Source organism: Lampetra planeri, chromosome 24, assembly GCF_965212315.1.
Source record: "Lampetra planeri chromosome 24, kcLamPlan1.2.h2, whole genome shotgun sequence".
NCBI lineage: Eukaryota > Metazoa > Chordata > Hyperoartia > Petromyzontiformes > Petromyzontidae > Lampetra > Lampetra planeri.
In genome coordinates this window covers 3767744-3839475 of record NC_136130.1, presented here as the reverse complement: position 1 = coordinate 3839475, position 71732 = coordinate 3767744, and the positions used below count along the sequence as shown (strand labels likewise).

General features: G+C 47.9%; 3 protein-coding genes across 4 annotated transcripts in view; 1 reads left to right on the top strand and 2 right to left on the bottom strand.

The window, feature by feature from the left end:
• The first annotated feature begins 11376 nt into the window (after nucleotides 1-11376).
• Nucleotides 11377-20529, top strand: MRPL55 (mitochondrial ribosomal protein L55). The gene is made up of 3 exons (XM_078605416.1): nucleotides 11377-11519; nucleotides 14320-14497; nucleotides 19066-20529. The coding sequence occupies exons 1-3, from the start codon at nucleotides 11449-11451 to the stop codon at nucleotides 19219-19221; spliced, it is 405 nt and encodes a 134-aa protein (XP_078461542.1). The 5' UTR covers nucleotides 11377-11448; the 3' UTR covers nucleotides 19222-20529.
• Nucleotides 20481-42263, bottom strand: SPATA6 (spermatogenesis associated 6). Of its 2 annotated transcripts, none has more exons than XM_078605414.1 (13): nucleotides 42022-42263; nucleotides 39668-39805; nucleotides 38338-38386; nucleotides 36680-36721; nucleotides 35237-35334; nucleotides 33839-33928; nucleotides 31245-31577; nucleotides 30221-30314; nucleotides 28408-28454; nucleotides 27427-27599; nucleotides 24062-24164; nucleotides 22457-22557; nucleotides 20481-22097 (listed from the first exon to the last, which is right to left on the bottom strand). In XM_078605414.1, exons 1-13 carry the CDS (start codon nucleotides 42070-42072, stop codon nucleotides 21887-21889), a joined length of 1530 nt encoding a protein of 509 aa, XP_078461540.1. In that variant the 5' UTR covers nucleotides 42073-42263; the 3' UTR covers nucleotides 20481-21886. The 2 variants fall into 2 exon arrangements, with proteins under 2 accessions (XP_078461540.1, XP_078461541.1); XM_078605415.1 differs by having other exon boundaries at nucleotides 42000-42083.
• A 20148-nt stretch (nucleotides 42264-62411) lies between these two features.
• The window catches only part of AGBL4 (AGBL carboxypeptidase 4), a 430370-nt gene continuing 421049 nt past the window's right edge, over nucleotides 62412-71732 (bottom strand). The window contains exons 14-16 of the mRNA XM_078605791.1: nucleotides 70057-70222; nucleotides 63535-63625; nucleotides 62412-62603 (exon numbers count right to left, since the gene is read on the bottom strand). Of these exons, the coding sequence (XP_078461917.1) occupies nucleotides 62498-62603; nucleotides 63535-63625; nucleotides 70057-70222 (363 nt within the window). The 3' untranslated portion in view covers nucleotides 62412-62497. The remainder of the gene's footprint in view (nucleotides 62604-63534; nucleotides 63626-70056; nucleotides 70223-71732) is intronic.

The window sequence follows — 71732 nt, the reverse complement described above, 5'->3', positions numbered from 1 at the left end:
GCTCCTAATATCAGCTTATTACCTGTATAAAAGACACCTGGGAGCCAGAAGCAATCAATCAATCAGATTCCAAACTCTCCACCATGGCCAAGACCAAAGAGCTCTCCAAGGATGTCAGGGACAAGATTGGGCTACAAGACCATCGCCAAAGAGCTTGGTTAGAAGGTGACATCAATTGGTGCGATTATTCGCAAATGGAAGAAACACAAAAGAACCGGTTATGGGTTGACGCAGCCTGTCATTGTGTTTCCCAGGGGTTGTGACATGACCCAGTGTGGTCGCGCATTCGGAAGCGCATCCGCCGCTTGTTGCACAGAGGCTCACGGTTCGAATCTGGCAGGCTGCCCCGGTTAATACTCCCCAAGTATTAGGCGTAAAATACTAACAGTACGTGCTGTCTGCTGAACGACAGTGAACGTCAATCGAACGAGAGTAGGAAATCACGCGCTTGCATCATGCTCCGAATTCGAAAAAAAATACTCGAAAATTATTTAATTGGGAAACGCGTGGCAATTGGTGCCCTCTACCGCAATTCTTTTTTAACAAGATCACTCCTGAAAAAACCCGCGAGATTTCCCCAGGTAAACAAGTGTAATAATAACAATGATGGTAACATTAATAACATTTGTGTGAAGGTAACAGTGGTGATTTTTTAAGATACCATAGGAATGTGGAATTTCCACCTCCTGCTTTGAGGGCTGCCAGTGGAGATGAGTACTGTGCCCAGTGCTCATTGAGAATGGAGACCCAGAGTGTTTGAAGTGATGGTTGTTCACGTTAGCTCTTGAATACGACGTCACGGGCAAACAAGTGCGTGACTTTCTGATGACCACTGTGGAGATGAAACTACAGTGTACTGCGTTGCACAATTGCCGATGGAATGCATTGAACCGGATTTCGCTGTTCGGTGGAAGTTTGATTATTCGGTCTTCAATGACTGGGCTTCCAATCATGAGCTAGCATCTTAGCCGAGGTTGTCACCGCCCCATAATTAATAATCATCATCAGCAGCATCATGCAATCATCATTACAGTCAGTGGTGTTGCTATCGAGTTTGCAGGTGGTACCCATGAGCCATGCACCATAGCCCATGGGCCGGAGGGGCCGGCAGGGCCGGGATACAAAGGAGGGGGGATTGGATAGAGGGAGGCCGCATTTAATTCCTTGCACCAGGACCCAAGCCAACCAGGCTACACCACTGGTCATAACCATCGCATGCATTCGTTAATATCAATGATTCAGTTATCATCACAAAAATCATCCTTCACAGATTGGTGAAATGAGCATCGCCGAGTGAAGATGGTAGTGGTTGTATGTAATGTATGTTGAACGTTTTTCGAACTTTACATCGCCAACCGTGTTAATCGGAGGCGCAGGGGAAGGACAACAAACGAAACACAAAAAGCAGTTCTAAGGAAATGAGTTTTCAATCTGGATTTGAAAGTGCATAGCTCCAGTGGCTTCCCAATATCGGAAGGAAGGGCGTTCTAGATGGCCGCAGAAGTGCATTTCAAAGCGTGCAATGCAGTGACCGTCTATGTTTGATGTGTAGTGTATTTAACGGAGACACACACCTGAACTTGGAGGCAACATGTTTATTCGACAACCCCAACAGGGTAACTACATAACGCACAACGATAGTTAACTCGACCCCAACAGGGTAACTACATCACCGGGCCAGGCCAGTAACATCCTGCCTGAACCACGATGCCGACCGTGACGACCGAAGACCGAAGATCGAGGAGACGCGGCATGGCAGGTTGATTCCAGAAGACAGCCGCGATCGCTCTCGGGAATTCCTTTTTATGCTCCGGAGCGTGGCCTCGCTCCGCCTTCGGCCACGCCCTCTTCTGGCTCTTACCAGAAGGTTCTCGACCGAGCATCACGTGTCCCTCGAGCCCCTTTTGGGCCCCCTCGCTACCCTGTCCTGGTCACGTGCCCTCTCGGGTTCACCCAGACTGTCACGTCCTTACTTGCCCTCTCTCTGACCGTCACCAGAACCATGCCCCCTAGGGCCCGCTTCCATGCCCTACCCACTCTGGTGCCAGAGAGGGGCTCAAGACGCGCAGTTCCACTCTTGTGACAGCAGCTGGCGCTAAACGCCATCGTGACTCCAGTTATGTCACTACAGGTGGTAAGCCAAAATCGGCTGCTGCGAGGATGACCGGAGTTTGCATGATGGTTCATGCTCCTTGACGATATCAGCAAGGGATTGTGGTTCATTTGTGGCAAGCACTTTGTTGTATTTATCAATCACTGTTTCTTATAATGTTATGTTATGTAACCACTGGTTCCTGCCACAAAAAGGTGTAATTTTCACCTCTAGCTCAGCACCCCAACATACATTAGAGATGTCCAAACAGTTATTTAAATTAATAAGCATTTCAGGGTGTTTGTTCTTGTCGCATTGTTGGCTATGGTTTCCAAGATACACCAGAGCATGTGAAATGTAAGCCTGTGCTGATTTAATAAAGGTGTTACAAAGGCTGCCACCAACGAAAATAAATTAAGCCTTACTGCAGCGAGTGCATTTAATCCTGAAGTAATTACAGAACTGTACATATAATCTTGAACATTTATAACGTTTTAATCCCGGCGTGCTCATAACACCCAGGATTGTACCGAGTTCCCGTTTTCAACGTCAGGAGAATCCAGAAGCTCCAAAATACACAAAAGACTCAAAAGTAAAGAACCGGTTCAGAGTTTATCTGTTACTTAAACAAATTTTGTTGGGAAAAAAAAAGACTTGGTCCAAAAGGCCAAGAGGCTGGTCGAATTAAAAGTTATTTTATTTGCAAATGGTGCAGAAATAAAGGGCACCACTGTGGCGAGATGTTAACTACCTCGCCTGCTAGACAAGAGGTCGTGGGTTCGATCCCAGCCCTAACCCCTGTATATTTGGAGTTTGTATGTCTCTGTCCCCGTGATCGGGTGGATTTTCCTCTGGGTCCTTCGGTTTTCGCCTCAACATGCGTTTAGAGTATTTGGCTGCTTTAAATGTGCACGTGATAAGGTATTTCGTTGAGCCATCGTTTCTGGCCAGGTCGGTTTTGAAAATTAGCTATATAGCTCAGTGGGCCTTACCTGGTAAAATAAAATACTGTATAGTTTAAATAATTATCTAAATTAGGGTATAGGGGCCGTCCATAAATGACGTCACGTGATTTTTGACGATGTTTGACCCCCCCCCCCCCTCGTCACACGGCGTCACAAAAAGTCAGACCCCCCCTCAAATATGACGTCACAAAGCTGTGCCCCCCCCCCCCCCCAAAAAAAACACATGCTTCAAATCGCTTTAAACTATTGTCATTGTAGTGCAAGTCTATTTAATTATGTAGAACGTGTTGTCTATATTTATTTTAAGTTGCGCATTTTTACGTGACCTCACATTTATCAACCCCCCACCCCCCTCGTGACACATCGTCACAAATGTCTGACCCCCCCCCCCCAGGTGCGTGACGTCATTTATGGACGGCCCCATATTACCTGCCACGCTGAGCCACAGGAGTGGCACAGTGCTGGATTACAGGCAACCATGTGCAGAGCCACTGCCACCTCGAGCACGGACGTGGACATTGAGCAAAGGGAACACACATTTAAAAGGTTTTCTTTGGAATACCCTCACAGACAGAACGAGGGTGACTTGGTTCAGATAGCATACGTGAAGAAACTGCTGAGGCAAGTACGTTCGCTTGGTGGAAGACGCACCCCTGGAACAGAGACGATGGCCAGCGATCAGGCGACACGGTAGAAACCACGCCCGAGATGGTTTCCCCCACCGCAGAAACGGAGCGATGAAAGCAGCCCCCCACGTGCCGGTCGGATATACGAATACGCGATTCTCAGCCGGAGTGAAATCGCCCAAAAAGAGGCGGTACTCCACAGAACGTGACATGACGCTGATTGGACTATATCCAGAGGCACAGTGACGGCTAGCGTGACTCTGTGGTTGAATGACATTGGTGGTGCGTCGCCCAATCGCCTTAATGAAGAAACCGCCCCTGTATACGAATACGCTCTTTTATCTCCGCAATCTTTGAGCCTGTGCTGGGAATTCTGTGTCGGGGGGTGGGGGCAAGCTCTACACGGAACAACCTGCTGTTGACTTCTTGGTTCTTTCGGTAAAGTCACGTAGAAGGGAGATAATAAAATAATAAAAATAAAACATAATCAAATACAATTCTCATGACGTTTCGGCCACAACTCAAGCAGCCGTCCTCAGGTGAAGAACAGGTTTGTCGGAAGACAGCGTCTGTATGAACACCACCAAGCTTGGCAGTGTATGTTTAAGCTGGGTTAGGGGAGGAAGAGCGCCTTGACAAAGGAATTTGCATATCAACAGAGGAATTTACCATATTTATGGAAAATGCAGATATGGGATTAGTCACTACTTGTGAAATGCGTAGGAGGGGGGGGGGGTCTCAAAGTCATATTATGCCCGTGCATTATTTAGGATTAGCAGCAACAAAGGGAGGAGGTAGGGTTAGCAGTAATAAAGGGAAGGAATTTTAATAGTAAGGAGCTGTAGCATCCTGTGGCCCACATTTTAATGGACGTAAGTTAATCATCGCCCTACGGGACTATGACAGCCCTTTAATTGGTGGAAACCCACCACTAGCGCCATCGTTGACCATCGCTTACATTAACATGAGCTGCCCCGCCCATGCTGCTGACACTTGGGCTACGCCCATTTTAAACCTTTATAAAAAGTTTGCCTTTAGACGCTAACCCCCTTTTCCTGATGACGACCGCTTGTGTTGTGATCGAAAAGTCGTGATTTTTATTTTTATTATTAAATTGTTTCTATCTACGTGACTTTACCGAAAGAACCAAGGAGATACGTAGGTAACTGCAAACAGGCGGGCGGTGCAGGCAGGCTGGCAAGTGAGTTGTTTGGCAGATCAGGGTCTACCCTTCCCACATAAAAGTACAAATACCCCGCTCGCAGGCCCCACTCGGTGGGGCAGCAGCAGGGAGCCCAATCTCCTCCTTAATCTAGATATAGGCGCACGGCGTTCGTTCGGGACTTGCGTCCACGGAGTTTCTGTATACGCCCCCGCCCACGTCGCGGTTTGTGCTCTTACTGGTAAAACATGAAAAAAAACAAGTGGCCCAGATTTTACTGACGCTAAAAGGACGATGAGACAGGTTGACCCCTGACTCGGAATGGGAGCCTGTAACCTTTAGATCATGAGTCAAAGCATTCTAGCAGCAGTCACCTGCTCATGGCTTGTTCAAAGTAGGCCTTTGGAAGTGGCAGGCAGCAGAGTTAACCGTAAATCTAACTGAGTAACATAGGTTACCTATTTCCAAAGAACAAAACGTAGGATAGGATAAATTGTGTTCGTTTTATATATTAATATAACTAATATGTATATGTGTTTATATATATACAGATTTTTATATATACCACTGTTTTGTTTTTTCCTGTTTTCAAATGTTTCTGTACAGCATCTTGCGATCACGTGATATTTAGACACTATCAATATTTATTTTTACGATAGCAGTTTATATCCATTACGAGCTCTGAAGCGGAGGTGGAAATTCCACATTCCTGTCACGGTGACCAAGCTCCACAAAGGGCAGTCACTGTTGACCTCCCACAATGCAGTACCTATTTTATCAACACTGGAGGGATGATGGGCCGAGTGGACCCTTTTACATAAACATTCTATTTTTATTTTGAAAGCTTCTGTGAAATTCAAGTTTCAAGTTTATTTTCTTTAACTGGAGACCACGAAAGTCTCATTTGCAAGTGACCTGGGGCATTAGTCTGCCAGTAGGTGGCGATGATTGCTATGTATGTAATCTAAAATGCGTCATTTACGAATAATTTTCCAATTTGGCAAATCTCGACCTCCTCTTCCCGACGTCGGCACACGATGACATACTTTCATGCATGACGTTGCGCGGGATCTTTAACGTCCGCTGTGAAGCAGGTGGCGCCGTGGGACGTGGCATCGTTACGGTTATCACGCGCCCCCGGTAACAAACAGGGCGGCCGCTACGTTCGAACCGTGAACCCTTTGCAACAACGAAAACAAACGGGCTACTTTTCGATTTAAAGCTTTCGTGACTGCAGGGATTCATCTTCTTGGTTCTTTCGGTAAAGTCACGTAGAATGGAAATAATAAAATAATAAAAATAAAACATAATAAAATAATTGTCACGACGTTTCGGCCACAACGCAAGTAGCCGTCCCCAGGTCATGAGAATTATTTTATTATGTTTTATTTTTATTATTTTATTATTTCCATTCTACGTGACTTTACCGAAAGAACCAAGAAGATGAAACGGGCTACTACTAGGCCATGTCACCGCCGCCGCCGTGAATGTGATGGCTGTGTAGCAATAAGCGCATTCTTGCTCGTGTTCATTCATTTGAAACACTGCAGCATTGCCTTTGTAACATTTAGACATCGATGTGCAAAAACGTCCTGAACTCATCTCATATCTACGGTACAAATATTGTGAGCACTGCTGTACTCAGTAGTACATGCCTAATTACAAGTGGAAATAAATGTTCGGAATTAACACATTCCTGGCATAGTTTACATGTGTATCAGCCTTCAATGAAAGCTGTTTGGGTTATTTATTTATTTTAAAACGAAAGAAATGTTGATCCTTACAGATTAGGGTTAGGAAACAGGATTATAACGTAGGCTGTGGATTTGTCAAAAGTTTCATGATTTAAATTATACATATTTTTGTTCTCGGTCAATCCACTACTGAATGAAGGCCCTCCGTATAACGTTATGGTTTGATCATACTTCACCTTCCTAGCCAGTTCTAATTGGTGAAGGGGTGCCCAAGGCCAGTTCACATATCAGTCGTTACTGATGTGAGCCGTAGTCGTGTCAAACTCAGAGTGCACCATCGGCCCTTCAGCGCGGTGGTTCTTCATTGCAAGGCCCCACAGGCCCACTGGCGGCCCTGGTGACCTTTAGCGCGGCCCCTGGTGACCTTTAGCACGGCCCCTGACGTGCGGCCCCCGATAACACACAACGAGTGACAACACCGCCCCACCAGCATCATCGTCGTGCTGCTGTCAACCCCCCAGTGGTTTCAAACGTGTGGCGGTCCTCACACACCGATCATGTCTTATCGGCGACAGTGGGCCCCCCTTTGAAAATGAGTGAAGGGCACTGCTTTCGTAAATTTGAACCCTTTGATTAACACCCATACGATACGCTACGAAAAGGAGTTCGCAGAAAATATGCCTCCTTCCCAAATCTCCAAATTTACATGTGGGTGTTTACATACATGTAAATTGAGATTTACATATAGCATCTCAGAAGTCACACAGCCTTCAGAGAGTGCATGCTTTCGGCAGCGTTGGATTAATTGCAAGTACAGTCCGGGCCCGGTTTCAACATTCCTTGTCTCACCAGCAGCCAGGCTTGCTTAACCACCAGATATGTTCTAGATTTGAAGCTGCATAGGCAAGGACACATATCTTTAGTTGCCTATAACGTCTGGCGGTTCAGCAGCATTGCTTCATGCAAGCCCGACCTTGTTGATGAGACAATGTATGTTGAAACCAGTCGAGAATTGGCTTGTATGAACCAATGCACACTCCCAAAAGGCGCAATGGTTGACGGGAAGTGTAAGAAAATACTTTTTATTTTTTACATGGAGGGACAAATATATATACGGAGACATATAGTCCAATTATTCATGTTGTAATAGTATCCACAATGACATTGAAGATAACTTTGCACTATATGCTGGGACACTGATCCCTGATTAGTACACTATTGGCTTTAGTGAGGGATCGACTCTTAAGTAACGTTACTAATTACACGTGGAAATGAAACATTTATAGATACCACATTTAGTTTGTGTGCCTGTGTTTATCTATTGGGTTGAGAAATTATATACATGCCCTTCTGACCCAATTCAAGCCCACAGTTTTTCGGTGACAGGTAGCTATTGAATATTTAAATGACCTCTTTGGTTCTTTCGGTAAAGTCACGACGTTTCGTTTGCAACACAAGCAACCGTCATTAAGTAGAACTAAAGCTTCAAATAATATTTAAATGCGCGTTTGGCATTTTACAGCCTTCCTGCTGAGAAGAAATATGTGAGGTTCAAGACGGGAGGCTCACACAGCGGCGAGGTCTGAACCGGGGGCAGCATGAAACTCTGGCTGACGGACAAGGTTGTGTTCCAACCGGCTGAGAGAAAGAGGTGGGACCATTTTCATAGTCCACTACGATATCTCACACCCGAGAATGAGGAGGCTTATTGCAATCTTCACTTGGAGGTTTGGAGAGCTGTTCTTTCGACAATTTTTTTTAAAGCAGGTAAGGTCCACAGAGCTATAGAGCTATTTTATCAGAAGCGACCTGGCTATCACAAATGATAGCTCAATGAAGTGGCTTATCGCGTGGATATATATAACAGCCAAATATTCTGAATGCATGTTGATTCACAAATGTGGAGAGAAACACATTTATTTAAAAGTCTATTTAATTAAGTAGAACGTGTTGTCTATATTTATTTAAAGTTGCGCATTTTTACGTGAAAGTCACATTACTCACACCCCCCCCTCGTCACACATCGTTACAAATGTCTGACCCCCCCCCCCCTCCTAGGTGCGTGACGTCATTTATGGACGGCCCAATAGGTGTTTGTGACATGGAGGATGTCATAGGTGGCTCCGTTGCTCGAGCAGCAGAGAGCCACGAGGGTAAGTAGCTGTTATTTGTTCAAAAGTTAAATTCTCTACGCTCAACATGCATTCGTAAACGTTTTTTTTGGTTACTTTAACATTTTCTCTGACACTTGCATTGTCGATTTAAAGCTTTCGTGACTGCAGGGATTCATCTTATTGGTTCTTTCGGTAAAGTCACGTAGAAGGGAAATAATAAAATAAAAAAAATTAAACATAATAAAAGACAATTCTCATGAATTCTCATGAATGAATTCAGACGCTGTCTTTCACCTGAGGACGGCTGCTTGCGTTGTGGCCGAAACATCGTGAGAATTGTATTTTATTAAATCCTTTATATTACGTTCGCATGCTTGCTTGCTTGCGTGCTTGCTTGCTTGCGTGCTTGCTTGCGACCGTGTAAATCTTTCGGTCGTTTTTTAACCCACTTTCCGTGATCCAATCGAGTTGACATTTTCCACACAGACTCGTTGTGCCAGACAATTAATGTTCGTGAAAAAAAATTCCCAAAATTTTACACTTTTTAGGCAAAAATGTTTTATTTTACATATATTCAAATAGAACTCATTCATCGCTTTGGCTGAACGTCACAGTATAAGAGCCCAGAGCGTAACCTCTCCACAGGCCGTGGCGGAGTAGCGCAGTTAGTAGTGCCCTCGCTTCCCATGCCATAGGTCGCGGGATCGATCCCCGCGTCCTCCACAGGCGAATATATTTTAAATCCTTTATATTAAGTTCGCTTGCTTGCTTAGGACCGTGCAAATATTTCGCTCGTTTTTTAACCCACTTCCCGTGATCCAATCGAGCTGACATTTTCCACACTGACTCGTTGTGTGTGACAGTTAATTTTCGTGAAATTTTTTTACACTGTTTAGGGAAAACAAATTAAATATTTAATTACCAATTGCTTAATACTGGCAGACAATCATCTGACCCATAGATTGCAGCCATCTCAAGCCAGGGGACGAGAGGACTCTAGCTGCCACGCATATAAAGGATTTAGAGTGAAAAACTTTGTTTTTACGGGTTTACTTGTTACGTTTTATTTTCATTATTTTATTATTTCCCTTCTACGTGACTTTACCGAAAGAACAAAGAAGACTTGCATTGTCTTTGCACCGTTCGCCTTTTGGCGTCCTCTGGTCTAACACTGGTGGCGAGACGAGGCCATAATGACGTTTCTGCTGTAGGCCAATCCGTTTCAAAGGCAGTGTGTCTATAATTATTATCAGAGCACGTTTGTTTGCATGTTTTGCATAAGTAGTGTGTGGTTAATGCAAAACGTGCAGACTTAATACCTTGCCACGGTGGCGAGATGTTAACTACCTCACCCGGTGTGCAGGAGGTCGTGGGGTTCGATCGTGACCCTGACACCTGGATTGCTGTACAGGCTGCTTTAAAAAAAATGTTAACACTTCTGAGAATTTGCAACAACACCACAATAAATGTGTGTCCGGGCTCTGGAGACCACCTGGATAAGACTCCAGGCACGCGTTGACAACGCTGGCGAACAAGGGGATGACTTTTGACTTTTTGAAGTTAATAACATACATTTGTTATCACGTTACAGTGCATTATCCGTTATTTTTCCATAAAAAAACGATAGTCCCATGTAAGTGTTGCTATTTTTTTGAAGCACCCTGCGCTGTATATTTAGAGTTTGCGGTGTCTCTCCCCGTGGTCGCGTGGATTTTTCTCCGGGTCCTCCGGTTTTTTTCCCCTCTCAACATTTAGAATGAAGAAGACGATCACGCGGTTAGAGTGCTTGGCTGCTGTGAATGTCCACTGGTTGATAAAGCCACTTTGCCGAAGCTGGCATTCGTGGCCAGCTCGCTTCTGAATAAGTATAACCCGTAAAAACAAAGTTTTTCAATATAAATCCTTTATATGCGTGGCGGCTAGAGTCCTATCGTCCTCTGGCTTGAGATGGCTGTCACCTATGGGTCAGATGATTGCATTGCACCATTAAGCAATTGGTAATTAAATATAATATTTTGTCCTAAAAAGTGTAAAATTTTGGAAAACAAATTTCACGAACATTAATTGTCACGCACAACGAGTCTGTGTGCAAAATGTCAGCTCGATTGGATCACGGGAAGTGGGTTAAAAAACGACCGAAAGATTTGCACGGTCCTAAGCAAGCAAGCGAACTTAATATAAAGGATTTAAAAATGAGCTCAGTGGGGCCTTAGCGGCCGTCCATAAATGACGTCACGCACCTAGGGAGGAGGGGGTTAGACATTTGTGACGATGTGTGACGAAGGGGGGGGGGTGAGAAATGTGACGTCACATAAAAATTCGCAACTTTAAATAAATATAGACAACACCTTCTGCTTAATTATATAGACTTTTTAATAAATGTTTTTTCCACATTAAATACCCACTACAATGACAATAGTTTAAAATACATTTTTTTTGGGGGGGGGGGGGCAGAGCTTTGTGACGTCATATTTGAGGGGGGGTCTGACTTTTTGTGATGCCATGTGACGAGGGGGGGGGGTCAAAAATCGTCCAAAATCGCGTGACGTCATTTTTGGATGGCCCCTTACCTGGTCAAATAAAAAATATCTATTGGTTTGCGAACAAGGGTAAAACGAATTCTTACTGTTTCATCATTTTGATACTGCCAAAAAACAAAAAAGGTTTTAATATTTTAATCGCAAAACTTTGGTGGCGGACGTGACGTGCGGATTTAGCGCTTGGGTGACATGACGTCACCCTGACCTCTACACACCGAACTCTGCCTCGCGGGCAGAGTAGAACGCAAACCAGCGATGTTTGTCCCTCTGTTAGGATTGTTAAAGCCTCTCGCCCCTCTCGCCAGAGTCGCCTCCTCGTCCGCGAGGTGAGGCGAGCTGCAATCGCGGTTACGTTTATTTTTTCCCTTCGTTTCGCTCAACGAACATTTGCCGCCGGTCAACCGAGCTTAGGCCTCTGGGAGTCACCGGCTCTCGGATAGATTCTTAACCGGGTCAGGGCGTGCCCTATCACGGCCGAGCCGGGCACGTCGAGCCGGTGGGAATCGCGAAATTTTAGCAAATTAAAAGAGAACGAAACTGTAGACAAGTTTGCAGTTAAGCCAAATAGGCGATATCTAAAAATCGGATTTCACACAAATGACGCGATGCTTTGTAGTATGTTTATACTGACGTGAATGTCATGTGCAGTCGTGCGGTACAGTATATATTCAATGCTACACAAATCAGCTGCCGGATGAAGGCTTCCCCACGCCGTGTCGGTCGTAGGGGTTGTGAAAGGGGGTGGCCAGATGTGTTTTTCGTATCACTCGCCACTGATGTTTACCGGGAATTGAACTCCTCGTGTAGCCGGGTTGGTGAGCGCCGCGCGCTAAGCCCTGCCCCACCATCCACCCCATTGCACGTTCACGTTTAAAGCCGCACGATAATTCATTGGGACGCAATCTTTTTCCGGAGAGACTTCATGCGATGTAGGACGCTTCAGGTTTGGCGAACGCCAAAGCGTGATACTTGCACTGGTAAGGGATGTGTGCATGCAAGTTCCATGGTAAATCCACTGCTGGATGAGAGCCTCTCCCCATGCCACGCGGGTCAATGTCATTGCCCTCAACCGTGCCACGTGTCACTGTTAGGGGGACGGCGACTGAGTAAATACATCACCTTGTACAAAGGCAATTCACCGGCGTTGATTGGTTCAAACAAGCACTGACTCTACATTCAAATTGAAGCAACGTAGGCTTTCGCGACCAATATTTCTTAATTGACGTCTGTTTCACGACATAGGGTCTACGACACACATTTCATTCATGCGATCTGATCCCGAGATCAATTATGAGCCGAGCCTGACTGCTAACGAGACACCCGATGCAGAAAGCGGTCCAGCGTTTGCTTGTTGAACACACATTGGCTGAAATGCGCGCTCAGAAAGAAGGTTGTGTGTGTGGTTGATTTTGATGTGGAAAGGATACGTTTAGCGGCCATCCATTTAGTACGTACGCATGGCGGGGTGAGGGGGGTTAACTCACATGCGTACGCTTGCGTATGGGAGTCTACTGACTATGAAACGCGGGGGCGGGGGGGGTGAAGCCTCGATAATAATTTGTCTACATTGGCATTCAAATGAGCCACAGTTCAGTTTCTTCAGCTGTTAGACAACAAGCACTACCGGGAGAAGTGGGACTGTGGGAGAGGTGTCACTTGTGTGCCCCTGACTGCAGATATCACGCTGCTGTGCTTCAGACTGACACTGCGCCTGTTGACGACATGCCGATAATGCGTCACCTGTTCGACTGGGTTCAGTCGGCGTTTGAACCTAGCCGACACCAGACAAACGTTTTAAAGGAATGCAACTTAATTCTTCATGCAGCCGGCGGTAGACTGTTTGCTTAAACACGTTAATATTATTAATTCTTGATCGTTTCTGCGTGGATTCAATATTGACCATTCTATAGGATTCGGGGGGGTGCGTCAATCGTACGTACGCAGGTGGGGGGGGGGGGTAAAAACTTCGCGTCCGTACAGGGAGGGGGGGAGGGGTCACGTTTTGACAGGTTTTTGCGTACCTACTCAATGGATGGCCCCTTACGAAGTGGAGGGGTAGATATTGGGGAAGGTGGCGTGTTCTTCCGGAGCTCCACATGAAACGGTCTTTGTCTCATAACTTGACACCAATAGCACAATTCAAAGATGTTAATTAAAAAAACTAAATTCTGTGTTGAAATGTTATTTAATGTTGGTGTGCGCAGGCCCCGGGAGTAGAAAACAATAATTTCTTAGCGTATGCGATCCATACAGCGTTTACCGCCTCCTTGGATTAGTTGGAAAAAAAACTTAGCATTCAACTAAAATAAATTTCAAAACTCGGATTTTCCATCCTGCTTGCACGAAAGAAAAAGACTGTGGTGTTGGTGAAGCAGTGATCGCGCACTGCTCTGCGATCTCAGAAACCTTGGCTCGATTCTTGACCAGGGAAGTCAGTGGCCAGTGATATCTGGACCTCTCTTAGGTTGTCTTAAATGCTTACCAGGAGTCAGTGCTGGGATCAGTTGTAATTGTGTCATTCACAGCGAATTGTAATGGCGATGTCATTTTAATTGCATCCAACAATGCTGGTGTAATAACACATTCCTGCGGAGGGAGCTGGTAGGAACGTTGGGTTGCTCGGTCAATGGCCAGGGTCAACGGCGGCGTGGTGTATTCCGCAAATATGCCTGACTGTGAGGGCGGGCACAAGCCGGCGTGAGTAGGTTAAACGTTGAGTTTTATAAGGGCACCACGGGGTGACCAGCCCCTCCCCACCCAGCCCCACCCTTCCCACCCCCCACCAGGCCCACCCAGCCCCTAGCCACCCAGACCTTCCCCACCCAGCCCCTCCCCACCCAGCCCCTCACCTCCCCACCCAGCCCCTCCCTGCACGACGGATTCAATAATCCCCTATGGACTGGTGTAACCAGGAGGTTCCTACCAGTATAACTGTTCCCATGTCTGCCTGGGATGGTCTGTAAAACAACATTACCACTGGGGAGAGACAAAGGTAGCTTGTCCTGGAGTGCCGTACCGACCTTAAAATGTGCTCACTAACAACACCTGCACCTTCACAGCTAGACGAGAAATCTCGCCTCTCACGTATGGCCGTGTGCGTGGGCTTTGTTCTTCCCAATCCCTCAGGTGTTGTCTACTGCCGAGGCCGTTGTTGCCGTCGTCGCCGCGGCGTTTCAACTCGAACCGAGCGTCCGTAGTGCGAACGGCGAGGAACGTGTATCCGCGGCCGTACACGCTGCTGCTGGCTCGACCGGACGGCTCCACTGTGCGGATCCGCTACACAGAGCCCAAGAAAATCATTATGGTACGGAGACGTGATCGTGAGAACGAAAAAGTCTAAATTGTCTTGCCGTTCAAATATACAGTCCGTTCTCCTATAATGCTGCGTGTTTTCAGAACGCGAATTGGATATAACGCGATGAATGTATGAGGGAACACATTTTTTGTAACACGGATACTAATTCTTTACAAACTGATCGAGTAAACGGAACTACGTCAGGCAAGTAGGAATAAGCGGTAGAACGGCTGCCTCTGCGTAGCATCACACAAGGCGGGATGCTGTTCGATGATTCTGGATGCTACCCACGTGCCTCAATCTTTGTTCAGCTTGCGTTACGCAGCACACGTGTTATCGCGAACTGCGCTTTACCTGATATTATAACGCGATTTTCCAAAACGCGATGTTCTTCAGGAACGCAACTACCGCGTTATAGGAGAACAGACTGTACAATGCAATGGTGGCCTCAAGCCAGTGACCAAAATTCCAGAATTTTCCCCGAGCGGTGGCCGGTTTCTTTTAAGCCATGACCACAGTGGTATGACATTTCTTTTTTATCAACCCTGGGGGCATGATGGACCAAGCCAACAGCTAACAAGGATTTGACCTCACATTTCAATTGAGTTGAGTGCGTTTTTTTTACCAAGGAGCACTTCACTTCACCGCATGTCGCGGTAGTAGTCTCGGGTTCACGCGTTCAGTCAACATGAGCGGTAGCCCTCCGTTGCCATGCGTGCCGTGACCCAGCTGGCCATCAAAGAGGTGTGCCTTGGCGTGCAGTCAAGGAACATTCTTTACAGAACGTTGCGAAACCATTCGGAGTGTTCGAGAGATTCAAATGAAACAACAACAACACGGCAGCGCTGTCGCTTAAAAAATGTGTGCCTCTGGACCGCTGGGTCACATGTTAAGATCTTATGCCCAAGTTCAGGGGATAATGGGACTTTACTGTCGTTTGATTGTTTAATGGCACAACGGTCTTTGTGCAGGTGATGTTGCCCTTTGAATAAAATGTCAATGCACATTGTCAAAGTGTCCTGGTTTAATATAATATTCTAGACAGGTGTGAACTTTGATTAACTTCACTGGAATTCTGGTAATTGATTTACAGACCATTTGGGTGACCACATTGCTATGGAGAGAAAATAATAAAGTCGTCGAGAAATGCACTGACATGGAGGTTAGACTTTGGGTTAAAGTCTGCTGGTAAAATAGTTAAGATTTTCATAGCTGTGAAATACTGCTTGGAGTAGTAAAAATTACCACACAGTTGCTGTGACCCTGTCAAGACAGACTCTTCACCCTTTTGGGTTGTCTAGCTACGTCTCAGTGTTTTTTAAGTCCTAACCCTAAAATGAAAAAAATTAACCCGTAAAAACAAAGTTTTTCACTATAAATCCTTTATATGCGTGGCATCGGGGCGGCTAGAGTCCTCTCGTCCTCTGGCTTGAGATGGCTGCCACCTATGGGTCAGATGATTGTCTGGCAGCGAACTTAATATAAAGGATTTTAAAAATAACTGTTAATGATCCAAGTGTGGGATGGAACCGAATGTCTTTGTGGGAAATTCCAGCAATCTTGCTTGCCTCTAAGAGCGCTGGATTACAGACATGCACCTCCAATCCCTTTTTCACCACAAAGACACCACGGTGGCAAGATGCTCACAACCTCGCCTGGTACACAGGAAGTCGTGGGTTCTATCCCGACCCTGACGCCTGCTGCTGTATATTTGGAGTTTGTGTGTCTCTCTCTCTCATCATCATCACGGTGGCTAGGAGATGTTAACTACCTCGCCTGGTCTACAGGAGGTCGTGGGTTCAATCCCGACCCTGACGCCTGCTGCTGCTGTATATTTGGAGTTTGCGTGTCTCTCTCTCTCATCATCATCACGGTGGCTAGGGGATGTTAACTACCTCGCCTGGTATACAGGAGGTCGTGGGTTCAATCCCGACCCTGACGCCTGCTGCTGCTGTATATTTGGAGTTTGCGTGTCTCTCTCTCTCATCATCATCACGGTGGCTAGGAGATGTTAACTACCTCGCCTGGTCTACAGGAGGACGTGGGTTCTATCCCAACCCTGACGCCTGCTGCTGTATATTTGGAGTTTGCGTGTCTCTCTCTCTCATCATCATCACGGTGGCTAGGGGATGTTAACTACCTCGCCTGGTATACAGGAGGTCGTGGGTTCAATCCCGACCCTGACGCCTGCTGCTGTATATTTGGAGTTTGCGTGTCTCTCTCTCTCATCATCATCACGGTGGCTAGGGGATGTTAACTACCTCGCCTGGTATACAGGAGGTCGTGGGTTCAATCCCGACCCTGACGCCTGCTGTATATTTGGAGTTTGCGTGTCTCTCTCTCTCATCATCATCACGGTGGCTAGGGGATGTTAACTACCTCGCCTGGGATACAGGAGGTCGTGGGTTCAATCCCGACCCTGACGCCTGCTGTATATTTGGAGTTTGCGTGTCTCTCTCATCATCATCACGGTGGCTAGGGGATGTTAACTACCTCGCCTGGTATACAGGAGGTCGTGGGTTCTATCCCGACCCTGACGCCTGCTGTATATTTGGAGTTTGCGTGTCTCTCTCTCTCATCATCATCACGGTGGCTAGGGGATGTTAACTACCTCGCCTGGTATACAGGAGGTCGTGGGTTCAATCCCGACCCTGACGCCTGCTGTATATTTGGAGTTTGCGTGTCTCTCTCTCTCATCATCATCACGGTGGCTAGGGGATGTTAACTACCTCGCCTGGTATACAGGAGGTCGTGGGTTCTATCCCGACCCTGACGCCTGCTGTATATTTGGAGTTTGCGTGTCTCTCTCTCTCATCATCATCACGGTGGCTAGGGGATGTTAACTACCTCGCCTGGTATACAGGAGGTCGTGGGTTCTATCCCGACCCTGACGCCTGCTGTATATTTGGAGTTTGCGTGTCTCTCTCTCTCATCATCATCACGGTGGCTAGGGGATGTTAACTACCTCGCCTGGTATACAGGAGGTCGTGGGTTCTATCCCGACCCTGACGCCTGCTGTATATTTGGAGTTTGCGTGTCTCTCTCTCTCATCATCATCACGGTGGCTAGGGGATGTTAACTACCTCGCCTGGTATACAGGAGGTCGTGGGTTCTATCCCGACCCTGACGCCTGCTGTATATTTGGAGTTTGCGTGTCTCTCTCTCTCATCATCATCACGGTGGCTAGGGGATGTTAACTACCTCGCCTGGTATACAGGAGGTCGTGGGTTCTATCCCGACCCTGACGCCTGCTGTATATTTGGAGTTTGCGTGTCTCTCTCTCTCATCATCATCACGGTGGCTAGGGGATGTTAACTACCTCGCCTGGTATACAGGAGGTCGTGGGTTCTATCCCAACCCTGACGCCTGCTGTATATTTGGAGTTTGCAATGTTCTCCCCGTGGTCGTGTGGATATTTCTCTGCATCCTCCGGTTTTTTCCCTCCATATTTAGAAACGTGTGTTTCGAGTATTTGGCTGCTAAAAATGTCGACGTAAGGAATGCGAAAGAAGTTCAACATATGTACACTTCGTTGCGCTATCATTTGTGGCCAGACCACTTCTGAAAAATAGCTATATAGCTCAGTCTGCCTTACCTGGTAAAATAAAAAGTTTAGTTTATAGTAGAGTTTATCAAGGTTTTTATTTGGTGGGGCAGGTAACCGAGCTCTTTCCTAGCTTTTATTTGCAAAAAATTGGCACGTTTGTTCACGTGACAACTTTATGAATTGATCCCACCCAAAATTAATGTATGAATCACTGTCCTGTTTCTCTGTGATGTCTCTCTTCTGAATAGATCTCTATCTTAGCTCCGTCTTGTGCTTTTCTGAATACATGTACTCATCTATATCTCAAATCTTTCATGGCTCTAATTAGCATGGTTCGCTGCGTAAATATGTCCATTGTAATATCAGTGGCGAGTGATCTCAAACTGGTCTTTGGTCCGCCACCTTCACCAGCCTGTGCTGACGAGGAGGTACGCTCAAATAACCCCTGCTGCCATCACAAGGTAGTGGGGGAAGTGCTCATCCAGCAGTTAATTTCCAAGGTGCTGTACATTATTATTACTACCACTACATATTACAAGTTAAATATTTAAATATTCAGTATATTCTTTAGCACAATAATACATCTGCCGTAAATAAAAAAAACTTCGTGGTACCCGACATTATCCAAAAGACAGCATATGCATACAATTTGTATGAATATTAAATAAGCTATTTTAGACAAAGAGTTGCGGTCGCATCGCATTTGCATGTTTTATAAACGCAACTTGTTTTGTATTGTCATCAACCACCATCCAAGCACTGCAACCATCGTGCACAATCTTAATTCTTGCATCACATCCTTGCATTATGGCCACTGCCGCTCCGGGGGAGCTCAGTGAAACGGCCACCCAAACCCCCCCCCCTCTCCACGCCCCCCTTTGTCAGATTGCATCCGTTGACTGGAGTTGCAAGCGTGCGTCCATTCACGAGCACGGTTCCTCTTCCTAAAGCTCGAGACCGCAGCCTCTTCCACCGTCACTGATGCGAGCACCGTGCCCTGCCTTGCCCCTCCGTGCCGTGCCCTGCACAGCTTCCCGTGGACCTGGACGCGCTGAGCGAGGAGGAGAAGCTGGCGCGACTGCGGGCACGCGGAGGCCGTAAGGAACGGCCAAAGTCGAGCGCAGAGGACGACCTGGGCGACGAGCTCCACACGGACACCTACAGCAAGTTCTGGAGGAACAAGTGACGCTGCCGGCCCCGGGCAATCGCCCCCCCTCCCCCGGAGTCTGCGGAGGCTGCTGCTGTATTCGATCAACCAAGTTCAGCTCTCCGATGCGTGTCCGGGTTGTGCCGCGTGTTGTACGGCGCGACGTCTCGACGTTTCGCTCCACGGGCTGAACGTCGGACGTCAAGTCGAACTCGTGGTAACAAACCCGAACTGCACATCGGATGGGGCCTGTACAGCGCAACTGCGATCTCCCACGGCAGTGCCACCTCACGTTGTCGATCACCTCTAACCGCTATTGACAGGAGCTTCAGTCGACCGCGCACCTCCTGTCCGTCGCCCGTACATATGTACGTATATTGAACTTCTTTCGAAACCGTAAAGTAGCCAACCGTGCTAATCGGAGGTGTGGGGGAAGGACAACAAACACAAGAGGTTTTGTTTGGGTGAGATTGCGTAAATATAAATGTGTCGTTAATCCCGCCACCATCTGACACAGCCAATTAGTAAAGTTTGTCACGTAAATAAAACATTCCAATTAGTTAGTGCTTCAGCAGACCGGAGTGTTCACATTTGCTCAATATTAGCCAAAAAACCTCTTATGGATAATGTGTCGTGAAAGCCTTGTTAAAACTAGACATCTCCTCACCGCAAGATGTTAACGTAACCCTGTCTTGATCAGCATTGAAATAACAAAACTCAAAGCAATTAGGGAAAATGGGAAAGGCAATTGCCAATTTGGTTTGTCTCTTGCATCGTTCGCCAAGTGTTTGTTTCCACACAATCTTTGTAGATAATTGTGTCATGAAAGTGAAATGTACATTTTCCTGCCCTCTCAGCTTTTCTCCAACTACACGTGCTCACGAGCCTCTTAAAACACAAGTGAGTGTCAAAGTCATCTACGCAGTAAACGAGATAAGCCCCCCACTCTGCTTTAATAAACCAAGCCGTTAATGTTTTAGAGACCGATTAAAGGAAACCTGGAGACAAGAGGCGACGGCTAATAATGCGCGGTTGTGCTCGGCTGTTGTGTTGTTAACGTGCGGCAGTAAAGTATCGTCGCTCCGTGTGCCGCGCTTGCATAAGCCTGAGCAGCGCGCGTGGCAACAAAACTGCTTTTCTGTTGCGATCGGGTTTTTTCTCATCATTCGCAGATTTCCATCAAACATCTTGTGTGTGTGTGTAGCATCCGTCGGCTTGCCCGCCCCCCCATCCTGCCTCGTGTGCCGTGACGACGGCCGTCGACAACGTAGCCGTCAGTCTCAACGAGGATTACAAGGGGAAGGGAAACATATTTTTAATAAACGCCCCGTTGAAATAACATAAAAAGGCTTACAAGTGCTCGTTCATTTACGGCAATTTACTTGCACACAACGTTAACACCTTTCTGACGACACGTAACACTTTGGTCGGAATGCATTTATATCTGTGCGCTACAAATATTCTCTCTTTTGGTTCTTTAAAAGCCTCTTGCATTGTTGGAAATAGCCCACAAGCCGACCGTGTGCTTGGTCCTGGTACTGTGTGTTTGGTGCATGGTGTCAATGTGTGCGAGCAGGGCTGTTGATGGGTAGCGTTGTTGGGCGAGTGGCGGAGAGCTGTTCGGAGATGGGTAAGAGGCTTTGAATGCTGGAGAGTGCATGAGAGGGGAAAAGTTTGTGAATGGTTTGGATAAAACACCTTAACGGTTTACCTTCGTTTACACTTTGCAAACAACCGAACGAGGCCACTCGGCTTTTTTTGTGCAACAAACCAGTGGCAATCAGGGGAGTTGCGAACAGAGCCGTGGGGTGGAACGGGGAGAGCGAAAGAGATGCCCAGCTTTGAGACCGGGTCATTGGAGGCGTTCTGTGCGTGTGGTTGTTGGGACCGCGTAAATTGAGGACGGACGTGCAGGTAAACATCGAGGCCAGGCGAGTACCGAACACAGGGACACGGAGGCGGTCGGCACCGAGTCGTGCGAAAGAAACGGGTTGGCAAAGGTACCGTGAAACTGTGAGTAAATTATAAAACACGTGGTGGCACAGTGGCATTGAGATCAGGTGATCTTGAATACTTAATTGTGAAAATTTGTATCCGAGAGAGCCTCACCGAGTTGAGACTTTTTCAGGATGGTCCTACATTGGAATGTTTAGCCGATTAATTTTAAATACTGTGGCACGTTGTGGGAAGAAATAGTTGTTGAAAAAAGCACTCACATAATGGAGCCAGGGGAGGAATGGGTTAATACTCAAAGGTATGCACGCAGGTCTTCACAAACCCCACTTGCTGTCCTGCTATCAGACCACCTTACAGCCTCACCGGGTTTGGTTAGTTTCACAGATCTTTACGAGATCCACCTACCCTTCCCTCCCAGTGTGCTGGATTGGAGGCATACCACCACCGCCGCCACCACCACCACTCCCAGACAAAAGTGCCACGGTCATCGACACGGTGAAGATTAAAATAAAAAAAATATATACAAATTTATTTTTTTTCCGAGTATTTGTAGGCGACTAAAAGCAGCAGCCCATACAGAGAGGTATTCTGAATGTGGTGTGCCATGTGCGGAAATATTTTACTGGGTCACGAACCCAGCTGCTACGAAGTCCCGGTGGTGGCACCACGATACGGCTACAGGATCCGTCTTGTTGCCGGTTCGGTTGGATAGGTCCCCCCCGTGTCTTCGTCCTCGCCGCTCGCTCCATCACATCGAAGCGGCCGCCGCCGTCACAGCCCCGGCCTTCGCGTCGCGGTAAAGATCGCGGTAAACGCGCCCCATCTCCTGGTGGAGCGAGGCGCGGTGAGGCTCCGCAGCTCGCAGCGAATTGGCACGCGACCGCCACAGCTCGAGCCACTCGGCGCCATCGCAGCCGGTGGCGGACGCAGCCTTCGCCTCCGACGAGTCGGCACCACCGCTGAAGATGACGACGATGGGAAAAGGGCGGTAAGGAGAGAGGAGTGAGCACCGGGAGAGAAGGGAATGAGTGAGGCAGGGAGAGGAGTGAGTGAAGCAGGGAAAGAGTGAGGCAGGGAGAGAGAAGTGAGGCTGGGAATGAAAGAGGAGTGAGGCAGGGAGAGAGAGTCGTGAGAGAGAGAGAGGAGTGAGGATATGAGATCGGGCGTATTCCGGGTGATTTTGTCAATAAACCTCCCATACAAAATAGATGTAATGTTAACACGGGCACTGAGCCACACAGCAGTGCCGTTGCTAAATGTCCGAATTCGGGCCCCAGTCGTGGGTGACAACACAACAAGAGGAAACGTAAAACGTCACCTGCTGCTTCTTGCAAGCGAGAGTCTGTGGAGTGCCCGCTCAGCTGCTCCCACGGAATGGCTCTTCTCCTCCCCCACCTCATCATCCTCTCCACCCGAGCCCTTTCAATAGGAAACATACGAAACACTATTAGCACCCTTGCAAAAGTCAAAGTCACAGAGTGTCTCCAATAAAACAAAAAGAGCTTGGGGTGGTGGCCCTTAAGCCAGTGGTGGAAATTCCCCATCCACATGACGAGGGTCAGTCCGTGGTCATAATAGCAGACCAGGGTCAGTACCTGGTACGAACCCGGTGACCCGAGTTCCATTCCCGCTCACGACCAACACCAGTGACGATTATCTGAACCCTTAGGTCGACTCAGCCTTAAATGAGTACCTGCTGCAATGTGCAAACATTGCTACTGGGGAGACAAAGGTGGCCGGGCGTGGTGTTGGCCACCCAACCCCTCATGTGCAGTGCTGGTTTTTCACAAGTGTTCGCTAACAGCACTTGCCCCAAGTCCGATTATCACCTCCGATCATCACGGTTGGCCACGTACGGTGCAACAGAAGTTCAACATGCACGCGTGCAACAGAAGTTCAACATGCACGCGTGCAACAGAAGTTCAACATGCACGCGTGCAACAGTCGGTAAGGCTATATGGGGGCTCTTTGTAACGGCAGTCCTTGAAGGTCCAAGTGTCGACTGTGCAATAGCTGCAAAGATCTGGCAAAAGAAAGCTGTGGCGAGGTGTGGTGGGTGACATCAAAGGCAGTGGTGGCCTTGACGTAAAACTTAGTGGTGGGGCAGAAAGGGGACGAGTCGCAAGGCTTTACAAAGAAATTTCGCCGTTCAGGGTCGAAGGGGGCGTTACCCGCGTCACGAATGACAAAGGTCTGGTTTTGAGTCGAAATACGTTCCTTTGAACAAGATATTGTGCAGCTCAAATTTTTTTGGAGAGCCTTACCGGTTAACATCTTTCCCAATGAAAGTGGGACGCTCATAATCAGAATCTTTATTTATACTGGAGAGGAATCTGATGAGCTCTTTTCCACAGATGTCCACGTCAAAAGCTCCGAGCCAGTACCGCTAATATTCTGGATTTGATTATGGGTCTCAAGTGTTTCGGAAACCAGCATTATCGAGCAGCATTTTACCAATGGTTGTCCATTGGATATACTATGCCCCAACACAGTAATGTGCAATATCCTCTACCGGATTGAAGGTGAGTGTACCCACCCCCTATAGCTCATTTCAGTAGAAATACTCGTTAATCCTATATAATAATAGTTTAGACTTCTAACATGGCATTCGTTACTAGTACAGCACACCGGTGTGCTGTACTAGTAACGAATTGGCATGTTCCGTTTACGTGACAAACCTTACTAATTGGCTGTGTCGGGTGGTGGCGGGTTTCACGACACATTTTTATATTTACGCGATCTAACCCAAAAAAACCTACGTTATGGAAAAAACTTTTCCTATGCATGTTGAACATAAACTATTCGCAACATCTGTGTGAGCCACCAACCCTAAAACTAAAGGAACATGTGGCAAGGTGATGGGGACAATGGGAAGGGAGAGGTGTGTGATGGTGGTGGTGGAGGGAGGGAGGGAGCGACTCACGTAGTGCAGTGTGCGGCGAGCTCTGTTGGATTTCAGCAGCCCCTTCACGCGCTTGTGCACGAGCTCCCACGAATCGATGCTCCACGAGGGATCGCATCGGCAGCTGGGGAGGCGTGAAGAGAGGGAGGGACAAAGACAAAGATCCCCCGTATATCCTTAACAGACTGTTGGGGCAAGTGCTGTTATCGAGCAGCGATGACGGCCGGGAGGGCACACGAGGGGGTGGGTGGCCAGCACCACGCCCGTCTGCCTTTGTCTCCCTCGGGGCGATGTTTACGCATCGCACCAGGTACTCATTTGCGGCCGAGTCGACCTAGGGGAGGCTGAGGACCGGCTCAGATAATCGTCTTAAAGCTGAAGACTTAAAGCTTAAAAGCAATCGCCAAATAAATCATTGTAGTTGTGGGGGTCATGGGAATGAGGCACAACAATGATAGGTGGAGGGAACGTTGGTGTGGCAATGAGGAATTAATGATTGATAGCAAGACAGCTTGACTTGTACCAAATGAGGGCTCGATGGAGACTTATTGTAGGTATTGACCCATGATGAACTGTGTTAACTTTGCTCGGTGTCTGTTAGCAAAACATTACCAATCGATCAATCGATCTGCATTTTACGTGCCAATATCGCCCTCAAGAAAGTGGGCGTCGGTGAGCGTTACAGCAGGATGGGAACTGTACGGGAGGGCGTAGAGCTAACAGGGATAAAAAAAAGAAACCCGTCACGACCTCAGTGGCGAACACCGACCAAGTAAATTGCAATCGCGCGCAAAATAAAGTGCAACCGCACGCAACGAATATCACGAGAAAAGTAGGTAGTAAATAAAATAAAAAATTTCCCCCTTCAATTTTTTTCATTTAATGGCAGACCACGGGATTTAGCGCGCTCGCTCGACGCGTTTCGGACGGACGTCCCATTAATGATTGACAGTTGCATGAGAAAGCCATAGAAATGCTCTGCACAGGGGTCAAGACTGAGGAGGCTGGGTGGTTCAAACTCAACTTATTTGTTTTTAACAAGTAGAGCCCACTGGGCTATGTTACTCTCTTTCAGACGCGACCTGGCTATCACAAATGGTGGCTCAACGAAGTGGCTTATCACGTGGAAATTTATAGCAGCCAACCACTCTGAACGCAAGTCGATTCTAAATGTGGAGGGAAAAACCGGAGGACTGGGAGAAAAATCCACGCAACCACGGAGAGCGAACACGCAAGCTCCAAATATACACCAGTCGTCAGGGTTGGGATCGAACCCACGACCTCCTGTATACCAGGCGAGGCAGTTAACATCTTGCCACCAGATTTCTCGTATGTATGTTGAACTTCTTTGGCACCGTACGTAGCCAACCGTGCTAATCGGAGATCGGAGATCGGGGGGGGGGGGGGGGACAACAAACTGTGAGTTGATGGTCCAAGCCCGGTCAAACAATACAAACAAGCCCTGCACATTGGCAATTAGCTCCTGAACATATTGAACATTTGTTCACGTACTTGATTCAGACTCATTCGGCTCTTAAGTCAAAGTCTTTTCAAAAATCAGATGACTGACAAGCACTGGACCACATGACAAGGAACACCGACCGCATGGATGAACATTGCCGAGAGAAATTCGATTTGAGACCACTGCAAGTGACTCCTGAATTAGCTCTGTAGTGTCAACTTCTGTCGTGTAAATCTGGTCCCACGCTGACACAGCGTGACGGCGCGCTGAATCGGAGACGTTGTGGAAGCACGTCTCGGTATTTTAAGACACGGGCTCAAGAACAGGGCTGAAATATCGTCACGTTGCAAAAAAAGACACTGCGAGTTCGCTCTTAAGAGTCAGACAATTCTTTCCCCCCCCTGCTCCCCCTCTCCTTTTTAGACGCACATCCTCTCCCCTCTGCGATGCTCCCTACCGACTGGGACGGCGGGCCCCCTCCTACCCTTAGGCTACCCTCCCGCCCCCACTCCCCGCGCCCCCCACACCCCCCCCCCCAGCTGCATTGGGACTATCCCGCGTAAAATGTCGGGTCGATCGAGTCTCGCGATGCGCTGTAACGGGCCTGCGTTTTGTTTCAATAGCAAAACAAAAAAACTAAGTCAGAAAATCCTTCGAGCCATTGGCTACAAAAATGCGCAACGCCAGGCGTGGGCTCAACGATGCTCAGAAAGGCCGCTGTTTCACACCCCAACCTCATCCGTGGAATCCTTTCGTCAGTGGAAGACTACGGGTTTTCAGCTTCCACTTTTTTTGGAGGATTTAAATTCTTTGAACTTCTCCTGTGATGACCGAAAATGCCGATCCTGAAACTTGATGCCTCCTGCTCCAGCTGGCGCATCGACTTATAGAGTGGTGGTGCAGCGGTTAGCGCACTTCACTACGATCCTGGCGACGTACGTCCAATTCCCAAGCACAGGAGGACTTCTGTGGCAAGCGCTAACGTGGACCTGTCGTGGTGGTCCTCCCCTAGGTCCGCTCGGCCGTCAATACGCGGTGCGGGTTGTCAGCAAGAGGGAGACAAAGGTGTTGTGACAGGGTGGTGATCCCACCAACCCTCATGTGCTGTGCTGGTCTTAATAGGTGCTCCGCTAACTGCACTTGCCACCAGCGAACACGTGTTTATAATCATGCCAGTAGTACTGGTAGGAACATCCTGGTTACACCAGCCCACAGGGGATTATTGTGTCCGTCCGTCGTGCATCCAAAAATGGGAGGGGCTGGGTGGAGAGGGGAGGGTGGGGAGGGGCTGGGTGGGGAGGGGAGGGTGGGGCTGGGTGGGGAGGGGCTGGGTGGGGTGGGGCTGGGTGGGGAGGGGCTGGTCACCCCGTGGTGCCCTTATCAAACTCAACGTTTAACCTACTCACGCTGGCTTGTGCCCGCCCTCACAGTCGGCCATATTTGCGGAATACACCACGCCGCCGTTGATCCTGGCCATTGACCGAGCAACCCAACGTTCCTACCAGCTCCCTCCGCAGGAATGTGTAATCATAATTGGCTCCATAAAAGCATATACAATGCGGTAAGAATAGTAAGTTTGCCCTCTAGTGGGCAAACGTGAATAGTGCTCAGTGTGAAACGGAGGCTCCTTTTCACCAGCGAAGGACATTTGAGATTCATTGCCTATTTGCAAGGTGACACTTGGGTAAACCTATGAACAGTGATGTGGATCTTGACGACGAAGATGATGATGATGCCATTCAAGATGACCAGAGTGTTGATGCAATTACTTCCCGATACCGAGTGTTACCACCTCTTCCACTGTAGAACAAAAGCCGGATACGTTTCTCAGTCAGCCGAGGTCAGGGGTCAGCAACCTGCGGCTCTTCACGGATTGCTTCGTGGCGTACCGCATGTACCGTATTCGAGTACGGACGCTGCCCACCTGCTGTCCGCCGTGTGGGGATCGCGGTGTCCCCGTGGCGTCCGGAGGGAACCCCCCCGCGCCTCGCCGCCACCACCGCCGCCCTCCTCCTGCCCCTGTCCCCTCGTCGGGGTCCGGCCCCACGAGACCCTCGCGGCCGCCGCCGCCTCTGGACGGCGCCGCCGGCCCTCACTCTGCAAGCGCGGGACACGTCACGGACCCGTCTTCTAGCACGGAGGGACGATCAGCCCGGTGTCCATCCAGATTCAACTAAACTTTTGATTTTTCAGAGGCGACCTGGCCACAAATATCTCAACTCAGAACTATATATATTATTATTATTTTTCTACCACCAGGTAAGGCCCACTGAGCTATATAGCTCTTTTTGTAAAGTGACCTGGCCACAAACGAGTGGCTTATCATCATGTGGAAATTTATAGCAGCCCAATACTCTAAACGAACGTCGATTCTGAATGTGGAGGAAAAACCGGAGGACCCGGGAGAAAAATCCACACGACCACGGGGAGAGACATGCAAACTAAAAATATACAGCAGCAGGCGTCAGGGTTGGGATTGAACCCACGACCTGCTGCGTACCAGGCGAGGTAGTTAACATCTCCTCGCCACCGTGGTGCTATATGCAGGCCTCCTCACTGTGTTGGTCAAACGATTTCGCGGGCCTTATACGGCCCGCGGGCCAGACGTTCCCCACCCCTGCTGTACATCAACACCAGCCGTAGGAAGGAGAACGGTAGGTGGATGAACGAGGAGCCATCACCGTGTCAGGTATTATCCTCCGCTCACGCTAGCCTTGGCTGGGAATCGAACTCGGTTGGCCGGGTTCACGGCGGCAGCGTGCTAACCACTGCCCCACCGCTCCACCGCACATGCAGCAGGAGTGACAAGGCTAACGGCACTGCAAGTGAGAGCCTACTTGCTGTGCTGCCCCCCCCCCCCCCCCCCCTGCAGAGAGGGCCTGCTCATTGGGAGGATTTCCGTTACCTGAGACGCGTCCCGACTCGGTCTGTAGCTGCCACGGAGGGAAGTGTCTGCAGCAGCAGAAGAGTAAACAAACAACGTGTTGAAAAAAAATTAGTAACGAAACGTGTAACGACGAAACGTGTAACGAAAAACACTTAACGATTGGACCAACGATCCGCTTGCCGGGGAGGTTTTTACAACAACGGCGTCCAGTGAGCACGATTGACTTCGTCAAAAAATCGATCAAATTGAATTATCGCGCTCATGACACACGTGTAAAGATAGGCAAATGTGAGAATGATTCACGATTTATGAAAACGATATTCGTACGCTGCTTTTAAGGCTAACAGCACGAATGAGATGGAATAATGTATGTTGAACTTCTTTCGCACCGCACGTAGCCAACCGTGCTAATCAGAGGGTGCGGGGGAAGGACAACAAACTAAACACAAAAATCTGTTCTAGAGAATTGAGATTTAAATCTAGATTTAAAAGTGCATAGCTTCAGTGGCTTCCGAATATAGGAAGAGCATTCCAGAGAGCCGCAGAAGCACATCTGAAAGCACGTGATGCAGTGACCGTCTTTATTCAAGAAGACGTTTTTGTTTAGAATTCTAAGGGTTTTGCTTTGAACAATTGTGGGGTGTTATATTTCGATTTAAAGCTTTCGTGACTGCAGGGTTTCATCTTCTTGGTTCTTTCGGTAAAGTCACGTAGAATGGAAATAATAAAATAAAACATGACTTTACCGAAATAACCAAGAAGACAAGAAGAATTGTGTGGTGCACGGTGGCTAGGAGATGTTAACTCCCTCTCCTGGTATGCAGGAGGTCATCGGTTCGATGCCAACCCTGACGCCTGTATTTGTGGAGTTTGCATGTTCTCCCTGTGGTCACGTGGATTTTTATCCAGCTCCTCCGGTTTTTCCCTCCACATTTAGAATCAACATCACGCGTTTAGAGTATTTGGCTGCTATAAATTTCCACACGATAAGCCACTTTGTTGAGCAATCATTTCTAGCCAGGTGGCTTCTGACAAAAAACAAAGTAGTTCATAGTCCACCTGATGACGGAGACTTGTGTTGCCTCCGAAACGTCGTGATTTTATTGTTTTATTTTTATTAATTTTAATTTCATTTTTTACCTACGTGACTTCACCGAACGAACTAAGAGTATAGTTCATAGTTCTTTGCACCCGTGGTTCTCACTGGCCAATGTCGCCTCTTGCCATGACGTCTCCTGCCGCAAGCCCGCTTACTTTTCTTAACAGTCGATAAGGCAATCACTAACTTGCATTTGCTCTCTGATCCACGAGTCCCTCTCTCTGTCTCTCGGTGTAACTGCAAGCGTGCTCCTCTCCACGCCTCTTTGTGCACTTGCACATTTTGTTACACATCACAGTTCAACAGCGCTAAGCACACGGCAAAGCTAAATAGATGCTAAAACAAGAGAGTTGGCAGCCATGTCTGGAGTTACAAATTCAAATGCCTAGATAATAATACTTAAAAAGATTACCACTTTAAGTAATGTAACGTGTAAAATATCGAAGCCTAAACATAAAAGATAAACAAACCACGTGAAGCAATCCCCCTCCCTTAACCTCGTTCTGCTTCTCTCTCAAAGCCTCACCTCTTCTCTGTTGTCTATTCTCACCCCCCCCCCAATTTCTCCCCCCCTCCCCTTTCCCAACACCTCCTACTGACTCTCTGTGACACATTATTCATGCCTTGCACACACCCTTCATATAAATAGTTTATACCTTAGTTTTATTAATTACGTTAAGCGCTTTGATCAAAGGCGCTCCACAAATATATAAAATAAATAAGATTCCGTACCGTCCAGGATTTGCGAGCGTGGGGAGTGGGAAGTTCGCAGCGCGCGTTCCACTGGGGGGGACTTTGGCGGAGTGGTTTTTGCCAAACCGTCCACCTGCACACAACAAGGGGAATTTTACATAATCAGATGTCACCTTTTAACTACGTTGCCCCGAGGTCTAAAAACCGATACGGCTAGTGATGGACATTCTTTAACGTGCAACGCCTCTCTTTTTTTTATCTCTCGGTTGTTCAAAGTGAAAGATAACGTGTCGAGTGTGTACAGATATTTGAATGTTTGGGGCGCGATTTATTGCTGATGTCTGACCGGTTACCTCGATGCTAAATATACGACCGAGTGGAATTGCATGTTGTGAGCACAAAGCCAGATAGCGGGTCAACTTGACCTGTAACCCTCTCGAAGTGACAGAAGTGTAATAAACAACTTGAAACTTGGCTGAAAACATCTTCAAATAAAAACAAAAACCCAACATAGCTGTACCCTCCTGAAAAAGGGTGCTTGGATTCAGTGTGGCTTTCCCGGATAAATTAATAATGTATTGTTATAGCACGGCCTCTCCTCCGCGCTTGTGCAGTGGTTAGCACGCTGCACTACCAACCCGGCGACCCGAGTTCCATTCCCACTCACGGCCGATAAAAGCCTGAGAATATATGAACCCGTCCTGGGCCTCCCCTAGGTCGAATCAGCCTCGAATTAATAGTTTGTGCGCTGTATAAACATCGCAAACTCGGAAACACAAAAGCGCCCGGGCGTGGTGCTGGTCACCTACCGCTTGGTGTAGGTACGTTGAACTTCTTTCACACCGTATGTAGCCAACCGTGCTAATCGGAGGTTTGCACGGTTAGCACGAGTTTAGCAAGGTCGGTGTAGACCTTCATAGGTGCTCGCTAACGGCACTTGTCCCATCGTTATGTGAAAGGCTATACGGGGGATCTTTGTCTTTGTCGCCGCCAAAGGTACCTGACGGCCCTAGTCACATCCCTCCTGCCCCTCCAGAGTGATTTGTCCCCGTTCGCGACTCACTCGCCGCACAACGAACGCAGGTGGGTCCCTGAGCGGCGACGCAAAGTGCCACGGCCCGAGGCCCAGGTGGGGCATCCTCTGACTTCCTCCTCCACCTCCTCCTCCCCGTCCCGCCGCTCCTCTGCCGCCCGTTGGGCAGCTGCCGAAGCCGGCCGATCGCTCGCACATCCGCCGCTCGGTGTAGGGAGAAGGGCAGCGAGCGCGCCACGCCTCCGTGGGCTCGCGGTAACCGGGGCTCTGCGCTCGCCGGGTGCCGGGATTCGGTGGCGCCGCTGGCGACGACCACGACGACGGTGGCGGTGGCGACGAGCGGCCTGTCGACCAGTCCTGTGCCTTTAAGGGGCGCCAGGTTAGGGTTAGACCAGGGGTCGGCAACCAAAAATCACAAGAGCCATTTTTTTCGAATTCGGGAAAACTATACTCTTAGGTTTTTCGGTAAAGTCACTTAGGTAAAAAGTAAATAATAAAATAAATAATAAAAATAATAGAAAATAATAATAGAAATAAAATAATAAATCACGACGTTTCGGAGGCAACACAAGCTTCTTGATAAAAAAAAAAATCTATTATTTTATTATTTATTTTTGACCTACGTGACTTTACCGAAAAAACCTAAGAGTATGAATTCTTGCAGTCACGAAAGCTTCAAATCGGGAAAACTACTCGATGTTTGCAAGAGACGCAATGCACGTGAATGCGAGACGGTGGTCCTTAATAAATGACGTCACGAAGCAGTCGTTGAAGAGCCGCATGTGGCTTCGGAGCCGCAGGTTACCGACCACCGGGTTATCGTGATTGCAAGCTTGTAACTATTCCATTCGGAACTCTCTCACGTCTAGCAGTGTAACATCCCGTGTTCGGAGGAATGGCTCCCGGAAGGTGACGCCACAGAACTACTTCTGAAGTCGCTTCAATTTGACTCTTTGTCCATTGTAGTCACACGTTTTATACGGCCTGTAAAACGGTGTTCATCACATGTCAAGCCTCAAATGTTTAATTCTCGGAGATGGAATAGAAGCTGAATTAAGTGACAGATTAAGTTTAGCTTGTTTTTTCCCCCAGTCATTAGTGGCCAGGCCGAGACCTTCAACTTGATGCACTGGAGTTTGACTACGGACAGTGACTGAAACCTGGAGTTGAACCCAGAATCCCAGCGGTGTGTAGGACGCAGAGCCTTGTTGGGGACCACCAATTCAAAAGAGTGAAAGTTTGAGGCCTTATTTTTTCAGACATCGGCAGGACAAAAAAAAGATGCCTGTATACCAGCTTTGTCCTTGTTAGGAATCATCAGCACTACATTGCCTCCTCTTCTTGGTTCTTTCGGTAAAGTCACGTAGAAGGAAAATAATAAAATAATAAACATAATAAAATACAATTCTCACATTGTGAAAAATAAAACATAATAAAATACAATTCTCACATTGTGAGAATTGTATTTTATTATGTTTTATTTTTATTATTTTATTATTTCCCTTCTACGTGACTTTACCGAAAGAACCAAGAAGATGAATCCCTGCAGTCACGAAAGCTTTAAATCGAAATTTACATTGCCTCCTGTTGCCTCGTGCATCGGGGGCTTTGTGTTGTCAAGCCGTCCCTTGTCACGGTAAGGTTGCCAAGGTGTCAAGATGTTGACTACCTCGCCCGGTATACGAGGGTTCGATCCCGACCCTAACACCTGCTGTATGTTTGGAATTTGCATGTTCTCCCCGTGGTGGCGTGGATCTTTCTCTGGGACCTCCGGTTTTTCCCCTCCACATTTAGAAACGTGCGTTTAAGAGTATTTCGCTGCTATCAATTTCCACATGATAAGCCACTTCGCTGAGCTATCATTTGTGGCCAGGTCGCTTCTGAAAAAGAGCTACATAGCTCAGTGGGCCTCACCTAGTAGAATAAAAAAAATAAGGTGGTCTCAGACAGGGCTGCTTGCGTTGTGGTGGCTATTGCTGCACATGGCTGCCTGTAATCCAGCAGCGAGGGTTGGTGGATCACCGCACACACAGATGATGTTGTGAGGCTCCCTTCAAGTGGGCGTCGAGGGGGTGCCATACCCTGGCTCACCAGCAGACGGCAGAGCAGCGAGGGGACTCATCTCCCGTCTGTTTCCCTCTGTACGGGGATAGAGTGTTGCCCAAACTGCGCACGTGGATTGCCACCGGGTGCTCCGGTTACCTCCCGCACGTGTAATAAACACCGCGTCACTTGGCTGAAAACATCTTGAAATAATAACCCAGAGAAGCCGGACCCTCCTGCTTGGATTTAATGTGGTTTTCCTTGATAAATGAGTAATTTATTATAATTATTGTTACAGCATGGCCTGCATACAGGCCAACCTGAACGCAACCATCCTAACTGGCACGGCATCACTTGAGGATTAGTTTAACACATTTTTAGCAATCGCTGCATATGGTTAACGCGGTATATAAATTAACATTATTTATCCAGGTGAGAACATTCCCGCTATCACGATTATGTTTTATGATTTTCTCATCATATTTTACAGAAAGCATTGGGGGGGGGGGGGGGGGCGAGGTAGGATCAGAGTGCCAGTCAGAGGCTGCGCCATTTCCGTCCGTCTCATTTGTGCCGCTCACCGCTGCCGAGCCCGTTTCCCTCTGTGTGCCGTCCCTGCGAGACTCCACGACAAGAACGCGGGCAGAGAAGTCCAGCCTGGGAGAGAGGCCCTGACGGACCCAACACAGGGAGAGGCAAACGTGCGACGGCGAAGCATAAGATGGCATGCAGCAAGTTGGCATGCTAGGGGGTACAGCTGGTGCATCACACATGGCACCTATTGGGTCTGTCCCGTGACCTCCTGTCAGCGAGCCTTCGACACTTCACGTGGCCTCAAAGTACACCTGGCCTGGCACAAGCGTCGTGGTGATATCACCGTCACTTAGTGGCGAATGGCGGGTAATGGTATATTGTTAGGTGTGTGGAGCAACAGAGCAGCGGTTAGCGCGCTGCGCTACGAACCCAGCGACCCGAGTTCGATTCCTGCTCACGGCCACCCATACCAGTGACGATTATATCAACCGGTCCTGGGCCTCTCTTAGATCAACTCAGGCTCAAGTGTGTACCTGATGCGGTGTGTAAAATCATCGCCACTGGAGAGAAAAAGGTGGTCGGGTGTGGTGCTGGCCACCCACACCCCCCCCCCCATGTGCCATGTCAGCCTTCATAGGTGCTCGCTAACAGCACTTGCCTCAATAGTCAGTTACGGCTATACGGGTGGTCTTTGCCTTTGTATGCATGTTGAACTTTTTTCGCACCGTACGTAGCCAACCATGCGAATCAGAGGTGCGGGGGAAGGACAACAAACTAAACACATAAAGCAGTTAAAAAATGAGTGAGACGACATCACCCGTGAAGATGTCGTCACCTTGGCCGGCAAGGTAAATACTTCGAGCGCTGGGTTTTCTGCCACCAGCACCTCCGATTGGCTACGTACAGTGCAAAAAAAGTTCAACGTACATACACACACCCTTTGAATTGTTTTTATTCCCCCCCCCCCGCGAGGGCGAGTCTCCGTTGGCAACGCGAATCTATCCGAGACGCGTTTCTATCGTTTCATCATCACGAGCGTTGTCACACTTTTGTGTCTGATTATTTTGCAGCCTTAGTTGTAAAGTGTTAATAATGTACACATTGATTTAATCTCATCTATCTCTCATGTCACTGTCACATCACTCAAACGTTTTCTCTCGTCTATAGCCCTTTCATCCCTACATCTTGTTCATCTCACTTTCTTCCCGTTAATCTGCATCTCTAGGTCTCCGCAAGCCACATCTCTTGGAGGGGGGGGAGGGGGCGGGGGGGGGGGAGGTGGACAGTAGTGCGGCGGGCCAGTCTAGGCCACCAGTTAAAGTGGACATCTCTGATAAAGAGCTTTATAGCTCATCGGATTCCTTCAGTATAAATATTCGGATTCTGAAGAACCCTGGAACTTGGAAGAGGGTCTTCCTATTGGCACACACGTGACTGCGTCTCACCGAGAACTCTGCTGATCTGGTCATGAGCACCTCACGGAGAGGCCCAGGGACGAGCAGCGACGACGCGGCCTCTGTGTACGTCGCCAGAGTCTCGCCGGCTACACAAGTGTAGTGGGTTCACAAGCGACAGAGACGGTGTAGTCGAGGCACACTATTTATTATAACTTCACACTCGGCACAGGGCGACGTATACAACACTTGAAGGGGTAACGGCCCCTTCACCCACACTGGACTGGAATACACCCCTAGGCGATCTGCCTAACTGTTCTGCTCCCAGTTCCTCCGCTAAGGGTGCTAGGGGAGGCTATCTGACCCGGCCCTGGTCAAGGCACAGGTCACGACACCCAGCCAGACAGACCCGGCTCTTAGAAGAACATCGGCTCTGAGGCCACGCCACTGGCTTGCTCTGCCCGGTCCTGAGAAGGACGGCGAGTCAGAGGAGTTCCAGGGCCTATCTGCCGGTCTTCAGTCTTCACTGGTTCTTCGCTCCTTAGCTCCCCAACACTGTTCCCCGAGCCCTCTCGCTCCCCGCCTTTTATACCAATTTGCCACCGAGGGGTGGGGCTGTGTGGGATCTCAGCATCCCCCCACAGCCCCCCAGGGTGGTAACCGTTTGCGGACGTGGATGTGGACACCCCTGTGTGCTTGTCCGTTTCCCTCCCATAACACCCTTACACAAGCACAAGTGCAAACTATATGAGTAGGGCGCAGCCGTGGAGAAATGTTAACTGCCTCGCCTGTTATACAGGAGGTCGTGGGTTTGATCCCGACCCTGACGCCTGCTGTATATTTGGAGTTTGCACATCTCTCTCCCCGTGGTCGCGTGGATTTTTTTCCAGGTCCTCTGGTTTCTCCCTCCACATTTAGAAACATACGTTTACAGTATTTGGCTGCTAGAAATGTTCACGTGATAAGCCACTTCATTGGGCTATCATTTATGGTCAGGTTGCTTCTCAAAAAAAGCTAAATAGCTCAGTGGGCTTTACATGGTCAAATAAAAATAATTTATATATTTTATAAATAAGTTTTTAGTTCCCAGTGGAAACTAGAGGTCCCGCTCCGACAGCACAGACTGGGCTAGCGTCCAGTCAAACAGGCCATCATGGGCAATGGCGGTGATGCCTGCACCATCCGACGGCAAGACTGAAACACTGATGTGACATTGTAAATGGAATCGACGGTAATAACAATCATTTACAGCCCTGTGTCAATCCACTGCTGGATGAAGGCCTGTCCCAAGCGGTCTTCAATCGTGGGGGTTTGTTTGACCATACTTCACCACGGCGGCCAGTGCGGGTCGGCGAAGCGTCGGAGCCCAGCACCGGTTCGTCACTGGACGTCAGCCGCGACCGAGACTCTGGCTACATACTGCGGTGCGGCAACCACATTTCCCACCGTCCGACCATAACCGTAACGCAAGAGAAACCCCAAGAGCAGGCTTACCTGGGGGGCAAAGTTGAACCAGCTCAAACGTGATGTCCTCGGCTGGAAAGGGTGACAGGGCATGGGATCAGACTCAAAAGAAGAACAAAATAACAGGCATTGTAACTATTAATACGACATTTCTGCACCTTAAAATGGGTCTCCTGCCCTCAATCAAAAGTCAAATCGTCTCCCCCCCCGCTCAAGTGAACGGACAACAACTAATTCACAGCCACAACTTGCTTTTATGTTTATATTTGAAACTATAGATAGTACATACGGTCTGATCTCCTATAACGCCGCATGTTGTTTTCGTAACGCGAATTGGATATAACGCGATCAAGTGAACAAAACTACGTCGTGCGAGTAGGAATAAGTGGTCGTACGGTTGCCTCGACATAGCAGCACACAAAGTGGGATACTGCTGGATGCTTCTAGATGCTACCCACGCGCCTCAGTCTTTGTTCAGCCTGTGTACGCGGACTGTGGATTGTCCTATATTATTTACTATTTATTAGAATGCGAATTTTCCATAACGCGATGTTCTTCAGGAATGCAACTACTGCGTTAGAGCAGAACAGACTATATATTTTTTCTCATTGTAATTTTTTTTTACATTTTTATGCTCAAGACTATTAATGTGATGGTGCTATGAGAAGCAGATTTGTGCCAGAAAGGCCCAACTCGTTTTTAGCAAAAATTGAATTGACTTGACAGTGCAGTTCATCTCCAATGATTAGTGGAAATGCCATATTCCTATGGCAAGGGCCAGTCTCCACAAGGCACCCACGGTTGACTTCCCAAACAAGACGCAATCAATGTATTGGCCGGAGAGACGGTGGTCAGGTGCTGTGTCCACCCAACAACCGGCGACCTGAGCTTGCAAGCTGCTTGTGCATGCAACACCCCTGGCAAAGCACCACCAACTTAATCACATAAACTAACCTACAGCCCTTTTGTGTGCCCACCAATAGTTTGAAGGTCTCCCCTGTGCCATGTCGGTTATTGGGATCGTTTGGCCACACCTTACCCCACTGGTCAGTACGGGCCTGTGAAGGAGCGGGCTGTAAAGTTGAATCTCGTGTAACGTGAAACACGGCGAGTCCATCTGGTAACTTTAATGTGATCTAATGTAAAAGTAAATCTGATGAAAACCGTGCAAAGTGAGGAATTACTGCTATCGAATCACATTTGCACTGTAAAATCAGCCCGCGGTCATCCCACGGCGGGGATGACCGCTGGCGGCCACGTACTGTACCGTTCCGCGTACTGTATCATTCTGCATACTGTACCATTCCGCGTACCGTATAGCACCGAATACTGTACCATTCCGCGTAATGTACCGTACCACGCACTGTATCATCCCACATACTGTATCGTACCGCATACTGTATCATTCTGCGTACTGTACCGTACTGCGTACTCTATCATTCCGCCTACTGTATTACCGTACCGCTCAGCCGCGCGGCTCAAGAAAGCAGTTCGTCGGTCGACCGCTCAGAAACTGCGTTGTAACGGAGCGCGTTCCGCATTGTTTGAAAAGTGTTCCCTCATAGGAGTAGTGTGTTGTAGGAAACACGCGTTGTGTGAATACGTGTTAAGCTAGGACTTACCCTGCGAGGTTAAATGTTAAACTCTATTAGAGCCCCCATACAGGTGGTCTTGTGGCGATTACAAACCTTCAAATACATCCGTGAGGTCTTCCAAGTCATCAACTCCTTCCAAGACCTGTGGCAATGTGAGACAACAACAAGAATAAACACATTGTTAATATTATTACTTTTTGACGTAAATTACGGAAGCCCTCAACACTTGCGTGAGTAAGCAAAGGAGCTCGTTTGTGTTTGCTAAGAAGCACAATTTAATTTGAATCCATCAGTCTTTGGGCCTTCTTTCAGATACTCGTACAGGCATGCACAGTAATTATTAACGTAAAAACACACAAAATAGGCATGCTTACATACATACATTCAAACAGTACTTAAACACACACGTGTATAAACACATGCACAGGTACACACGCAATACTGGCACATAGAGTATTCCCTCATTATTCGCGAGCGATACGTTCCGGAGATCCTTGCAAATAGCAAACTTTGCGGATAATAATATTGGCCTGTTTTTATGAATGACCTTAAATAAATACATGAATAGGCTATTTGATACATGAAAATTATCTCATCACTTTCTTTCTCTCTCGATGCCGTCGTGTAGAGTTCCAGATGCAATTCGCGGATAGCCAAAAACACGGATGGCAAGTTCGTGAATAACGAGTGAATACCTTACATAGACACAAAAACATTATTGCGCAAGTGTTTGTCACATGATACTTTGCTGATCTCGTGAAAAAACATACACCATGATGTGACCTCCAGTCATCCTTGCAGTGGCCTTTGGCTCGCCATCGAATAAAGGCGTTCACAGCATTACGCGCTTTCAGATGCGCTTCTGCGGCCGTTTGGAGCGCTCTCCCTTTCGATATTAGGAAACTACTGGACACTATGCACTGTTAAAACTAATTTCCTAAAAAAATGCTTTGTGTTAGTTTGCTGTCCTTCTCGATTTTCAGATTTTTTTCGGATCGATAAAAATAGCTTGACCACAAAGCTCACTTTCTATGCCTGCGGTTCAGTTTTTATATTTTTGCTAGTGCTGTTCCCCGCATATAACGGGAGTTATACGAGGGGAACGGGACATCCGCCCAGGTTATTTCGAGGCCTCCTCCCGCAGGTGATTAGCACAGTTGACTAGGTAAGGTGGGAAAAAAGTTCAACATACACACACCCCCCTTTTTTTCCTTTCCTTCCCCTCCCCTGCAAATGCGCTACTCCCGACTGTCATCCCTACGATGGTCGTGCTTCCAGCAGGCCCCCTTTTTAAGGGGCGTTTCGCCCCGAAACGTTACGCGTTCATGACCTGTGCTTCCCTCCCAGACGCTTTATTTGTTGGGTTCTTGAACAATAAAAACAAATAATGACAAGGTGTCCCTCTCGCACCTTCCCTTCTCACCTTGCGCACGTGCAGCGTCTGTCGGAAGAGCAGTGGGAAGCCGGGCTCGATGGCCCGGGTCTTGGCGTAGCATCCGAGCACGCAGACGCTCATGTAGACGCGCTCGCTCCCTATGAGCACTGCGCCAGGGCATGTCACCTGCAAACGCGGGCAAGCCGCTGCTAGGTAAAGACATTTTCTTAACAAGGAGATTCATGAATATGCACGGTTTCCGGGGACAGACATGTGTCTGTCCTCGAAAGTATTTAAAAGCGATGATAAGAATTCTGTCCCAAGAGATTGTGTCAGCCGGTGCACGAGGTTGAAATTGGCAAGTCAAATAATGATGCATGCATGAGGTGACCCCGTGGCTTAGAGGTCAGTGTAGAGCCTGCACCGTTACAATTCTGGGTTCAAATCCGGGCGGCCACCTTAGCTGGATTTTCAAGTGCCCTGAGCAGCAGCTATTCTCAATCAGATGACCAACTACTGTATTAAACACACCTCCTACTCACTTAGCTTGGCTGAAGTCAAGCACCAGATCGTTCAAATACCGGCCTGACTGCCATTCGACAATCTGAGCTGAATGTATGAGAGAACGTTACACTCCCACCACACTAATTAGCTTTTGTCACTTCGGTGAACCCAGGTCACCTCCCGAGTTCTCACCCGGTTAAGTAACAAACTTGCAACTCGAGCATCCGAACTGTGGAGTGTGTTCTCTGCTACAGCGGTCGGGCCTGCACCAACGCATCAGCAAAATCGCCGCGCTTGCTTCGCGATGTTCCAAGAGACCAGAATAAAGACGACACCGTCCTCAAGTCGCGGTGACTCGTGGTGCAGTTTGATGAAACGTGGCCAAATTTACTCGAGTGAATTTTTTTTTACGAGAAAGCAGGTTCGTACTGAATATTTTGCTACATCGTATTTATTCAAGTTCAATTTCGAAGCAGATTTTGTTTAAGGGGGGTGAGAATTCTAGAGAACAGGATGAGTCTCGTTTTCAATTTGGACCCGGGGTCACAGGCGTGACCTTTACAGGATTATGGATGGATGTTTAGTCTTACCGTAATTGGTTGTTACGAGTTCATAATTTTGCGGGAATGTTTTGCCACGTTAAACCATTTTACAATGTGCTTGCGAGATGTGATCCGTGTGAATGCAAACATATTCTTGGAGAATTTTCTTGCTGTGGATTTCACACTTGATGATGATTGCTTGTGTTGCAGTCGAAATGTCGTGAGAATTTTATTGTTTTATATTTTATTATTTGATTGTTTCCCTTCTAAGTTACTTTACCGAAAGAACCAAGAATATGAATCCCTGCAGTCACGAAAGCTTTAAATCAAAATTTAAACGCAAACATTTTAAATGGTATTTAATTGAACGTGCGCCCTGTTGTGCAACGGTAAAAAAATAATGGCAGGACTTTATCTGCATAATTATCCCAGTACGAGGTGACCAACTTTGCATTAATCTTTGTTAATATACCACAGCATGGACCAAAGCCCACACGGTGCATTGATTATTGCTCTCCAATTGAGTCGGTACTCGAAAAGCACGTTTAAAGTTAATGATTTATATTGCTGTTATTATTCTTCTAGGCAAGATACAAGTTCGTAATTATGGTGTGTACAATGTACGGGCACAGAGACCACATCCACATTAAACCCAGAGTCAGACTGTGCACGGTGGTAAATGTCACGTGCGTGACATGAAAGACGCTGCATTGATTCGAGTTACGGTCGTGATGTATAAACATTCTAATGGATGGTCCAAATGTCCCGTGACCCCCATTTAATTATCTTAAAACGTACATTCCCCCCTCTATAAAAAAAATAACGTTTATTTAAAGCAGAAGTGAATACTGTATTGCTAAGGAAACAACAACAAAACATTGTTCACGGTCAATGAATTGAGGGGGGTTGTCACCAGACATCTGGACCACCTCTGGACATTAAATACATGGAATCGCACGCATTACGTTCCTGTACAGACGATCCCATTGTACACCGACACTTAAACATCATAAACATCGTCGCCACATTGTCAAAAGGTCTCACTTATTGCGTCTATATTCAAGGTACACTCAAATCGACTCCACAGCAGTAAGTACAGGTTGGTCCAGATGTCTTGTGACCCCCCCCCCCCCCCCATGAATAGACACCAATCACTTTGCATACTGTATGCATCTCCGTTTTAAATAAATCTTACTTCACAAATATATTACATTTTAGATAATTAAATGGGGGGGGGGGGGGGTCACAGCACATCTGGACCATGCATGCATGTGCATTAACCCCGTGCGATGTAAAGTTGGTGGTGCAGCTGGGCATGATGGTACAGTACTCACAGCATGATGGTACAGTACTCACAGCATGGACGGTCACATCCACAGACACCTTCAGAGGCGTCTTCCGCGGCATCTTGTCTCGTGTAACAACACCAACAACCACCACCAACAATAACCACCACCAACAACCACCGCCAACTACCACCACCTACAACAACCACCAACAACAACCACCAACAACAACCACCACCAACTACCACCAACAACAATAACCACCACCAACAACAACCACCACCAACAATAACCACCACCAACAATAACACCACCAACAATAACACCACCAACCACCACCTACAACAACCACCACCACCAATAACACCAACAACCACCACCAACAACCAACCACCACGACCAACAACACCCCGTTGGCTACAGACTGTTGTGCGAGTAGCACCGCCGCACCCCCACCCCGTACATAGCCCGCGACTGACTGTCGTGGGCAGGCAAGTGCTGTTATTGAAGGCCGGCACTGTGTGGGTGGCCAGCACCACCACCCCCGGCCGCCTTTGTCTCCCCAGCGGCGATGTTAGACTGCGCAGCGAGCGTATCACAACGGCACACGAACAGCGTGCCCAGACAAAAGCTAAATCCCTGACGACCGCGTCGGAACCTCGACAACGCAACGTTGAATCAACACAACAGCGCTTGCAAACAGAAACCCCAACCCACAGTTTCCCTTTAAACCCCTCCCCTCCAGCCAGCATCCTTTAAACCGATGTATCCGCCGGATGTGATGCCGTCGAAAGCAACTTATTTAGTTATTTAGCTCGTTACAAAGCTTGCTTACTCCAGTCTCGGGAGCGCTGCACGAACAATGGGGTCCTGCACGAACAATAGGGTCCTGCACGAACAATAGATCCCACTCCCCTATTGTTTTCGTCTGGTACAGCAACGTGACTGAGAGCCTCGTCAAAGATTCGTGACCACGTGCGTTGCACTGTGTGCGTGTGTTTGTGCGTGGGACCCTTTGATATAATAGGCGACGTTTCGGGCAACATACCATTATTCATAGTACACGTACATGACAGAAGGGTTGGTTATACAACATTAGTAATGTCAATATTCATTAAAGATGACAATATTTATAAAGGAAACGGGACGTTTCGGACAAGGATCCTTTCTTCATAGTACGTAAACGAAGAAGGGGCTATTTCCCGAATCGTCGGACAAAAGGAGTTTTCCTGTAACCATGCAGTGTTAAATCTGCATCGACTGGTGCTACAGTTCCTTCAAATAACTTAACAAATCACTCAATAACAAAAGATAAATGTATAATAGACGACGTTTCAGGCAATGGCCCTTCTTCACAGGGCATAGGCCATTCTGTCAGTATGCTGTGAAGGACTATTGCCCGAAACGTCGCCTATTATAGATATGTGTTTCCTCTTAAGGCCACAGTGTTATTGACGCAAAGCACCACAGCTGCCAATGCAGCGTCATTTTTACTATAAACATTTTTTTTACTATTTTAAACCAAGTTATATTTGTATTTTACCACGTAAGGCCCACTGAGCGATGTAGCTCTTTATCAGAAGCGACCTGGCCACAAATGATATCCCAAAGATGGCTTAGGGGCCATCCATGTAGTAGGTACGTAAAATCTGTCAAAACTTGACCCCTCGACCCCTCCCTGTACGCCTGACGCATCCCCCCCCCACCCCCATGACGACTCTAATGAGTTTCGATTTAAAGCTTTCGTGACTGCAGGGATTCATCTTCTTGGTTCTTTCGGTAAAGTCACGTAGAAGGGAAGTAATAAAATAATAAAAATAAAACATAATAAAACAATTCTCACGACGTTTCGGCCACAACGCAAGCAGCCATCCTCAGGCGAAGAATGAAACACCCCAAGCTTGGAGCGTATATTTAAGCTGGGTTAGAGGGGGGGGAGGTGGGAAGAAGAGCGCCTAAACAAAATAATTTGCATATCAAGAGGAATTCAGCATATGGAAAATGCGTAGGAGGTGGGCGGGGGGGGTTCCAAATCAATACTATGCCCGTGCATTATGCAGGATTAGTTCGCATTAGAAGAAGTTACAGCAGCAGATGTTAGTGTAAATGCGTTCGGTATTACCTTAGAGTCGCGGCATCTCTTCAGAAAGGTGAGAGACTCGATTAGCTGAGCCTTCTTGTCCCGGAGCTTGTTGAAGGATCTCAAAGTTATGTGGAAACCCTCCCCGTAGAGGCGGTTAAATTTCGATTTAAAGCTTTCGTGACTGCAGGGATTCATCTTCTTGGTTCTTTCGGTAAAGTCACGTAGAAGGGAAGTAATAAAATAATAAAAATAAAACATAATAAAACAATTCTCACGACGTTTCGGCCACAACGCAAGCAGCCATCCTCAGGCGAAGAATGAAACACCCCAAGCTTGGAGCGTATATTTAAGCTGGGTTAGAGGGGGGGGAGGTGGGAAGAAGAGCGCCTAAACAAAATAATTTGCATATCAAGAGGAATTCAGCATATGGAAAATGCGTAGGAGGTGGGCGGGGGGGGTTCCAAATCAATACTATGCCCGTGCATTATGCAGGATTAGTTCGCATTAGAAGAAGTTACAGCAGCAGATGTTAGTGTAAATGCGTTCGGTATTACCTTAGAGTCGCGGCATCTCTTCAGAAAGGTGAGAGACTCGATTAGCTGAGCCTTCTTGTCCCGGAGCTTGTTGAAGGATCTCAAAGTTATGTGGAAACCCTCCCCGTAGAGGCGGTTAAATTTCGATTTAAAGCTTTCGTGACTGCAGGGATTCATCTTCTTGGTTCTTTCGGTAAAGTCACGTAGAAGGGAAGTAATAAAATAATAAAAATAAAACATAATAAAACAATTCTCACGACGTTTCGGCCACAACGCAAGCAGCCATCCTCAGGCGAAGAATGAAACACCCCAAGCTTGGAGCGTATATTTAAGCTGGGTTAGAGGGGGGGGAGGTGGGAAGAAGAGCGCCTAAACAAAATAATTTGCATATCAAGAGGAATTCAGCATATGGAAAATGCGTAGGAGGTGGGCGGGGGGGGTTCCAAATCAATACTATGCCCGTGCATTATGCAGGATTAGTTCGCATTAGAAGAAGTTACAGAAGAACTAATCCTGCATAATGCACGGGCATAGTATTGATTTGGAACCCCCCCCGCCCACCTCCTACGCATTTTCCATATGCTGAATTCCTCTTGATATGCAAATTATTTTGTTTAGGCGCTCTTCTTCCCACCTCCCCCCCCTCTAACCCAGCTTAAATATACGCTCCAAGCTTGGGGTGTTTCATTCTTCGCCTGAGGATGGCTGCTTGCGTTGTGGCCGAAACGTCGTGAGAATTGTTTTATTATGTTTTATTTTTATTATTTTATTACTTCCCTTCTACGTGACTTTACCGAAAGAACCAAGAAGATGAATCCCTGCAGTCACGAAAGCTTTAAATCGAAATTTAACCGCCTCTACGGGGAGGGTTTCCACATAACTTTGAGATCCTTCAACAAGCTCCGGGACAAGAAGGCTCAGCTAATCGAGTCTCTCACCTTTCTGAAGAGATGCCGCGACTCTAAGGTAATACCGAACGCATTTACACTAACATCTGCTGCTGTAACTTCTTCTAATGCGAACTAATCCTGCATAATGCACGGGCATAGTATTGATTTGGAACCCCCCCCGCCCACCTCCTACGCATTTTCCATATGCTGAATTCCTCTTGATATGCAAATTATTTTGTTTAGGCGCTCTTCTTCCCACCTCCCCCCCCTCTAACCCAGCTTAAATATACGCTCCAAGCTTGGGGTGTTTCATTCTTCGCCTGAGGATGGCTGCTTGCGTTGTGGCCGAAACGTCGTGAGAATTGTTTTATTATGTTTTATTTTTATTATTTTATTACTTCCCTTCTACGTGACTTTACCGAAAGAACCAAGAAGATGAATCCCTGCAGTCACGAAAGCTTTAAATCGAAATTTAACCGCCTCTACGGGGAGGGTTTCCACATAACTTTGAGATCCTTCAACAAGCTCCGGGACAAGAAGGCTCAGCTAATCGAGTCTCTCACCTTTCTGAAGAGATGCCGCGACTCTAAGGTAATACCGAACGCATTTACACTAACATCTGCTGCTGTAACTTCTTCTAATGCGAACTAATCCTGCATAATGCACGGGCATAGTATTGATTTGGAACCCCCCCCGCCCACCTCCTACGCATTTTCCATATGCTGAATTCCTCTTGATATGCAAATTATTTTGTTTAGGCGCTCTTCTTCCCACCTCCCCCCCCTCTAACCCAGCTTAAATATACGCTCCAAGCTTGGGGTGTTTCATTCTTCGCCTGAGGATGGCTGCTTGCGTTGTGGCCGAAACGTCGTGAGAATTGTTTTATTATGTTTTATTTTTATTATTTTATTACTTCCCTTCTACGTGACTTTACCGAAAGAACCAAGAAGATGACTCTAATGAGACAAGAATGTGTGTCCCGCGCGTGACGTCACTCCACATGAGCCTCACCCCCCTCCGCGTGACGTCACTCCACATGAGCCACACCCCCTTCCGCGTGACGTCACTCCACATGAGCCCCACCCCCCAGCATAACGTAACTCCACATGAGCCCCACCCCCCTCCACGTGACGTCATTCCACACGAGCCCCAACCCCCTCCGCGTGACGTCACTCCACATGAGCCCCACCTCCCTCCGCGTGACGTCACTCCACATGAGCCCCACTCACCCCAGCGTGATGTCACTCCACATGAGCCCCACCCCCCCAGCATGACGTCACTCCACATGAGCCCCACCCCCCCAGCATGACGTCACTCCACGTGAGCCCCACCCCCCCAGCATGACGTCACTCCACATGAGGCCCACCCCCACCTCATTAATATTTACGAGTGGGTGAGATTTTTACACCGACGCAGAGGAAGGTTGAGCTGAATTAAATAATTTATTACGCAAAGTCGCTTCAAATATGACGTTTATTTACATAAAGTTACGGTAAAAAAATAAATTTACGTAACACACTGCTCCATCCGTACGTGACGTCACTGCAAAAGAGCCCCCCCCCTCCCCTCCCCCCGTCATTAATAATCATGAGCGGGTGAATCACGCGTTCCCACCTGATGATGGACGCTTGTGTTGCGCCCGAAACGTCGTGATTTATTTTATTTTATACCTACGTGACTTTACCAAAAGAACCAAAGAGTAAGAAAACGTAAATGTGCATCTTTAATATTTCAGCTTCCGTCCTAGGACGGGCAAACAAGCTATAATTCTGGATTTGAAGCTTTCGTGACTGCAAGGATTCATACTCTTTAGTTTTTTCGGTAAAGTCACGTAGGTAAAAAATGAAATTCAAATTAATAAAAATAAAATAATAAAACTCACTAAGAGTATGAAACAAGCTGTAGACCTATCGAACGGCCGATATTTAATCCACGCAGAAACGACCAAGGATTAATAATATTAACATGTTTAAGCAAACAGATAGTCCACCGCCGGACTATCTTACTCATTTGAAGGCCAAATGTAGACAAATTATTATCGAGGCTTCACCTCCATCCCCCCCGTTTCCTATGCGTACGGACATTGTCAGTAGACCACCCCCCTCCGATACGCAAGCAAACACATTTGGGTTAACCTCCCCTCCCCCCTCCATGCGTTTGTACTAAATGGATGGCCCCTTATTGAAGTGTACATTTATAGCAGGCAAATACTCTAAACGCACGTTTCTGGCGTCAAGGTTGGGATTGAACCCACAATCTCCTGTATACCTGGCGAGGTAGTTAACATCTCGCCAACGCAGCTCCACGCGGTGCCGGGATTAAGTTTTTAAACGTGTTTATTAGAGTCGATGTGTTTTTTTTTAATTAAAGTCAAGCCTGTAAAACGTTTAATCGCCACCGTGGCTAGGTGATGTTAACTACCTCGCCTGGTATACATGCAGGAGGTCGTGTGGTCGATCACAACTCTGACGCCTACTGTATATTTGGAGTTTGCTTGTCTCTCTCCCCGTGGTCGCGTGTATTTTTCTCCAGTTCCTCGGGTTTTTGCCTCCACATTTAGCATCAACATGCGTTCAGAATACAGGGTGTTTAAAAAACACGGACCCGATTTAAAATCGCTAAATCTCTACAACCACGAACCGCCCATGAATGAAACTCTTACCACTTGAAAGGGCGGGGCATAGAGTTTCACATGATTACCGCTCGATGCCTCTCCCAGCGCACAAACAGCCCCAAGCCTCAGTCATTCGCAAGACGCACTGCCCCAAGACTTGGCGCTACACTCTTGGCCCCCCAAGATCCTCAGACATCATCACACCCTGCGACTTTCTCTTGTGGGGATACGTCAAAGACCGTCGTGTTTTTGTGCCACCGTCAGCGACTAATCTGGAAGACCTCAAATACAGAATCACGGCAGCGGTGACTTCAGTGGAAGAAGACACTTTGAGAGGCGTTTGGGACGAATTAAACTGTCGTCTCGATGTTGTCCGTACAGCAAGTGGAGGGCACATAGAGCATTTATAAAATGGTTAGTAAAACTTGATAACTCATTAAACCGTTTGTAACTTTTTGTGTAATTGTAACGTGTTGCCATCGTGAAATATACTGCTTTGAAATTGGGTCTGTCTTTTTAAACACCCTGTATTTGGCTACTAACTTCCACGTGATAAGCCACTTCGTTGGGCTAACGTTTTGGCCCGTTCGCTTCTGAAAAATAAGCTAATAGCTAAGTCGGCTTTACCTGGTCAAATAAAAAAAGTGTATAGTTTTAAATGCCATCATGAAACATTCAGGTCTGACAATGTGTGGCAATGGGTTGATTACAAGTGGCAAAATACCAACGTTAATTTCACATTCCAGCAATTGGACAGACACGTCTGGAGAAACAGTTCAAAACATTCGTCAGCAACACCGCCCCTAAAATGAAAAAAAACATGCACAGTGATAATGCAGGTTTCGGTTAATGGACCCTCTTCATGGCTCTAGGGTGCGTTGATAAATGTTTGCTTTTTGTTATTTGTGCCTGTTGCAGCACTGCCACCCGCAGCGTCACACTAAATGTCGTACAGCTAATCCGCATGCATGTTGGCTGCAATGGCAATAGTTGAACTTGCTTTGCCACTATTAACCCTGCTTGCTTGTATGATTGAAGTACTGCTCCTCGCCATAGGAACGTGTAATACTGGTAGGAACCACCTGGTTCCACCAGCCCACAGGGGATTCTTGTGTCCGTCCGTCGTGCATAAAAAAATGGGAGGGGTGGGGCTGGGTGGAGAGGGGAAGGTGGGGAGGGTGGGGAGGGTGGGGCTGGGTGGGGAGTGGGAGGGGTGGGGCTGGGTGGGGAGTGGCTGGTCACCCCGTGGTGCCCTTATAAAACTCAACGTTTAACCTACTCACGCCGGCTTGTGCCCGCCCTCACAGTCGGGCATATTTGCGGAATACACCAACGTTCCTACCAGCTTCCTCCGCAGGAATGTGTAATATAAATATGTGCCGCATGCTGGGTAGGATAGCACTGCCCCACCCGCTTAACGGAACAAATAGACACTTGTAATTATGACTTTTGGTTATACGTTAATACAAAATAGCATGCACATCCACAGCCCCTTATTCAACGCGCTGCTGGATTTGGACCTATACTGTCTGAACCGTGCGGGTCGTGGCGGTTTTTTGACCATACTTCACCACGCAGGGCTGTGCGGGTTAGTGAAGGCGGGGAAGGAGGACAGACGAGGACGCATAGAGGTACAGTATAACACAAGATGTTGGTGTACTGGTATTTGCTGCTCACCACGTGCACGACGCGCAATTCGTTATTTCAGGATCGTGGCTTTTTTGATTAAGCGAGAAATTGGCTCGTCTTGAGCCACCCACGCAAAATTCCACGTTCCCATGGCGGAGTTCCGTTTGTCCACAGGAGGACCTCTCACACAAAATACGAGCGAGTGCTCTGACTACAGCGACGCCCGTGCAGTACCTAAACAAACTATTTAAATTGTTTAAAAACAGGGGGAAATGTGAATTCTAGTTAATGGAGGACCTATAATCAACCTCAACAGTTTCATATCGTGTACCCTCTGATAATGCCCCTCCCCGCATTCACAGTCGGAATCACAGCGTGCTTTGCATGTCAAGATGCCACCACCATTCTTGCATATATTCTTCTCGTGGCCGTCGAGTTTAAATTTTTTTGTCATTTCGTGAAAGCGCTTGAATTGTTTTTATTTTGAGCACGCGGCACAACACAAGACGATCCTGAGCGGCGTTAGAGAAATATCAGTGACGGATGCAAGCACACGAATTGACCACAAGGGGTCACTATCGTATCGTCTATGAGAAGAAAGCCAAGGCGACTTTGCAGCAACCGGCATGTGCACGTTCCAAGCCCCAGTATCTGGCCAGTCATCTCAGACAACCCATGGCACCTGCTGGGTCTGTCCCGTGACCTCCTGCCAGCTGGCCTTTGACACATCACGTGGCCTCAAAGTGCACCGAGCATGGCGCAAGCGCCGTGGTGACGCCACCGCCACTTCGTGGTGAACGTCAGTCGTTATGTTATGGTGAACGCACTGTTGATCCTACCCACACTCAATAGGTCGTGGGAAAATTATTTGACCATTCTTCACCACGCTGGTCAGTGTAGGTTTAAAAAGACTGGAAGCAAAGACGTGGGGGGCTTAGAAGTACAGTACCATACCGCCCGTTGCTCTCCAAAAGCGGTGGCGATGTTATCTCCCTCGCCCAGTATGCAGGAGGTTGTGGGTTCCGTCCCGACCCTGACGCCTGTATATTTGGAGTTTGCATTTCTCTCTCCCCGTGGTCGCTTGGATTTTTTCTCCGGGGTTTTCCCTCCACATTCAGAAATACGCGTTTAGATTATTTGACTGCTATACATTTCCACATTATAAGCCGCTTCGTTGAGCTATCATTTGTGACCAGGTCGCTTCTGAAAAAAATGATGTATATGTTTGTGTTGTTGTTTACAACCCCGCAAGCTATATGCATGGAGGTCACCCATCCGAGCGATAGCCAGGCGCCACAACACTCAGCTTATAAAGTCTGACGGCGATCTGGCCATAAGCGACCGCTGAACTTGCCCAGCTGTTATTTTACTTGCAAAATGAGACATTTCATGCATTCATCTTGCTGTTTTTTTCTAATTTTTATAGACATCACATATACTGTTATGGGAGTGCAAGTGGCCTTGGGTCAGGACATGTTTTGAGTGACGGACGAGACGAGTGAAGGAATGGCAGCCCAAGGAGGGAACTGGATTCCGAGACGACAACCACCGTGGAGGTGGAACGATAAAATATAGATGCGTGGCATCGCAGGAACATGATCAATTGGCAATAACGCAAATATGCCTTCACCCAGCAGGAGATAGAACACGTGTGATGATACTCTTAGGTTTGTTTCGGTAAAGTCACGTGGGTAAAAATAAAAATAATAATAACTGAAAATAAATATATTAATTCACGGCGTTTCGGAGGCAACACAAGCTTCCTTCATCAGGCTTAAAAAGGTACACTACAGTTATTTTGCTGTGCCCTTTTACACCTGATGAAGGAAGCTTGTGTTGCCTCCGAAACGTCGTGATTGAATTGATTTATTAAAAAAAAAAATTACCTACGTGACTTTACCGAAAAAACCTAAGAATATGAATCCTTGCAGTCACGAAAGCTTCAAATCTAGAAAAAACGTGTGATGATGGTGATGATAATATGAATGCTCAATGGCACTTATCATAGAGCGGTGGCATTTCCACAATCCCATGGCGGTGGCCGAGTACCTCCACGGGATGAGCAATGTTGCAATTTCCTGCCGAGAAATGAGAGGCAATGTGTGGCAGAGATTGTGCGACTGTTGAACTGTCACCCAAAACACGCTCACGGCTCATAAACGTCGAAACTAATCGCAGAAACAACCCGCGTCCTCTCTCTCCCATTCCTCGGTTGTGTCAAATGTCAACATATATTTTAGTGCCATTTTCGCTGTCAGAGCTAATGGTATTTTTGCTGATATATCACCGCCTGGAGTTTTGCCTCGTCCGCCTACTGCATTGCGGCCGCGTGACGTGGAAAAACAAACACAAATAAATATAAGTGCGAGGAAAATGGGATGGCGGAGGAAAAAGAAGATAATTTATTTTATCGCGGTTGCTCAGCAGAGACCCTCAAGGCCTGTAATGTAAATTAGCCAGCAACAAAGAAAACTAGAGCAGGCATAGAAGAGATGTTGCGTCGTATTGGGCGAGTTACACCTTTACAAGTAATATGTTGCTGTAATCAGATTAGCTGTGGTTTTCTTAGTATCAATTTATTTTCAGTCCGTATACCGGCTGGAGCGCATTGCTCAGGAGGGAAAGGTTGCGATTAAAAATTCTGCTCAGGAGTTGACTCGTTCTTGTCTCCAGGGTGGATAAAATGAGTACACTTTGTTGAAAGTCAACAGTGGTTACCCCTACGGATAATGTGATGACAGTGATGGATTCCTCGTCCTGTGGATATCCACAGTGGCGTGGCGTGGCTGGCATGGTGTCATGTTGTCATAATTTTATTGAGGGCCCTGTCCAATTTCGCCCTCCCCTCTCCACTCATTATAGCGCCGGCACCCCTCCAGTTAGGAGCTTATTCATGGGAGCGATAGAATCACAGTACTGTACAGTACAACAATTATATCCTCACTGCACTGGGCATCCTGCTGACCACCACATTGCCTGCCAAGGTGCTCGCACTGCAGATGATCTGACCATAGGCATTATTAAGGCTCACACCTAAATTGTGAGTGAATGGTTTTTGATCAACTGCAGAATTTCCAACATGCTCTGGGGTCCGATCTTCCAAGATGTCTTGAGACTAAACTAAAACAATTTTTTCTTACCAGGTAAGGCCCATTGAGCTATAGAATTTTTTTCAGAAGCGATCTGGCCACAAATTATAGCTCAGCGAAGTGGATTATATAGCAGCCAAATTACTCTCAACGCATGTTGATTCTAAATGTGTAGGGAAACACCGGAGGACCAGGATAAAAATCCACGCGACAACGGGGAGAAGTTGCCTTTGCAGGACGACACGTGTGGACTCCCTTTCCCATTCACCACCACTTACCAACGCAGTCACCATAATGCGTTGACGGCAGTTACTGGACTGACTGTGAACGAGCAGACGGCCCTTCGTGGCAAAACGGCATTCGTGCGCTCATCATATCTGGCAACCAGCGGTGACGTAGTTGAACATCGCAGCGGGAAGTCAAAGCTACGATGCGTAGCAGCGAAGTCAAATCCCGAGCTTCTTCGTCGTGTCTCCTGTCCAACCCACAAAGTGTTTTGTCAATATTCTGCGCAGGCCATCGCTTCTGGGTGTTGGCATTGCCAAATCTTGAGAAGTGCATTGTGGGTACATGTCAGGAGATGATCCATGGTTTGCTTCTCCTGACCAATCACGTTGTTCGGTTGTGCAGAAGCCCCCCCCTTCCCCAACCATGATTTCACGAGAGAGTTGCATCTGCCTAGAGCAGGGGTCGGCAACCAAAATAACAAGAAGAGCCATTTCTTTCCAATTCGGTACAAAATTCAGTATTTCAAGAGCCGCAATGCATCTGAGTACATACTGTACATACGTACATATCGTCAAGAAGCAGCCCGTTAAAGAGCCGCATGCGGCTCCGGAGCCGTAGGTTGCCGACCCCTGCTCTAGAGCCACTCACTCTCTTCAATCTGTTTAGGCTCCGCCATTTGAGCCATTTGGAATTGGAGCCCAGATGCGAGCTTCTCACTGGGGGGTGATTCCTCCTGATCAATTCCGTCGACCTTTAGCGAGCAATGGCAGGTTCCGTTCCTCTAGTGAAACGAATGAGGGCAAAACAATTCCTAGTCGTAAGCGAAGGCTGCAGGAAAAACAAAATCGAGGGGGTTCATTTGACATCGTTGTTTGTTTGTTGTTGTGTGGAACGTCAAATACAATGGATTAGTTTGGTGATTTAAGTAGGTCAATGGCACGCGCAGGGTAGAGTTATGAGTTGTGGCCACCTTTAAAATAGAAAAGGGACTCCCGCATTTTGATTTTTGCCAAAGGTACACGAAGCATTGAATAATTCACTTAACGAAGCATTTCAAAGGTCGCGGCACAAAAGAAATAGATCCACTAATAAGGTCACGTATATAATGCCAAGATGTAAAATTGCATGCCTACATGGACACTTCTATGGGCCTCTCTTACTCAACGCAAGATAATTCTTGACGCCTATGCAAACAGTACCTTTGAAACACGTCAACCGACTGATATTTAAATGTAATTAAATTCTTCCCGAATTTTCACCACAATTGCGCCGTCGGACCCCGTGTTCCGAGATAACGAATCCATCGTGAACTGTCGTCGGCCCCTGATGTCACCCCCGCTCACCGTCCTTGCCACAAATGAACCACAATACCTTGCCGATTTCCTCAAGGGCCATAAACCATCACGCGGCTTTTGGCTGCTCGCCATCGAAGACGCTGGTCACCGAATCGCGCGCTTTCGGATGCGCTTCTGCGGCCGTCTGGAACGCTCTTCCTTCCGATATTAGGGAGCCACTGGGGCTATTCATTTTAAAGTCGAGATTGAAAACTAATTTCTTTAGAACAGTTTTTTTGTGGGTTTTCTTTGTTGTCCTTCCCCCGCACTTCCGATTAGCACAGTGGGCTACATACGGTGCGAAAGAAATTCAACATGCATACGTTACAGCACAGTCTGGGGAAAGAGATAGTGTCTCCAAACGACCCCTTATCCACACATCAGGGGGCAGCATTTTTCAACCGACCTCGCAACGGAGGGCGGTCCAGAGTGTGGCTTGCCTTGAAGACACAACGCTGCTGAAATGATGCACACCCAGAAGGCCGTGAAGCTGACGGGTTGTTTACAAAATATATATCCACATTTTTTTTTTACGTGGAGTGTGTTAGGGATACATTGTCTGCTTTTTTAATTTTCGTCGCAAATTATACCGATTTTTTTTAATTTCTCAACGATGGAATGCAGTCAAATTAAGTGCATAGGCAATTTTACTACCTCATTAGGCTGGACACTCCGGCTTCTCAGGGTTGGCTGCTTGTATTTGCTACCCAAGATCTCAGTGGTGTCTTCTCAGCGCTCTGAGCCATCCTGTCACCTCAATCACGCAACATGTTTTCATGTTCGTTCTCGGAACTGGGCTAGGTCCAATTAAGTTGAAACAATGTACTTTACCGGAAGAACCAAGAAGATGAATCCCCGCAGTCACGAAAGCTTTAAATCGAAATTGAAACAATGTAATTTAGTAAATTATGTTTTTTGTGCAGTCATTGCTGACCAGACTATTGCCCTCGACTCGCTAAACTGAGAACCCGGATTAATAGGCTGGTGAATTCTGGATTGGAACCCAGTCTCAGCATTGTTCGCTTCAAGCTCTGCCATGGCCATTATGAACCCTCTGAGCAATCTTGGCCCCTTTCAAACGTGAAGTATACCTTAGTTGCATAGAGCCCAATGTATTTGCCACGTTGGCGAGATGTTACTTACCTCGCCTGGTATACAGGAGGTCGTGAGTTTGATCCCGACCCTGACGCCTGCTGTATATTTGGAGTTTGCATGTTCTTCCCGTGGTCACGTGGATTTTTCTCCAGGTTCTCCGGTTTTTCTCTCCACATTTAGAAACACGCGTTTAGAATATTTGGCGGCTAAAAATGTCCACATTATAAGCCACTTCGTTGAGCTATTATCATTTGTGGCCAGGTCGCTTCTGGAAAAGAGCTACATAGCTCGGTGGGCCTTACCTCGTAAAATAAAAAAAAGTTTAAATAGTTTCTAGTTTTCGTAGAAACCAGAGGCCGTTCACGAGCAGGCTATAACTGGCAGCGTTTAAGACCGTTGCTCACTGTTTCAGCGAGTCAAAACAAGACGTTTGCGGATCCACGAATGTCAAAAGGTCTCCGCGCGTCTCGCCTCATCGTAAAGTCGAATCACACTCGACGGGCGCACAAAACCCCGTCACCGCTGTCATCACACCGTGCCCCCCCCCCCCCCCCCCCCCAGTATAACGTGCGACCCCAGCGAAGTTTGCATTTGTAATAACTGTGCTCAACACATCACCTCCACATTACCGCAGCGAAACATTCTGCCTCGTGTAACGAGCGTGCGTGCGCTGTGCATGGGATGCAGTCCCACTGCATCCCATGCACCGGGGGGGGGGGGGCGGGCGAGGTGGTTAGGGGGCACCGTCCTACAACCTCGGCGATCTGGGTTTCATCCCCGGCCATGGCTAACCTCAATGGCTGGGGGAGTATGCGGGCCCGTTCTGGACAACTGGGTTGTTCCTTCTTCTTTTGCACGGCTGATGTAGATGCAGTAAAGCAACGACCAATTCACATTCGAAGCTGGTCATTAAGCCCAGATAACAGCGTCAGGAGCGCATCGGATCGTATCGCTGTGACGTCTCCTTCGTGCTTGCGGAATTCCCACGGGTTATCGGAGCCCTGCGTGTGTGCCTAGCGCTTCGTCGAGACATCAGCGCTGTGTGAACACAAAGGTGACAAGGTCATGGTGCTGGCCACACCACCCTGAATAGCTGCCAATTGTGTGCCCTTGTTAGGTGCTCGCTCACTGCACCTGTTGCCCGATTCCACGTGGATACCGCAATGTGGTGGTGACTCACGTGCTGGGGAGATAGAGGGACAGACCTGCAATGTCTTGCTCACGCCACTTGCTGGGTGGAAGAACCTCCACTGAAGGGAGTTCTCGAGAGAGAGCAACGCCACAGCGTTTGGTCTACTCTTCCATGCTCGGAAGAGTTTGGAGTACACACACGTTACCCCACCGCACGCGGCCTGTCAATGGACTCAACTGCGGTGAACCCGTTTATACCGCTTGGGTGGGTAATAGTGGAGGAATGTACGAATCATTCATAATCAATGTGTTGTTAACCCACCACCACCCGGACACAGCCAATTAGTTTGGTTTGTCAGGTAAACAGAACGTGCCAATGAGTGACTACTTCAGCACACCGGTGTGTTGGAGAGTAAACCTACAACATTGACAATTTTTAGGACGACGTTTTGCTGGTGATTATAACCAGCTTCATCAGGCGATTTGCCAGAATTGTGAAGAAATCTTCCCGTTTTCTCAAACGGAGTTGGAACCGTCCCCGTTGTTTTCACCGTCACGCCGGGAGGTGGAGTCTAACCGGCGCTTCTGGATTGCAAGTCCACAACGCTGCCTATCACACCACGGCACCATGCACATGGCGGTATTTGTTAAAATTAACTTTCCATTTATTGGTTTGAGTTTACTGAAGCGGCAACTACAGCAGTCTTTATATTTTTTCCATTTTTTTAAAAAGCTGGTGAATATATTAGCATTATCACCGCCACACACTTGTGCATCTAATCAACTTGCAACGTCTGTTATGATGCTCAGCAGAAATTTATTAAAATCCCCTTATCTCAACGTCGCAATCAACGGTTCAAAACCACGCGTGGCTTTGCGCCGCAACGCCGAACAATCATTGTCGTTAATTCACGCGCGAGAAATGATCAAGACAGAGATTCAGCCGACTACAGAGACGGCTCAACATTTGTTTAGTTAATTAACTCATCCTCACACGCGTGAGCCCACGAAAAATAAAATGTTGTCTGACCTTTTTGTCAAAGCCGCCGGTGTCAAAAATCGGCGGCATATTTAATCAGATAATTAAAAACATCAGCTTCAGTATTTCTAAAACTTTTGCACGGCAACAATCTTATTAAACTATTACAATATCCAAAGTCATCGTGTATCCCCCACTCAAGCGAGCATTCGGGCTGACGGTCCAAACAAGCCAGGAGACGGAAATTCCACATCAGGATGTCCGAGGCCATACATCTCATTAAAACAACCGTTCCACAAAGCGGTACACATCTACACGAAGCCGTTCTTGTAGTTTCATCCCATTTGTGCTCTCAGGGTCACGTCTCGAGGCGCAGGGCACGCTTGGATCTTCTTCTTCCACGCGCTTGTTCCACTCACGTGTGGAATCTGTTGTCCTAGCACCCTTCTCCACGCTGCCATGTCCTGTGCCATCTCTCTTTCCGCTCCGCCGGCCACCGTGTCCGATCGCACCACATCGCCCCTCCACCTCTTCTTCTGCCTTCCTCTTGATCTCTTTCCTTCCACTTGCATCACTTGCACCTTCTGACCCACGTCATTTTCCTGTTCTCTCTCCACGTGATCGAACCACACCAGAGCCTTTTCTCTCTCATCTTCTCTGTGATTTCTACCACCTTGAGTCTTCCTCTCACTCCTTAATTTCTCGCCATGTCCTTGCTAGTTAAACCCAACATCCACCGCACCACCCTCATCTCTCTGACTGCCATGGCTACAGGGCACGCTTGGATCTCTCGCCTTCCGTGTCACAGCAGCGGTTCCCATCCTGCCGGGACCCGCGGACGACCGTCAAACCTCGATCGTGTCGCACACCATCGCCACCACCACCACCACGCAGTCAAAAGTATTTTGTATTTTTTTAAAAATATATTTCCTTCTTTTCATAACTGATTTAGTTCATGGTGACGGTGCGCGTCACAACGTGACGTAGCGGGCACGCGTATTGCCTCAATTACATTTTTGTTTAACATGTTTATTTTATCCGTAAGCTTTCACGATCAATATTCCGATTTTTTTTTCATTTACTACAAATCAACGGGAGTCCGGTACAAAGCGCTGATCACAGAACCGCGGTGGGGGAGAGTGGACAACAGAAACTCCGTGAACAACATCCCGATTTTCGGCGCGACAGGGCCCTACAAAGGGGGATAATTGGGCTCACCACCCCACCCAGGTGGGAACCACGTGCGGGGCATGACACAGTCGAAACGTCGTGAGAACTTTTATTGTTTTATATTTGTATCATTTTATTATTTCCCTTCTACGTAACTTACCGAAGGAACCAATAATATGAATCCCTGCAGTCACGAAAGCTTTAAACAAAAAAAAAACAAAAACTACATTTGTATTTTACCAGGTAAGGCACACTGAGCTGTATAGCTCTTTTTCAGAAGTGACCTGGCCACAGATGATAGCTCAACGAAGTGGCCCATCGTCGTGTGGTAATTTATAGCGGCCAAAGACTCGAAACGCACGTCGAGCCTAAATGCGGAGGGAAAAACCGGAGGACCTGGAGACAAATCCACGCGACCACGGGGACAATACGCAAACTCTACATATACACGCATCGGGTCGGGATCGAACCCATGACCTCCTGCATACCAGGCGAGGTAGTTAACATCTCGCCATCGTTGCGCCCATGGGGAGGGGGAAGGGAAAAGGGGGAAGGTCACTAATATACTGGGAGAAGGAATGGGACAGGGGGAGGGAGGAAGGGGAGGGGGGGAAATATAATGATTCATGATCGGTTTCTGTTTGGCTTTATTCGTCGCGTGCGTCAAGCGTCAATCAGAGCAAAATAACCCTCCACCACCCGACGCAGCCAAAACGAAACGACTTGTCACGTGGGCCCGAGGCGCCAATTGATTTAGTTTTTCAGCGGCAAGCGCTCACGTTGAAAGGCGAGCGAGGATTTGGACAACGTCGCGCGTCATTTCCGTTGGCGATGACGGCCCCTGTGTGGGCAAGGGCTGGGACCCCGTCGCGTGAACGAGCGCGATTCCCAAGGAAAGCCACGTGGCAGGACCGGGCTGGACATTGACAGTTGATTGCCGAATGATAGTTAGTAATTGACAGTGTTAATTAGTTAGTTTAGCACAGGGTGAAGCTGTTTAAGTGTCCGTTAGTACCTGTGCATTTAACTTCTTTCGCAGCGTACGCAGCCAACCGTGCGAATCGGAGGTGCAAAATTGGTGGTTAGAATCGGCCACCCTTCGTCACATTAAGCGGGTATTGCGTTAGAAATTGGGCAATACCCCGCTTTACATCGGGGGATGCGTTCCTGAAAGGTGCGATGACGAATATCGCAATGACGTCAATCGAGCCATTTATAGGGTGGGTGTTGGTGGTGGTGGTAATGGTGGTGGTAGTGGTGGTGGTGGTAGTGGTGGTGGTGGTAGTGGTTGTGGTAGTGGTGGTAGTGGTGGTGGTGGTGGTAGTGGTGGTAGTGGTGGTGGTGGTAGTGGTGGTGGTGGTGGTGGTAGTGGTGGTGGTAGTGGTGGTGGTAGTGGTGGTGGTGGTAGTGGTGGTGGTGGTAGTGGTGGTGGTAGTGGTGGTGGTGGTAGTGGTGGTGGTGGTAGTGGTGGTGGTGGTGGTAGTGGTGGTGGAGGTGGTGGTGCTGGAGGTGGTGGTGGTGGTGGTGGTGGTAGTGGTGGTGGTGGTGGTAGTGGTGGTGGTAGTGGTGGTAGTGGTGGTGGTGGTAGTGGTGGTGGTGGTGGTGGTAATGGTAGTGGTGGTGGTAGTGGTGGTGGTGGTGGTGGTAGTGGTGATGGTAGTGGTGGTGGTGGTGGTAGTGGTGGTGGTGGTAGTGGTGGTGGTGGTAGTGGTGGTGGTGGTGGTGGTAGTAGTGGTGGTAGTGGTGGTGGTGGTGGTAGTGGTGGTAGTGGTGGTGGTGGTGGTAGTGGTAGTGGTAGTAGTGGTGGTGGTGGTAGTGGTGGTGGTAGTAGTGGTGGTAGTGGTGGTGGTGGTAGTGGTGGTGGTGGTAGTGGTGGTGGTAGTGGTGGTGGTGGTAGTGGTGGTGGTGGTAGTGGTGGTGGTAGTGGTGGTGGTGGTGGAGGAGGCGAAGGCTGAGAGGCGACAGATAACGATAAAGGGCGAACGACGCTGTCAGCGCCGTGAGTGAGTGGGGATGATGAGACGTTAATCCGGTATCGGTGTTCATCACGTGGCGACGCGTTTGCGAAATGACGTAACAGGGGGAGATGTAAATCAGGATATTACCGTGATTGATATTAGTTAATGGAAAGCTTATTTGCTGGAAATTACGTCACAAGGCATAATTTGTTAAGCGTTTTAGGTGTTGCGACACACGAATCACGTATCGAATTTCATATCAGCAGCAGTCCCACGGGCCACGATCCACGGCGTTGTGGGACACCAGCGGCGTACAGACTACAGAGATGAGCCCCACAGCGCGGATGTCACCGAGCCATCTCCTGCATTGACCTCTGGTTCCCTAAGCCAGAGCCGTCCCTCGGGGTACAGCGAATCGGGGGCGACCGCTCCGAGCCCCGCGCTTTGGGGGGCCCCCCCTCCGCACTTCTTCGGTTAAGTTTGAAGGCGACAGTGGGATTTACCCCGGGCCCTGCACTGCCCCCTCTAAGGACGGCCCTGCCCACCGTAAAGGGGTAGCGGCTTCTCACTCGCTCTGCCATGTCAGATCAACAACGTTGTCGCACGACCGCCGAGCTAAAATTTAAATTCTCGTCAGCCGGAATTTTGGCAACTGAAAACGCCGAAACCAAATGTAACGCGATGGTTTTTGTTTGCGATCGACTCACTACTGCACTCGAGAACTCGGATTAATCACGGGCGGGGGCTGAACCCCAGGACTGACCTCTGAGCCACCCGGCCACTTCAGCGGTACTCATTTTTTCTAGATTTGAAGCTTTCGTGACTGCAAGGATTCATACTTTTAGGTTTTTTTTCGGTAAAGTCACGTAGGTAAAAATAAATAATAAAAATAAATAACAAAAATAATAGAAGTAATAATAGAAATTAAAATAATAAATCACGACGTTTCGGAGGCAACACAAGTCTCCGTCATCAGGTGGGACCGTCACAGCAAACTTGATACAGTAAAATTTAGCTGTGACGGTCCCACCTGATGACGGAGACTTGTGTTGCCTCCGAAACGTCGTGATTTATTATTTTATTTATATTATTATTTCTATTATTTTTATTATTTATTAATAATTATTTATTTTTACCTACGTGACTTTACCGAAAAAAACCTAAGAGTTTGGTACTCATTTTATTCAACCTGGAAGGACGAAGACGACAGTCGGTTTGACCTTAGGTCCCGAATGGCACTTTGAACAACACGTCCTTTCGGGCTTTGCGAGTCGAACGCCCTGACCACGGGGGGCAACGGGGGGCTGGCGGTGGGCGGGTGGTGGCTGTGGCTCCGTAACCCTCATTACACGCAGAGGTGCAGTCACATGCGCCGCTTCAGAGCTTAATTTAGTGATAAGGCCACCGCCGCCGTGAACTTTACACGGGTGCTTTTCCCATTCGAACAACTCCGCGTGCATAGGGCATGGCGAGATCACACACGCGCGCGCGCGCTACGCTGCGCCGCACGACCGCACGTAACAGCCTCCTCCCTCCTCGTCGCCCTCTCTCCCTCTCTGCGGATGTAACCTGCGCGTGGATGTCAGGACACTCGCCTAATTTAGCGCGCCGGGGATGAAGCGGTCAGGCGTGGCGCTCGCGCGGGCACTCTTCTCGCCGCTAAGGTCACAGGGCGAGACGCAAGGAGGAGAACGGGAGAAAGAAAAAAATACTAATAATCCCACTTGCCACCAAACTCCCCCACCACCACCACCACCACCCACGCGCGCTTGCGAGAGGCGAAACCTCGGGCTGCTTGGACGGAACGGCTCCGTCAGCCGTGCAAGTCGCGTGCCGAGGAGCGGGCAGGAGCGGTGGGGGCGCGCTTGGGAGATCTCCCCGGCCGGCTTCGCGGCTTCGCGGCGCGGTCGTGTCTCTCACTGCCGGGGGGGGGGGGGGGGGCGGGCGGGCGAGGGGGACAACGGGGGAGGGGAGGGGTGGTGGCGGTATTGAGCGTCGCATAGGGGCGGGGGGGCGGGGGTCAGGGGGAATGTAATGGGATTACGCCGACAGGTGGGAAGATGAGTGCCGCGCGCAGGATGAACAGACGTCACTCGCTGGCCTGACCGTTGGGGAATAAATAACGCGGCCTTGGGCAGGAGACGTCTTTAATAAAGGCGACGCCATGGTGGAGAGATGTTAACTACCTCGCCGGGTATGCAGGAGGTCGTGGCGTCGATCAGGGTCGGGCCCTGGCGTCTATATATTTGGAGTTTGCGTCTCTCTCTACCCGTGGTCGCGTGGATTTTTCTCCGGTTTTTCCCATGACACTTAGAATCAACGTGCGTTTAAAAGTATTTGGCTGCTATAGATTGCCACGTGACGATAAGCCACTTCGTTGAGCTATCATTTGTGGGCAGGTCGCTTCTGAAAAAAAGCCAAGAGCTCAGTGGGCCTTCTTTACCTGGTAAAATTAACAATTTAGTTTAGTTTATGACGGCTTGTGGACGAGACTAATGACGGAGTGGCGGCCGACAGGGGACATTCCCACGATTAACGTCCACTGTGGAGATAGAGCGGTGAAATGAAGCTCGCGTGAATGAGCTGGATGTCGATAATCGTACAGCAGTGGATAAATAATGGCTGATGACGATGATGATTGTGAAACACAACAGAATATTTTGAGCGCAGAACACAATTTGAACGTGATTTTGTTTGTGTGCGGCCATTGGTGACCAAGCTCAGCCCATCGACTCGCGAGACATGAGGACCCGGTTTTAGCCACAAGCGGCAGCCTGGATTAGAACCCGGGTCCTCAGCTGTCAAGCGCAAGCGCGGACAGTGCTCAAACATTTTGACCTCTAACCTCACCTGGCCACAGAGGGCGGAATTGATTGGATGATGCCTTGAAGTCTGTAGAAGTCCAGGAAAGTCCGTGCCAGGTTTTTCCCAAGGTTCATGTCTTTTCTCCCAAGTGGATGTTAAAGACTTCACAGGGGATTATTATTTGGTTCTTTCGGTTAAGTCACGTCTAAAGATAAAATAATAAATTAAATTAAATAATAGAATACGACGTTTCGATTGCAACACAAGCAATCATCATCAGGTATAATGAAATAGCGACATAATATCTAACCAGAAAACTATAGACAGACATATTAGCAGACAGATATCACAAGATACATACATAGCGAGAGCAACACAGGTGACAGAGAGGGGTGATCGTCTCTGTGGGGTGGCCTTAAATAGACAGAGGGGGGGCGGAAGCAGAGAGAGGGAGGGGGGTTAGAAAAATTAGCATATCAATGAGTGGTCCAAAAGAAAACGTGGTGCTGCGAGTACGATGGCACAGCAAGCAAGCCTGAAAATCAGGAGAAAGACACACTAAAATTAAATAACCTAGTAAAATATCGAAATGTAATGTAATACAACACAGAGGGTCGGTCAACACACAATTAACGCATAGCCTGGTTGATTACGTATTTCAAAGATTGCTAAGTTAGAATTTAAGTGTGAACATTCTAAAGAGGACACAGGCAGAGAAAACAAGTCGCCAGAGAGAGAGAAAAAAGATAAGCTTAAAACTTCCCCGTAGAAGTGGTTCAATCTTAATTTTAGAACTTTCGTGACTGCAGGAATTATTATTTGGTTCTTTCGGTTAAGTCACGTCTAAAGATAAAATAATAAATTAAATTAAATAATAGAATACGACGTTTCGATTGCAACACAAGCAATCATCATCAGGTATAATGAAATAGCGACATAATATCTAACCAGAAAACTATAGACAGACATATTAGCAGACAGATATCACAAGATACATACATAGCGAGAGCAACACAGGTGACAGAGAGGGGGTGATCGTCTCTGTGGGGTGGCCTTAAATAGACAGAGGGGGGGCGGAAGCAGAGAGAGGGAGGGGGGTTAGAAAAAAATAGCATATCAATGAGTGGTCCAAAAGAAAACGTGGTGCTGCGAGTACGATGGCACAGCAAGCAAGCCTGAAAATCAGGAGAAAGACACACTAAAATTAAATAACCTAGTAAAATATCGAAATGTAATGTAATACAACACAGAGGGTCGGTCAACACACAATTAACGCATAGCCTGGTTGATTACGTATTTCAAAGATTGCTAAGTTAGAATTTAAGTGTGAACATTCTAAAGAGGACACAGGCAGAGAAAACAAGTCGCCAGAGAGAGAGAAAAAAGATAAGCTTAAAACTTCCCCGTAGAAGTGGTTCAATCTTAATTTTAGAACTTTCGTGACTGCAGGAATTATTATTTGGTTCTTTCGGTTAAGTCACGTCTAAAGATAAAATAATAAATTAAATTAAATGATAGAATACGACGTTTCGATTGCAACACAAGCAATCATCATCAGGTATAATGAAATAGCGACATAATATCTAACCAGAAAACTATAGACAGACATATTAGCAGACAGATATCACAAGATACATACATAGCGAGAGCAACACAGGTGACAGAGAGGGGTGATCGTCTCTGTGGGGTGGCCTTAAATAGACAGAGGGGGGGCGGAAGCAGAGAGAGGGAGGGGGGTTAGAAAAAATTAGCATATCAATGAGTGGTCCAAAAAAAAAACGTGGTGCTGCGAGTACGATGGCACAGCAAGCAAGCCTGAAAATCAGGAGAAAGACACACTAAAATTAAATAACCTAGTAAAATATCGAAATGTAATGTAATACAACACAGAGGGTCGGTCAACACACAATTAACGCATAGCCTGGTTGATTACGTATTTCAAAGATTGCTAAGTTAGAATTTAAGTGTGAACATTCTAAAGAGGACACAGGCAGAGAAAACAAGTCGCCAGAGAGAGAGAAAAAAGATAAGCTTAAAACTTCCCCGTAGAAGTGGTTCAATCTTAATTTTAGAACGAAAGTTTTAGAACGAAAGTTCTAAAATTAAGATTGAACCACTTCTACGGGGAAGTTTTAAGCTTATCTTTTTTCTCTCTCTCTGGCGACTTGTTTTCTCTGCCTGTGTCCTCTTTAGAATGTTCACACTTAAATTCTAACTTAGCAATCTTTGAAATACGTAATCAACCAAGCTATGCGTTAATTGTGTGTTGACCGACCCTCTGTGTTGTATTACATTACATTTCGATATTTTACTAGGTTATTTAATTTTAGTGTGTCTTTCTCCTGATTTTCAGGCTTGCTTGCTGTGCCATCGTACTCGCAGCACCACGTTTTCTTTTGGACCACTCATTGATATGCTAATTTTTTCTAACCCCCCTCCCTCTCTCTGCTTCCGCCCCCCCTCTGTCTATTTAAGGCCACCCCACAGAGACGATCACCCCTCTCTGTCACCTGTGTTGCTCTCGCTATGTATGTATCTTGTGATATCTGTCTGCTAATATGTCTGTCTATAGTTTTCTGGTTAGATATTATGTCGCTATTTCATTATACCTGATGATGATTGCTTGTGTTGCAATCGAAACGTCGTATTCTATTATTTAATTTAATTTATTATTTTATCTTTAGACGTGACTTAACCGAAAGAACCAAATAATAATTCCTGCAGTCACGAAAGTTCTAAAATTAAGATTGAACCACTTCTACGGGGAAGTTTTAAGCTTATCTTTTTTCTCTCTCTCTGGCGACTTGTTTTCTCTGCCTGTGTCCTCTTTAGAATGTTCACACTTAAATTCTAACTTAGCAATCTTTGAAATACGTAATCAACCAGGCTATGCGTTAATTGTGTGTTGACCGACCCTCTGTGTTGTATTACATTACATTTCGATATTTTGCTAGGTTATTTAATTTTAGTGTGTCTTTCTCCTGATTTTCAGGCTTGCTTGCTGTGCCATCGTACTCGCAGCACCACGTTTTCTTTTGGACCACTCATTGATATGCTAATTTTTTCTAACCCCCCTCCCTCTCTCTGCTTCCGCCCCCCCTCTGTCTATTTAAGGCCACCCCACAGAGACGATCACCCCTCTCTGTCACCTGTGTTGCTCTCGCTATGTATGTATCTTGTGATATCTGTCTGCTAATATGTCTGTCTATAGTTTTCTGGTTAGATATTATGTCGCTATTTCATTATACCTGATGATGATTGCTTGTGTTGCAATCGAAACGTCGTATTCTATTATTTAATTTAATTTATTATTTTATCTTTAGACGTGACTTAACCGAAAGAACCAAATAATAATTCCTGCAGTCACGAAAGTTCTAAAATTAAGATTGAACCACTTCTACGGGGAAGTTTTAAGCTTATCTTTTTTCTCTCTCTCTGGCGACTTGTTTTCTCTGCCTGTGTCCTCTTTAGAATGTTCACACTTAAATTCTAACTTAGCAATCTTTGAAATACGTAATCAACCAGGCTATGCGTTAATTGTGTGTTGACCGACCCTCTGTGTTGTATTACATTACATTTCGATATTTTACTAGGTTATTTAATTTTAGTGTGTCTTTCTCCTGATTTTCAGGCTTGCTTGCTGTGCCATCGTACTCGCAGCACCACGTTTTCTTTTGGACCACTCATTGATATGCAAATTTTTTCTAACCCCCCTCCCTCTCTCTGCTTCCGCCCCCCCTCTGTCTATTTAAGGCCACCCCACAGAGACGATCACCCCTCTCTGTCACCTGTGTTGCTCTCGCTATGTATGTATCTTGTGATATCTGTCTGCTAATATGTCTGTCTATAGTTTTCTGGTTAGATATTATGTCGCTATTTCATTATACCTGATGATGATTGCTTGTGTTGCAATCGAAACGTCGTATTCTATTATTTAATTTAATTTATTATTTTATCTTTAGACGTGACTTAACCGAAAGAACCAAATAATAATTCCTGCAGTCACGAAAGTTCTAAAATTAAGACTTCACAGGGGATTTATGGATCACAATTAGATGGAGGCTGCCGCGCCGGGAGATAGAATCGCATCGGTGACCTCTGCCTTGCAAGCCCCGCTAATGTGTGAACCGTTACACGACGACGGGGTATGGATGTTTTTAACAAAACTAACATTGGAGACGCGGCGTGTAATCTTACAGTGCATTCTCCCTGGCCATGATAATCACGTCCTGTGTGGGTTTTTTCGGGGTATTAGAATTCACGTCGAGGTGCCTTTGCAGTGGAGTTGAAGCCATTTGCGAGAGTGTGTGTGTGTGTGCGTACGTTTGTGCATGTGGCTCGTGTGTTTGTGAGGGGGCGTGTGCGTAGATGTACACACCGTATCTGTGACGCGTGTGTACTTCTCGATTTACGCGTGACATTCATGTGTGTGTTTGTGTGCGTGTGTGTGTGTGTTCATGTGTGGGGGAGTGGTAAAGTAAGTGGTTAGCACGCTGTGCTATGAACCCGCGATCCGAATTAGATTCCCGCTCACGGCCAACACCAGTGACGATTATCTGAACTGGTCCTGGACCTCCCCTAGGTCAACTTAGTCTCAAACGAGTACCTGGTGCGGTGTGTAAACATCGCCAATAGGGAGACAAAGGCGGTCGAGCGTGGTGCTGGTCACCCACCCCCACGTGTGCCGTACCGGCCTTTATAGGTGCTACTCGCTAACAGCGCTTGCCCCAACAGTCTGTTAATAGCCTGTGTATGTGATGGTGGTGCCTATGTGTGTGCGTATGTGTGCGCCTATCTCAATGCCTTCTGGGCTGAGGGGCGGTGGGGGGTGTCGGCGGGGGCGGGGGGGGGGGAGAACCGCCAATGAGCCTTGACCGAAGCGAAGGGAGAACATCCCTCTCTGTCCCTCCGTTGGGCCGAGAGGTGAGCGAGAGCCCCCGTTGGTGACCGACCACGGCGCTTGCCCATTCACTCGCGGGGAAATAGACGGCAGAAAAGAGTGAACACATCTCAGCGCGACGTGGGGGGGGGGGGGGAGGAGGCAACGATGCACAGTGGCTTTATCTTATCGGAGGCCTCTGCTATCCTTCAGTCCCTTTCAGAAGGGCACAGGCCACTCGCGGCGGCGCGGAGCGCTTTACAACGACTGCCGCGGGTGGGCATCAGCAGAATGCTCCCGGGGGTCTTTAAGAGCAAAACATTGCGAGAGAGAGAGAGAGAGGAGGGAGGGAGGGTGGGTGGGAGGAAATGAAATACTATAAAAAAACAGAAATAAACACCTCCGCCGCTCGGACTGCAACGAGCACCCTTGCTTTGTGTTATGTCACGCGGGCGACCACCGAAATGACATCGGAGTTTTGCTTCGCCGAATTAGCCGGCGCCTGATGAGGAATTCGTTGTTGTCGCGTCCCCAACAGCGGCGGTTCATCTCGGAAGAACGGACGTGGGGCGGAGACAGGAGGTTTAAATCCCGCGGGCAGGGCAGGGCCTGGCGCTCGAGTTTGTGCGCTCCCGTAGACGCAATGGGTGGAGTAAAAAAGTGAATAGCGGGGTGGAATGAGACTTCCCCAAAATATGTGGCGCCTAAGTTCGTGGGGACTGATGATGCACGATGGACGGAGGGGTGCAGGGGGGAGCAGGTGGCGGCGGTGGTCAACGCGCTGGCCCACGACTCCAGCGAATTGAGTTCGATCTCCGGCCACGCGGCGAACATCGGTGGCGATACGATGCGTCGTCAGTCTCAACCTGTAGAGGCCCTGCCGCCACACAGTGCTCGCTCGCTTGCTGTCAAAGAGAGAGACAGAGCACGACTCGGGGAGGAACTGGAGACGAGTGGTGGGTCGGCACCAACCATTGCCCAAGCTCTGCGGTCCGCCGTATATTAAGATGTTTTTAGCCAATGAATGAGCGGTTTTATGCGCGTACGGGAAGGAACCGGAGCACTCGGAGGAAACCCCACGCCACGTGTGAGGGGGCAACGAGCTACCCCAGACGGAACAGGTGGCAGGCCAGCGTTAGGCTCCAGGGTGGCCCTCAGTGGCTTTAGGAGGGCTTCATTCGGCAGTGATTGAAAGAAAGGGCTGCCAACAATTTTCTTTGTAGATATGTAAAACATAAATGAACAGCTACCAATCATTAGGTGGTAACATTTCAACGTGCAGACTTAGAAAATCAAACGTAAATAGAAAGAATACTTTGAGGGGAGAAGCTGACGATGGATGGAGATCACGATTCCATAATTCCGTTTGTGATGTGCCCCCTTTGATAACAGTGGCAGCCAGCCGGATTATAATTATTAATAATCGCAGGCTTCATCTTCATGAACTTTGTCATTGTAATAACAAAGTTCCACGATGCTCACGGACATCACCGTTATTACTTTAGTCCTTATTCTCGCCGTTAAAGTAACGTGAAGAGAGTGAATCTCCACGACGGTCACTGGCATCACAATTTTGATAACTGCCGTTGTAACAGTAACAATGACGAGTGACGTTCTTACGGTTACGATTATCATCGATGCCGTTACGGTAATGATGAGGAGCGAAGCCCCAAGCCAACGGAGGATACAGGAGTCGCAGGTGTAGGGCACGGCGGGGCCGGCCCCGTGGGGCGGCACGAACGCCGAGAAGGACACCTCCAGCGTGTAGCAGAGGCAGCATGGGGAGAGCAGCGCGCCCAGCGAGCGGCGCGCCGTGCCGGCCTTCGCCGCGTCGCTGTCAAACGTCGTGCTCGCCTAGCGCGGGGGTCAGTGACGGACACACACAGGGAAAGAGATTGAGAGAGTGCACGTCTATGGGTTGTGTTGAGTCTATGGGCAGTGTTGGTCGATGGGTAGTGTTGGTCTATGGGCAGTGTTGGTCTATGGGCAGTGTTGGTCTATGGGCAGTGTTGAGTCTATGGGCAGTGTTTAGTCTATGGGAAGTGTTGGTCTATGGGTAGTGTTGGTCTATGGGCAGTGTTGAGTCTATGGGCAATGTTGAGACTATGGGCAGTGTTGAGTCTATGGTGCAGTGTTGAGTCTATGGGTTGTGTTCAGTCTATGGGCAGTGTTGAGTCTATGGGTTGTGTTGGTCTATGGGCAGTGTTGGTCTATGGGCAGTGTTGAGACTATGGGTAGTGTTGAGTCTATGGGCAGTGTTAGTCTATGGAATGTGTTGGTCTATGGGCAGTGTTGGTCTATGGGCAGTGTTGAGTCTATGGGTAGTGTTGGTCTATGGGTTGTGTTGGTCTATGGGCAGTGTTGGTCTATGGGCAGTGTTGAGTCTATGGGTAGTGTTAGTCTATGGGCAGTGTTGAGTCTGTGGGCAGTGATGGTCTATGGCAGGGGTCGGCAACCAAAATAACAAGAAGAGCCATTTCTTTCCAATTCGGTACAAAATTCAGTATTTCAAGAGCCGCAATGCATCTGAGTACATACTGTACATACGTACATATCGTCAAGAAGCAGCCCGTAAAGAGCCGCATGCGGCTCCGGAGCCGTAGGTTGCCGACCCCTGGTCTATGGGCAGTGTTGAGTCTATGGGCAGTGCTGGTCTATGGGTAGTGTTGAGTCTATGGGTAGTGTTGAGTCTATGGGTAGTGTTGAGTCTATGGGCAGTGCTGGTCTATGGGTAGTGTTGAGTCTATGGGCAGTGTTGGTCTATGGGCAGTGTTGAGTCTATGGGTAGTGTTAGTCTATGGGCAGTGTTGAGTCTGTGGGCAGTGTTGGTCTATGGGCAGTGTTGAGTCTATGGGCAGTGTTGAGTCTATGGGTAGTGTTGGTCTATGGGTAGTGTTGAGTCTATGGGCAGTGTTGAGTCTATGGGCAGTTTTGAGTCTTTGGGCAGTGTTGGTCTATGGGCAGTGTTGAGTCTATGGGCAGTGTTGAGTCTATGGGCAGTGTTGAGTCTATGGGCAGTGTTGGTCTATGGGCAGTGTTGGTCTATGGGCAGTGTTGAGTCTATGGGCAGTGTTGGTCTATGGGCAGTGATGAGTCTATGGGTAGTGTTAGTCTATGGGCAGTGTTAGTCTATGGGCAGTGATGAGTCTATGGGTAGTGTTAGTCTATGGGCAGTGTTAGTCTAGTACGACGAATCACTGCACCAGATTGAATGAAATGATGACGTCACCCTGCTGCTGCTCTATTTAAGACCGGGAGCAACAGGAGAGCTTCACCATTCTTGCCCGATGAAACTGATTGTAATTACCAGCGAAACGTCGTACTACTCAAATTATAAAATGCTGTTGATTCTCTTTTCAACACA

Bases quoted from the DNA above. Each gene is read 5' to 3' on its own strand.
- SPATA6 (XM_078605414.1), bottom strand. From the start codon at position 42,072: ATGCCGCGGAAGACGCCTCTGAAGGTGTCTGTGGATGTGACCGTCCAT. The intron at 35,335-36,679 runs GTAAGCCTGCTC...ACACTTGTGTAG, and splicing joins GGTTCAACTTTGCCCCCCAG to CCGGCGAGACTCTGGCGACG. The intron at 30,315-31,244 runs GTGAGTCGCGAA...TGTTGTGTGCAG, and splicing joins CTGCGTTCGTTGTGCGGCGA to GTGGACGGTTTGGCAAAAAC.
- MRPL55 (XM_078605416.1), top strand. From the start codon at position 11,449: ATGTTTGTCCCTCTGTTAGGATTGTTAAAGCCTCTCGCCCCTCTCGCC. The intron at 11,520-14,319 runs GTGAGGCGAGCT...CCAATCCCTCAG, and splicing joins GTCGCCTCCTCGTCCGCGAG to GTGTTGTCTACTGCCGAGGC. The intron at 14,498-19,065 runs GTACGGAGACGT...TGCCCTGCACAG, and splicing joins AGCCCAAGAAAATCATTATG to CTTCCCGTGGACCTGGACGC.